Raw genomic sequence first — 57,619 nt, forward strand, 5'->3', positions numbered from 1 at the left:
TGCTAAACCCGTGCGAATTTTTGAATTTCGATACATACTCGAATGTTAATTTTATGGATGACGGTTTTTTATATTTTGATTCGGTAGAGAGAGTTTGGATTATTTGATATGCACAGTCTAAATCGAAAATTTATTGAATGAGTACAGGCCAAACAAAGAAAGATTGTTCAAATAAAAAATTCCCCGCAATAAACGAAACTTAAACACAAAGTGAAGTGCAATAATGAAATGCTCAAAGATCTCTCAAGTACGAAATAAGTGGCAAAAAATACAAATATTATCAAAGATGAGCAGAACAAATGAGAAAACAAAATGCGCACCAAAAAGTTAAATGCTTTAAAGAACAACAAATGTATTAAACTTGTCAGCTCAGAGAGAGGCAACAAAAAAAACTAAAAAAAAGATGAATAATGATTAAAGAGCAACCAATTAGTAGAACCGGTTTAGAAATCTCTGGACAAAATATTGACAGTATCATATAGAAATCCATTAATTTACATTTCGGGGATTTCCGCTTTGAATTTGGTTAATTTCTCGGCTGCTGCGACTACACAACATTATTTTTTGCCTCAGTCCTGCTTCTGGACCGCGCCTACTACATTTGCCAATAATTTTTGCAATCTCATAATTGAGAAATCGTGTAGTTGCAATTATAATGGGTTAAATTTATGAGCGGCACTTTATCAAATAATTGTGGGTTTCATTCTAAGAGAACGTGATGGGAGGACCATCAGCAGTCTCATCTCCGGTTTGGGGGGATGATCCGCTTTTAAGTGAAAAACTTTGATGCGTTAATATATAATCTTAGGTTGAGTAAGATCTTCTTAATTGATTTGTAATGTGATGGGAATTGAGACAATAAGACAATGCGCGCTTTAGGCTAGCAATTTGCATAGTTCCGACATTATTTATTGCAGTTAGCGTTAACCTTACATAAGCTCAAATCATCTAATCACTTTTTTAGTATTAGGAGAAGATGAGCTTTACACAATGTTGTAATTTATACATCGTATTCAAGTCAAACCTCTAGAACTTGAAACCGGATCGATTACACTTAAATTAAGACCAGTCTCGTTTTGATTCCGATTCAACTTATATTATTTTGTTTTTTGTTTTTAATAAATTATTGTTTTTTTTTTTTAGCAAAAAACCAACCGATTTTTGAACGCAAATGCAAATTGTTTAACATGTGGAAATTTTTAATCATTTGTGTCGTAATGAGCGCTTTGAATAATGAAGGTGACGCCGCATCCAGTAAGTACAGGAAGAACCATGACTTTCAAACATTACATAAAAGCTAAACGTGTAGATTATCTTCAAGATCATCGCTATTTAAATATTGTTTAGTTCATTAACCTCAGACTATGACAAATACATTTCTAAAATACTTCTCGAAATATGCGATAATCACAAGAAAGAGCAATTTTCGAAGATTGAATAACCTTTCGAGAATTGATAAAGTCGAATTGTTTTATAAAATTTAAATTATAATTGCAGTCATTTTACTTTTTCATTTAGTCAAGTTATTTAATCTATTTCCTAGTGTAAAGAAACTGGCAATTTATTCTATTCGCTGATTTACTTAGTCATTTAATACATTTCATTATTATTCACTGGACTTGACTCTTATATAATTTTTTTCAAGTTATTATTTAATTAATCTTTATTCAAAATTTAAAATTGGCAGGACCAATAATGAAACTTGTATATTTCGAATGACTTTTCAAGTAAAAGAAAAATTAAAATTTTAAATGGTAAATTACATTTTTTTGAATATAATAAATTGCAAAGAAATTTGTTTCAAATTAGTGTCATCATCGTTCAATAACTTATTTTTAGACTTAGTTGTGTGGCAATATTAAACTCTTTATATTAATTCCAGGTCGCACTCCAGTTCGTCGTCGTCGAGGCTATGCTGGAAGCTATGCGGGCAGCAGCGCGAGCAGTGATGGAGGAGTAGGTGGTTACGTGGGTGGTTACAATGACTACGATGACTACAACAACTACGCACCACACTTTGGCATTACGGATCCCTATCTCTTCCACCAGCAGCTCACTAACCACATTCTGGCCCAGAACTATGCGAACCAACAGTGAGCATTAGGCCACACTCTGCTGGCTCGCTATTTATTATATTCTGTGTAGTTTTAAATGGGTTAATGGTGATGCTATCTATTCTTGTAGAGCTATAACGGGTCTGGCCGCTTCTGGTAATGCTTTTGTGTCAGCGGATGCATCGATAAGCAACGATGACACGTAATTACACTGCTTTCCTCTCTGACAATTTCCTACTAACCCGTAATATAACAAGCCTCTAGAGGAACCAGGTTGTTAATTTGTATTTTGTGCACTTGTTTTCCAGTCGCATCCAACAGCAAATTGCCGCCCAGCAAGCCTTCCATGACAACCTAGCCTATCAGAACAGATACCGCGGTGGCTCTAGCGGTGGCTCCAGCGGTGGTTACAGCGGTGCTTCCAGCGGTGGTTACAGTGGTGCCTCTAGCGGCTCTGGCAGCGGTGGCTCCTACAACTCACATCGCTATGCGCCTAGTTATGCCCTTGCCTCCGGCTCCATTGGATCGAATGGTCACAGACAGACCGCCTATATCAGTCCTGCCAACCCGGTAAGCTAATGTCCAACAATCCTTGCTAGATAGATTACTCAGTCGGAGTTCTTCTCTTCAGGCCTCGCCCAACATTGTCAATCGCTTCGGCTCCAGCTCTAGCTCCAGCTCAAGTGGAGGTGGCGGCGGCGGTGGCGGTGGCGGTTACAAGGGTGTCTCCGTGAGCTCTTTCAGCAGCAGTAATGGCGATGGCACTAGTCGACGTGGAGCTCAGACCACCATCAACGATAATGGCAAGGTGACGTCTTACTCTGTGCACTCCTAAAGATGAATTTCTTCGGTGCAATTCGCGAGGAAAATCAACTCAATTTTATTTTTGGTGTTTAGCATTTTATAAAACTTTACATTTGGAAAGCAGTTAATCAAATTGCATTTGTATGTGTTGAACACAAATATATACATATTATATATATCTATATTTAAATATACACAATCTGCATGACTTTCTCATTTAATGGGTCTTCACTGTACCGGCTTTCGTTTGTGTTAGAAAGTTTCGAAAGCTTCCACTGATAAGCTCGCGAATATGCAAATTTATTTATTTTTGTTTTTTTTTTGCCCATTTTAAGCTCATGACCTTGATTTGCTGCTATGGGCATTATGTTGGGCGATCGACCAGTTTAATATACTACGAGTTTTGCAATAGATAGAGAACCGAACAAAGTTTATCAGGCGTCACAGGAAACAGTCTATGTTTAGCTAATTTATTGCATACATTAAAATCACATTTCAATTCTCAACTTGTATACGTAGTATACTCTCTTCACAGAATAACTTTAATATAGAAGGTATTATTAAATTCATAACTTAGTACAATTTTAATAAAGTGAATTATGGAAATTTCAAGGAAAAACTTTGAGTGTAAACTTGTATAAATACAAGTAAAACACACAGTAAAAGTAAAAAGTTATAGTCGAATGTGCTCGACTGTGAGATACCCGCTACCCATTTTGAATAAAAGCAAAATATACCAAAAATACTACAAAAATACTAAAAAATTTACCGAATGGCATTTTTATGTATTTCGATATAGTGCCGTATTGAAAATATACCATAGACGGCGCAAATATACCAGATTGTCAGCCAAAGCATCTAAGACCCCTAGTAAGTATGCGTTTTAGCCCATACAAAAGTATTTCTTTAATGACTTCGACATTTTTTATCTGATCGCAGCCAAATTCAAATTTAGGAATCATAACTACTATTGTTGTTATCATATACACCAAAATTCGCAGATGTAGCTTTAAAATTACGCTTATTATTCGATTTTTTTGATTTGCGGGGCGGAAGTTGCGTGGCAAAAATTTGAAACAAGCTTGATCTGCCTGCTCTATCTCTTATAGTCACTGAGATCCAGTGTTTCATACGGACAGACAGACGGACATGGCAAGATCGTCTCGGCTGTTGACGCTGATCAAGAATATATATACTTTATAGGGTCAGAGATGCCTCCTTCTACCTGTTACAGACATTTCCTGCCGGCACAAAGTTATAATACCCTTCTACCCTATGGGTAGCGGGTATAAAAATGTAGTATTTAAGAACAGTTTAGTAAGTTATTATCCACTCATTTTTTAACTTCCCATTACGGACAGAGTATTCAGGTTTCGAATTACTACATATATAGCATAACAATTTTCATGTTCTAATCATTCAGATTCAGCTCATTAGCATTTAGCGGAAGCAATAAAACAAAAACTTTTGTTTGTAAACATCTTACATTATTTTGATTTCTTATTTACAAATCAACAAACACTGTTGTTCATTCTGGGAAGCGGTGTTCGAAATTCAAATGAAAACGAATGCGCAAAATAATTGCCAAGATTAATTGAAACAGGTTCAAGTGATTCCCAATTGTTAACCCATTAGCTGACGGCAACTGAAATTAGTTATGATGTGTTCACAAAATGTTTGCTAATGATTTTTAAATGTTTCAATTCCTTATAATATAAAACAAAAACTATTTAATCCTAAGTATATTTGGAATGAGTATATTTCAAAATGTCTTTAAATAGTAGATTCAATTTAAGTTTGTTTGACATGTAGTCGTCTTAAATATTATAAATGTAAACTTTACATAACTGGAGTTTATCTATTTTGATAAGTCCCCCCAAAAGTATGTTGAGATAACATTAATAAAATGAAATAAAATAATATAGACAATGTTTAATCTCTAGCTATCTGCGAATGATTTGCATTATATGCGATTTTGAATGTGAGCATTTTCAAGTTTAGCTTACTATCATATCAATGGCCTGTACTTGAAAATACTATTGCACTATGTATGCTCTTGAGAAATAAATGAACATATGTATGTGTGACGCACTCGGCGTATACGAAAAAAAGCAGACCGCACTGTACATGGCAACGATGTGCGAGTACTCCAAGGTTTCGACACGAAAACAATTCCCATATATATTTATATATTTATGCTTATACATACACATACATTCATACGTATGTATACTATATATAGATTACTTTCATCATTAATAGAAATAAATATTGTTAAAAATTTCTGCACCAATTCCTAGTTGAATAAATAGCTGACATTATCTGCTGTGCCCAATGGCATCATTCTAGGTCAAGAAGCAATCATTTCAAGTCCGAATAGAACACTCCGCTGTTATCAATAAGCGTCTGGGTTTTTAAAGCGCGTTCCAATCGATCCAATTCATTAGTTCAATTTGAAGCGCGAGTCTCGAACGGTTTTACGCAAGAAAAGTGGAAAATATTTTATAGAATATTCAAAATGAAATCAATATTGGTGTTGGCTCTATGCCTGGGTGTCGCCTGCGCAGGTAAAGAACCCTCGGAATTCCTTTAAAATCCCTAAAAATAAAAAAAACGAAAGTGCAATCCAAATGTGAAAATGTTGCCACATTATCTCAATGTTGTTTCAAGCCTGCTGGCGTTCACAATACCGCGACATAATTGCATAATGCTAATTTCCCGGAATAGTACTGATAACACGTTAAGCCCTGTTTTGTTGTACTTTCGTGAATGAACTATTTACACAACGCAAATTGTGCAATGCACTTTTTATTGGACACGTGTCCGATGAAACATCAGCATAAACAAACTAAATAACAATCACAAGCAATTCGAAATTTAATATATGAATATTTTCTTTTCTCTTTCAGATTTTCACAACAGGTAAGTTAAGCAAGTTGTAATTTTCTCTAGGCGTAGTCTGACGATCTTTATTCGTTTCTTATATATTTTGTCGGTGTTTGTCGAGTAGACAGAAACGTGATGATTTTCATAGTCGGTAAGTGCCGTGCGGCAATATTGAAGAGATCATTTTGTATTTGACGAAATCGAAATTTCCAATTGGCAACATGGTACAAACCCACTAAATCATTTTACAAAATTCAATTAAATTCGACGTAATAAGAAGAATATACAACTAATGTTATGCAACAGTGCTTCATATGTATTCAAGATTTCGGTTTCTACCAACAAAAATATGAGAGACAATGTAACTCTTAGTTATTTCTTAATTTTCCGTATAATTCCCGTATAATATTTCAGAGCGCCTTCACTAATAAATTAAATAATCCCTATATTTGACAGTAATTATAACTAATTTATCTGACTTATTCACGTATGTGAAATTTTTGATATTTCAATAATTTATGTTTTAATGGTCAAAGCTAAAAATTATTGCCCAAGGCAACACATCAAATATCATAATTGTTGAGGGAATTAGTAAAACTTAAAAATAATTAAAAAAGAAAAAATTAATAATGTTTAAAATTTCATTTAATAATAGCACGTTTATGAATTCTACGTGAATAACTTGAAACTTTAAAAGTGGAAGAAGATGTCCAAATATAAAAATAACAAGTAAGAAAGTCACATTCAAGCGTGCTCGACTGTATTATAACTTTGTGCCGACAGGAAATGTATGTAACAGGTAGAAGGAGGCATCTCCGACCCTATAAAGTATATATATTCTTGATCAGCGTCAACAGCCGAGACGATCTAGCCATGTCCTTCTGTCCGTCTGTGTGTCTATAAGACTATAAGAGATAGAGCTATAATTTTTTTTCGACAGCATTTGTTATGTTTGCACGCAGATAAAGTTTGTTTCAAATTTTTTCCACGCCCACCTCCGCCCCCGCAAATCAAAAAAAAATCGAATAACAATTGTAATTTTAAAGCTAGAGTTGCGAGTTTCTGTATATATAATAATAACTATAGTAGTTATGATTTCTGAAAATTTGGTTGCGATAAAAATTGTTGAAGTTATTAAAGAAATACTTTTGTATGGGCAAAAACGCCTACTTACTAGGGGTCTTAGTTGCTTTGGCTGACAATCTGGTATATTAAGCCGTCTATGGTATATTTTGAATGCGGTACTATATCGATATACCACATATACCATTTGGTATATTTTTAGTATTTTGCAGTATATTTGGTATATTTTGAGAATAATACCGCAAAATATATTTCTTTTATTCAAAATGGGTAGCGGGTATCTCATAGTCGAGTACACTCGACTGTAGCTTTCTTACTTGTTAAAATTGTTTCAGTTTATGTTTTTTTCACAGTAAAGATGGTCGCCCGAGACAAATCCGTCAGAGAATTACTCATATATAACAATTGTCAGCGGCATCATTCATAGCATTTCACTGTTAGATTCTTTGCACTGTTGTATAATGGAAGTTGCATACTCTTCAAAATAAAAGTTGCGAATGTCCATTACTTAACATGTATGTATATTATGTATATCCCCTAACTCTTTAGCCACTACGCTGCCCATCAGGAGGCAATCGATACTGCCCGCCGCAATGCTTACGGCTCCAGTGGCTATGGAGCTAGTGGCTCGAACAGCTTTGGAGCTGGCGGTACCGCTGAGCTGTCGCTTGGCGGCGGCGTTGGTGGCTCGTCGCTAGGCAACTTGGAGAGCTCCTACGATTCCGTGGGTGCCGTTGAGGGAGTGGAGAACAGCGGCAGCAGCTTGGGCGGTGGTTCTGCGTTTGGATCCAACAATGCTGCCTCATTTGGTGCCGGCTCTGGATTCGGTGCTAGCAATCAGGCTGCCTTTGGTGCCAACAACGCGGCTTCGTTTGGTTCCAACAGCGCCTTCTCCTCCAACTCTGCCTTCCAGACCAGCCACAGTGCCAACTTCAATGCAGCCAGCTCGCACAACGTGGGCAGCAACGTAGAGTTCGCTGACGCCAACAATGCCGGCACTGAGGTCAACTTCGGAGGGGCCAATACCAACACTGTCAACTCGGAGTCGCTGCTCGCCAGCAATGTGCAGGCACCGGTGGCCCTCACTTTGCCCTCGTCCAGCGGCAACAATGTGGAGTACTTGCACCACGAGCGCGTTGTCTCCAGTGCACCCCAACAGATTGTGTACACCGTGCCCGGTGGCTCGCAGCAGTACGTGCAACATGTGGAGCGCGTTGTCGAGCAGAAGCAGCCCTCGGTGCAGTACGTTCAGGTGGCACAGCCTTCCGGCACCTCTGAGAGTTACTATCAGCGCAAGGTCACAACCACCTCATCGACTCCCCAGATCGTCCAGCAGCCCTCGGCCAGGTACACCTATGGCTCCAACACTGGCTCCAGCTTTGGTTCCAATGCTGCCTCCACCTTTGGCTCCAATGCTGCCTCCACTTTTGGCACCAACTCTGCCTTCAAAGTCAACCAAGGCTTCGGCACCAACTTTGGCAGCAACTTCGGTCAGCGCTCAGGTGCTCAGACCCAGTGGACTTCAGGTCAAAATGCTGGTGTCAACTTTGGCAGCGGAAGCTCTCAGCTGCATCAGTTGATCAACCAGGCTCAACTGACAGCCAGGCAACAGGCTGCAAGTGGCAGTTCCCATAGCAGTGGAGCCGGTCTAGCCAGCGCCAACCAGCTGCAGGTTGGTGGCTCCAACGGCTTCAACTCTAACTACGGCTTCAACTCGGGCAGCTCCCTGAACTCCGCCAGCTCTTTGAACTCCGCCAGCTCCTTGAACTCCGCCAGCTCTCTGAATGCCGCCAGTGGTCTTAATTCGGGCGCCAGTGGCTCTCTTTTGAGCGGTTCTTTGCTCAGCGGCTCCCTGCTGGGTGGTGCCTCCCTCAACAGCCAGAACAATTTGGGTCTCAATGCGGGACAGCAACTGTCCGGCTCCGGCAACTTTGGCGGCGCCGGCGGTGCCGGCAGCGGCTACCAGACCAAGCAGTGGGAGAAGCAATCCAAGTGGTCTTCCCAGTCTGAGGTAGATTCGAGAATTCTAAGCCTATTCCATATTTAATTTGTTCTTTGGAATCTTTATAGTTTGGCTCCGATGGCCATGTGAAGAACTACAAGGATCTGGCCACTGGCGAGAGCGAGAACTACAACGTCAACGGCAAACAGTTCGGATACAACGCAGCCACCGCGTCCGTCGATGACAACGGTAGGACGAGCACCTACAGTGTGCACTCGTAAGGTGCAACCAGCCAACAGCCATCATTGCCCCCTGCCACAACTTTCACAGTAGTATCTAGTTTCAAACCCTCCGCATTGTAGACGGTTCAACAAAAAGCCAAACAATAAAATGAGTATCGGGAATATTCTTTCATATTGTCTTCTAGTTTTGAATATGAGTTGTCCAGAAAATACGTCTTAAAATACTTCAAAGAAATGATCAGAAATGTGCCAAAAAATTTGAAGCTTAAAAGAGTGTTTTGGCTGGAATATATTCCTTGGCTTTCAGAGTAAATTAGTTCTGTGTATGGTGATCAAAAATCACTGCATATTTCTAGTAGAGTCAGTTACGGGGTTGCCGCGAATGATCGCACAATAGGATAAAAATTTGGAGGTCATTCAAGAAATAATTTTATATAGCAAAACGTGGCTTAATTTTGTTTGTTGATAATTTAGAATATTTTGCTCAGTGTGCGGCTTGATCAAGTTCTATGAAGAAATAAGATAATTTATATAAAATTATAATTATAAATGTTTAAACGAATAGAACCAAAAAAAAACCATACTAACTTTATATACCATATGGAATTTTCCACCAACAATTTTTCACAAACCATTTTCTTAGAGTATATGGAAAATTCTGCTTACGACTTCAAGGAAAAAATGGAATATGACGTTTCGAATAACTGATTTTATTAATTATTGAATGTTTCGCACTATATTTTAAAAGAAAATTTAAAAGAAACAATATTTTTTTGAAAGCATTTTAAAAAATGTAACACGCAATCCATCTTTCTTTGTTATCAATAAACATTCTACAATCGATTGATATTTCGACAAATACTGTAGTTGACGATCTGCTAAATAAATATCATACATTGAAAGCAGAACTAGCACAAAAAAAAAGAATGTATGAACTCTAGATGAAGTATTTGAAGCATGGCTAATAGCCATTGGCTATCCAACGTGGTGTTACCCATTGTTCGATAAAAAGATTTTTATCTGATAATGTTGGTTAAGGAGAATATTACTCCCTTCCAGTCTTCAAGATATTCGTATCGGCCTATGATTTGTTCGCTGTTTGGTTTGTTAATTGAGGTTGTTGATGAAGTCGCCTTTAATTCAGACTTATATTCCTCACTCTAGGAATATCTTAGGAATGTTCTGCATTCCCCGAAAGTCACTTTATTTGTGAAGTATAGAGGTACATATACCATGAAAACATAAGATTTTATATATATGTACAAATGTAGCTCCGTTCCTAAGGGAGCGGATAATTTCCTTCTACTGGGAATATTCGGGTTATTCGTTTCAATAACGATAATACCTTAAGTGTATAAATATAAAGATTTTTTAGTTGGGATAAGTTGTTATGAGTTTTTAATAATTTTATTTATATTACACATAGAATAAGTTTCGATACATATTTTCAGTCGGTAACGCTTTCCAATTCACTAACTCTAATCTTGAATGGCGGATCACGGAATTATCATTTTTGCCGAATTGAAATGTATGTAACAGGCAGATGAAGCAACAATTTATATACCCAGTATACATAAGGTGGATGGTGGAACCTTGTGTCCAGAACAAATATGCAGAATGGGCAGAAGGAGCCATCTCCGACCGTATAAAGTAAATACTCTTGATCAGTGTTAAAAGCCAATACCGTCTGTCTGTCTTTTTGTCCTTCCGTCTGTATGAACAACTACATACATATGTAATTTATTTATTTATTTATTTACATGTTAATTATTATACAAAATAATATAATAACTAAACGAACGGAGTGCTAGCTAGATATAGAGATATGGTAGAACACACATACAGATTTATATAAATACATATGTATATACATTTTCTTCTTCTTAGGTTTCAAATTAAACGCAAGTGTTGATCGAGATTTTAGTTTTGACAGAAGGAAATTTTCAAATGAAAATGCAATTGAGCATTGGCAAATGAGAATATCACTACATATGCTTGTCAAATAATACAACGGAAATAATAAAGCAAAAATTGTGTAATTTATATAATCAAATACAATTGCATATTTATTATTATTTAGCCCTCAGTACACAAAAATTTATATATAGCTCTGTCGATACAGGCAGCGGCAGATTCACATGAATCATGCTATTTGCCTATTATTTGGAAGATTCGGGTTATTTCCTTCAAAACCGATAAGACCTTTTCCAAAATAAAGATTTTTGAGTTGTTAAGCTGTTAAGTTCTGATGAGATTCTTTTTGTTTCTTATGATCAAATTATTTATTTGTATCCGGTTCATGTTTTACTGTCGGAATAGGATCTTACATCTAATTTTATTCAAATAGCTTTATTTTTCGAGTTCATCAATCATGTCATTCCAGTTTATACCCAAACCTCATTTTGCACCACACTATTTATACCCGCTACCCATAGGGTAGAAGGGTATTATAACTTTGTACCGGCAGGAAATGTATGTAACAGGTAGAAGGAGGCATCTCCGACCCTATAAAGTATATATATTCTTGATCAGCGTCAACAGCCGAGACGATATAGCCATGTCCGTCTGTCCGTCCGTCCGTCTGTCCGTCTGTCCGTATGAACACCTAGATCTCAGAGACTATAAGAGATACAGCTATAATTTTTTTTCGACAGCATTTGTTATGTTTGCACGCAGATCAAGTTTGTTTCAAATTTTTGGCACGCCCACTTCCGCCCCCGCAAATCAAAAAAAACGAATAACAAGCGTAAATTTAAAGCTAGAGTTGCGAATTTTGGTATATACAATAATTACTATAGTAGTTATGGTTGCGATCAGATGAAAATTGTGGAAATTATTAAAGAAATACTTTTGTATGGGCAAAAACGCCTACTTACTAGGGGTCTGAGTTGCTTTGGGTGACAATCTGGTACATTGTGTCGTCTATGGTATATTTTGAATGGTGTGCTGTATCGTTATACCAAACATACCATTTGGTATATTTTTAGTATTTTTTTAGTATTTTCGGTATATTTTGAAAATAATACTGCAATATTTTGCCCTTATTAAAAATGGGTAGCGGGTATCTCACAGTCGAGCACACTCGACTGTAACTTTCTTACTTGTTTATACCCGTTAGCAGTATTTAGCCATAGATAATTATTTCTTCCATGACTAATACTTACCTGATCAAAAATATGGGAATTTGGATTTCAACCTGAATGCTGTGTGGAGGATGCCTGGAGACACGTGAGGAGTGCTATTGACGCCAGCCCGGCATGATATGTATGTACTCGGAATCTTCGTGGACTTCAGAGGAGCATTTAACCACGTGGAGTGGGCTGCTGTGCTACGCCGACTGATCGACTCTGGCTGACAAGAAGGCAGCTTGTGGCGAAGCTTATTCTCTGGCAGGAGTGCGAGTATCATTAGCAGATACGAGGAATCATCTATGCCGGTGACCAGAGGTTGCCCACAGGGTGCCAGCAGTGGTCTATTCATTTGGAACCTTATGATGGATGTGCTTCTTCGGCGCTTGGAGCCATTGTGCAAACTGAGCGCGTATGCAGACGACTTGCTGCTTCTCGTTGAGAGTAACTTCCGAAACGATCTAAAGTCGAAAGGAGCGGAATACATGTGCATCGAAAGGGCTTGGGGAACGGAGGTCGACGTGTCCGTCTCCACCAGCAAGACGGCTATCATGTCGCTGAAAGGCAAATTATCGCCTAGAAGGCGCCCTGGGGTACAGTTTGCTGGAGCAAGCTCACCCTACGTTGACAAATACCGGTATCTGTGCATCACGGTCGGCGAGCGGTTGAGTTTTCTCCCGCATATCGCGTCTCTACGTGATCGGCTGGCCGGAGTAGTTGGTGTTTTGGCACGCGTACAACGGGTCGACTGGGGATCAGTCTCCGTGCCAAACGGACTATTTACACTGGACTCATGGTGCCTTGTGCGCTGTTTGGTGCTTCAGTGTGGTATGCCACGGCGATGAGACAGGTGGTGGCCAGGAGGCGACTATTGTCCTGCCAAAGGCATATCCTTCTTGGATACCTGTCGGTGTGCAGTACAGTGTCCACTGTCCACACAGCTGTGGCACTGCAAGTTCTTGCTGGTGTTCCCCCGTTTGATCTGGTTGCCAAGAAATTGGCAATCAGTTTCAAATTCAAGCGCGATCACCGGCTGGAGGAAAGCGACTGGCTGTTTGATCAAGATCTGTCGGGTCTTGATCATAAGCGGAAGATAGCGTTGCTGGACGACCTTGTGCTGCAGGAGTGGCAACGCAGATGGGACATGAGATGATCTCGGCCGGGTGACTCATATTTTTATCCCGGATGCCGGGTTCGTCTTTAGCAGGCGAGACTTCGGTTACAGCCTATGTGCTGGATTCCTGCTGACAGGTCATGGATCGCCGAATGCATTTCTGCTTAGAAGAGGTCTGAGTAAACCGCCTGGATGTCTATGCGATGCGGAGTGCGAACACTCGCTGCACGTTTTGTGTGTATGCCCTATATATGCAGACTTGCGTCACCTGCATGGCGTCTGGAGAGTTTCTGGAGCGGTGGCGATACAGGAGAGGATGCAGATATTTCAAAAATTTGCTGACGCCGTGTTCGCAAGGCGTCGACATTTGTTGAGCCAGGAGGCGACGGATGGTTGCTGTTACTGATGATCGCTATGCAAACGTTGAATTATTATAGAATCCCTCAGCGAATCAAATATGCATTAAACGATCTTCATGCGAAATCACAACAAAAGGCACACATGCAAAGAAATAAAAAAGGAAACAATGCGAACTATGTCCAAATAAAAATACTAAATTGAAACTGAAAAGAAAACTCACAAGAATATCAGTGTACCTAAATGGAGTGGACTGAGGTGTTGATGTCACTCTCCTTTTTCAGCCATAGTCTTTTAATGTATATTTAAGTGAAGACCCCAAGCGCCGCTTATTATTTACCCCTTCCTTTGCTCCCATGTCATCAGAAACGAACGGATAACTTAGAATTTTATCATCATTATAAAGTTTAATTGATCAAGCTGAAGGGCGGAACAGCAGGATATTCATAATAATTAATAGTTATTTTAACAAAATTATTCCATATTTGAAAAATAAACTATATTATAAACTTAGTACTAGGAGAATATAAGTATTAGTATACAGAATAAGTATGAGTGGCCACACATACATATGTATGTATTTGTAAATCTTTCAAATATTTAAAATTTTTAATGTGTTTGGGCTGCTGCATTCTCAATAGTGCTTACAGTTTTAAATTATACAATTTACAATATTTTATTCTATTTGTAATCATTTATTCATTAAGGTTTCGTTTTTCAAGTAAGTAGGTTTGAGAACGGTAGGTTTGAGAGCAACTAGGCTCGAGAGCATCTTCATTGTTATAGCTTTGTATTATTTTATGTCACTGAACAGTTTAATAGTCCTTGTCTCGTTTATTAATTTTCACTGAATCGAATGTTTTATATTTTATGCGGCTCAATGGGTTTTTGTTTTTATTTATATAAGGTTATTAAATACACTCGGCAAAACATTTATTCTTATCTTTCTTCTCTGTGCCTGAAGAAAATCGCAATAGCGGTACATGACAATTCAATAAACGGAAATCATTGAAAGTACAATCAGTTAATTCATTTCTGCTTTCTTTTGTTTTTTGTCTTTATTAATCACTGGACTAACTAATAAAAGAAAAGAAAAGTGCACAAGCCACCGGCAATCACTACGCGGCTACACTGGCCAACACAAAAGTGTTACTGATGTGGTAGCTGACGCCTTGCGACTTTCATTTTACACTCACCCAAATTTCCTCGATGAAGGCCTTCTTGACGATGTGGTGTTGTTTTTTTTTAAATTATTTAATTTCACAATTTGTTCTGCCCTTGATTGCTTTGCGACAATTTTTTCTTTAGATATATTAGGCACATAAAAAAACAACAAAAAATGTTCTATCGAGTGTATTATTCGTTTTTTTCTTGTTATTCTCACACACACACAATGTATATACCACTGCTCCATTTTTTCTTTCTTTCTGCTCTTGCTCACTTTTTTCACTAATACTTTTCTTATGTTTTTAATTGCTATTCTTTTCACTTTTTTTAAGTTGGTTTTGGGCTTTTCGTTTTTTTTATTCTTAATTCTTATTCAGCCGCAAGGGTTTTTTTTCTTTCTTAGCGACTTTCACTCGCTATCTATGCTTTTCGTTATTTTAAATTTATTTTTCATTTTAATTAATTTTTTTAATTTATTTATATATTTTTTTCCTCCCCCATGTCGTGGTCGGCTCTCTGCACCCATACTGCTGCTGCTGTCTGTCACTCTCCTTTGCCGGTTGGCTGGTAGCAAAGATTATTCCTTTTATTTAATGGAGACTCCTGATTTTAAACAACTTTCATAAACATTTTGGAAACTAATTTTTATTTTTTGTAAATTTATAATAAATACCTCGCCTGGACGGCACTGTGGAGTATCAAGTGGATGCCAGATTTTCTTTTTAAAAGCAACGGGGGTGATCCAGATTACCCAGATTAACAAAATTTTTATTTTCTTGGCCACGAGGCCTTAAGAATTTTGAGATTTCTGGTTGGATCTTGTTTTTTCACAGCAGAATTTTTCCAATACGTCTGCTTCCTTTTGCGATCTTTGATAGAAAAGGTCTAACCTTGATGGTGCAGATCTTAACAAGCTCAAGTGAGACCGAAATTCACCAAATGGTGAATTTCCGCCTGTCACTTTACAGCGCTGTAACTCTCCACTGTCACCCACATACCTAACGTACGCCTACGCGCGCCTAAATATTTAAATTTAAATTCTAACGACTTATTTATTTTTGTGTTATTTTAATTTGTTGAATTTTATTGTTGTTGTTGTTTAATGTATCGTCAGAGGTTTTAGGTAGGCCTCGCTCCTCACATAGGAGGAAGTGCCCAGCCCAAATAGCCGGTGTTTCAGTGTGCACCTGCGGAGAGTCTCCAACGGGCGCTGATCAACGCTTAAATTGTATCCCTGTGCTCGGGCATCGTGTGATAAAGTCACTTGTGACAGGTGCTCACGTAAAACACTGGTCTTTATGTACTATGTATGCTCTTGAGAAATAAATGTATGTACATATGTATAGCGCACTCGACGTAAACGTATTAAGCAGGCTGTACTGTACATTGTAACGATGTGCGAGTACTCCAAGTTTTCGACACGAAAAAAATTCCCACATATGTTTATAAAGTTATGCTTATATAAATTAACAAATCGTTGACTTTGTTTTGTTAAAAAAAGCGATTTGCTTTATTGTGTTACAAAAATGGAACTAACTTAAATCAATTCTAATTCTTATAATGAAACCTTCGCTGCCGCTACCGCTGCTGCCGTCGCTGCTGACGATCCCGCGTTGGCGCTGGTTGCGCAAGTGTCCCACGATGGATATTGTGCTGACACAATGCATGTGGCACTCGTTGCTGCTTGCGATCCCGCGTTGCGCAAGTGTCCCACGATCGATGTGCTGATCCAGGGCATGTGGCGGATGTTCTGCAGACTTTGCAGAGCTTGCAGAATTGGCTGAGTGCATTTCGGGTGTCGATGCACTTAGCCACCTTCTGTTGTGTCAACATTGTTGTTAACTTATACAAACGTATGTATACTATATATAGATGTCGCATTTACTTTCATCGTTGATATAATAAATAATGTTAGAAATTTCTGCATCAATTCCGAGTTGAATAAATAGCTGACATTATCTGCTGTGCCTAACGGCATCACTCTAGGTCAAAAAGCAATCAGTTCAAGTCCGAATAGAGTTCCCCGCTGTTATCAATAAAATTCTGGGCCATTCACTTGGGTTTTAAAATCGCGTTCCAATCGATCTTATTCATTAGTTTAATCTCAAGCGCGAGTCTCGAACGGTTTTACGCAAGAAAAGTAGAAAATATTTTATAGAATATTCAAAATGAAATCAATATTGGTGTTGGCTCTATGCCTGGGTGTCGCCTGCGCAGGTAAAGAACACTCGGAATTCCTTTAAAATCCCCAAAAATAAAAAAAAACGAAAGTGCAATCTAAATCTGAAAATGCTGCAACATTATCTCAATGCTGTTTCAATCCTGCTGACGTTCACAACACCGCGACATAATTGCATAATGCTAATTTCCCGGAATAGTACTGATAACACGTTAAGCCCTGTTTTGTCCTACTTTCCTGAATGAACTATTGCAACGTGTCCGATGTAACATCAGCATAAACAAACTAAATAACAATCGCCAATCTATTTTAAATTTAATAAGTATATGAATATTTTCTTTTCTCTTTCAGATTTTCACAGCAGGTAAGTCAACCAATTTGTAATTTTATCTGGGCGTAGTCTGACGACCTTTATTCGTTTCATATATATTTTGTCGGTGTTTGTCGAGTAGACAGAAACGTGATGATTACACCCGCTACCCATAGGGTAGAAGGGTATTATAACTTTGAGCCGGCAGGAAATGTATGTAACAGGTAGAAGGAGGCATCTCCGACCCTATAAAGTATATATATTCTTGATCAGGCTCAACAACCGGGTCGATCTAGTCATGTCCGATCTAGTCTCTGGATCTCAGAGACTATAAGAGATAGAGCTATAATTTTTTCGACAGCATTTGTTATGTTTGCACGCAGATCAAGTTTGTTTCGAAATTTTGCCTCGCCCGCTTTCGCCGCCGCAAATCAAAAATCGAATAAGAAGCGTAATTTTAAAGCTAGAGCTGCGATGTAGAATAATAATAACAGTGGTTGTGATTCCTGAAAATTTGGTTGCGATCAGATATATTTTGTGAAAGTTATTAAAGAAATACAATACTTTTGTATGGGCAAAAACGCCTACTTACTGGGGGTCTTAGTTGCTTTGGCCGACAATCTGGTATATTGTGCCATCTATGGTATATTTTGAATGGGGTACTATATCGATATACCAAATATAGCATTTTGGTATATTTTTAGTATTTTGTAGTATTATCGATATGTTTTGAAAATAATACCGCTGTATTTTTCTTTTATTCAAAATGGGTAGCTGGTATCTCACAGTCGAGCACACACGACTGTAGCTTTCTTCTTTTCTTTTACAAAATTCAATAAAATTCGTAATAATAAGAATATACAACTAATGTTAAGCAACAACATATTTATTCAAGCTTTAGGTTTCTACCAACAAAAACATGAGAGTAAAAAATTTTGCATTTCTAAACTTTGTGCTGAAATACATATATAAATAACAATTTAATTCTTAATTTCCCATATACTTTTGTAAAATTTTTGGGTAGTATTATTTCAGAGAGGATTCCCTTATAGTACATATGTATATATAGATTATATAATCACTACATTCGACAGTAACTATATCTAATTTAACTGACTTATTCACGTATGTGAAATATTTGGGGAAATAATAGAAATTATCATTATATAATAATTTATTTTTTTACTGACTGTGAGATACCCATTTTAATAAAAGCAAAACATTGCCGTATTATTCTTAAGATATACCAAATAATATTCTGCAAAACTAATAAAATACGTCGAAGGCCATATTTGGTATATCCATAAAGTTCTACCATATTTCCATCTTTTGTGTATCTGGTATAAAAATAACGATCGTTAATCAGAATCTTAAAGCCACCTAGTGCTCTGTCCGCTTGTCAAAAATTAAATATACATATTTATAACAATTGACAGCAGTGTTATTCATAGCATTTCATTGTATAATGAAGGTTGCATACTCTTGAAAATAAAAGTTGCGAATGTCCATTATTTATGTATATTCCCTAACTATTTAGCCACTACGATGCCCATCAGGAGGCAATCGATACTGCCCGCCGCAATGCTTACGGCTCCAGTGGCTATGGAGCTAGTGGCTCGAACAGCTTTGGAGCTGGCGGTACCGCTGAGCTGTCGCTTGGCGGCGGCGTTGGTGGCTCGTCGCTAGGCAACTTGGAGAGCTCCTACGATTCCGTGGGTGCCGTCGAAGGTGTGGAGAACAGCGGCAACAGCTTGGGCGGTGGTTCTGGCTTTGGATCCAACAATGCTGCCTCATTTGGTGCCAACATCGGTGCTGGATTCGGGGCTAGCAATCAGGCTGCCTTTGGTGCCAACAATGCGGCTTCCTTTGGCTCCAACAGCGCCTTCTCCTCCAACTCTGCCTTCCAGACCAGCCACAGTGCCAACTTCAATGCAGCCAGCTCGCACAACGTGGGCAGCAACGTAGAGTTCGCTGACGCCAACAATGCCGGCACTGAGGTCAACTTCGGAGGGGCCAATACCAACACTGTCAACTCGGAGTCGCTGCTCGCCAGCAATATGCAGGCGCCGGTGGCCCTCACTTTGCCCTCGTCCAGCGGCAACAATGTGGAGTACTTGCACCACGAGCGCGTTGTCTCCAGTGCACCCCAACAGATTGTGTACACCGTGCCCGGTGGCTCGCAGCAGTACGTGCAACATGTGGAGCGCGTTGTCGAGCAGAAGCAGCCCTCGGTGCAGTACGTTCAGGTGGCACAGCCTTCCGGCACCTCTGAGAGTTACTATCAGCGCAAGGTCACAACCACCTCATCGACTCCCCAGATCGTCCAGCAGCCCTCGGCCAGGTACACCTATGGCTCCAACACTGGCTCCAGCTTTGGTTCCAATGCTGCCTCCACCTTTGGCTCCAATGCTGCCTCCACTTTTGGCACCAACTCTGCCTTCAAGGTCAACCAGGGCTTCGGCACCAACTTTGGCAGCAACTTCGGTCAGCGCTCAGGTGCTCAGACCCAGTGGACTTCGGGTCAAAATAGTGCTGTCAACTTTGGCAGCGGCAGCTCTCAGCTGCATAAGTTGATTAACCAGGCTCAACTGACAGCCAGGCAACAGGCTGCTAGCGATAGTGTCCATAGCAGTGGACCCTGTCTGGCCAGTGCCGATGGTGGCTCCAACGGCTTCAACTCGGGCAGCTCCTTGAACTCCGCCAGCTCTCTAAATGCTGCCAGCGGTCTTAATGCGGGCGCCAGCGGCTCTCTTTTGAGCGGTTCTTTGCTCAGTGGCTCCTTGCTGGGTGGTGCCTCCCTCAACAGCCAGAACAATTTGGGTCTCAATGCGGGACAGCAACTGTCCGGCTCCGGCAACTTTGGCGGCGCCGGCGGTGCCGGCAGCGGCTACCAGACCAAGCAGTGGGAGAAGCAATCCAAGTGGTCTTCCCAGTCTGAGGTAGATTTGTGAATTCTAAGCCTATTCCATATTTAATTTGTTCTTTTGAATCTTTATAGTTTGGATCCGATGGCCATGTGAAAAACTACAAGGATCTGGCCACTGGCGAGAGCGAGAACTACAACCTCAACGGCAAGCAGTTCGGATACAACGCAGCCACCGCGTCCGTCGATGACAACGGTAGGACGAGCACCTACAGTGTGCACTCGTAAGGTGCAACCAGCCAACAGCCAACATTGCCCCCTGCCACAACTTTCACAGTAGTATCTAGTTTCAAACCCTCCATTGTAGACGGTTCAACAAAATGCTAAACAATAAAATGAGTATCGAGGATATTCTTTCATACTGTCTTCTAGTTTTGAATATGAGTTGTCCAGAAAGTACGTCTTAAAATACTTCAAAGAAATGATCAGAAATACGCCAAAAAAAATTAAAATTTAAAAGATGGTTGTGAAGATTGTGTTGATCAAATGAGTTCTGTGTATGGCGATCAAAAGCCACTGCAAAAAACCACTGGTCAGTTACGTGATAGACACGAATGATAAAAAGACAGTAGGATTAAAACTTGGAAGTTATTCAAGAAATAATTTTATATTTTTTGTTGATAATTTAGTATATAATATTTTGTTCTCTATACGAGACGGTAATTTTTTTTTAACAAACTTGATCAGTGTGCTACTTAAACAAGTGTTGTGACAAAATTATATAATTCATATAAAATTATAATTATGAGTGCTTAAGCGCTCAGCACTAAAAGAAATCATAACTGTATAAACATGGAATTTTCTATCCATTTTTCACAATCCATTTTCTTAGAGTATGTACATATATACAAAATTATGTTATGTTATATTAACTGATTTTATTAATTATTGAATGGTTTGTACTATATTAAAAAAAAAATTTTAAAACAAACAATGTTTTTTTTGTAAAATATTTATATGCATGAATGAACCAATCATCTTTCTTTACTGTCAATAAACATTCTACACCCTGTTGAAATTTCAACAAATGCTGTAGTTGACATTCTGCATTATACAGATCATATGTTGAAAGCAGAACTAGCACAAATAAGAGGAATATTTGAACTATAGATGAAGTATTTGAATCGTGGCTTTCCATCGTGGTATTACCCATTGTTCGATAAAAAGATTTTTATCTGATAATGTTGGTTAAGGAGAATAATAGTCCCTCGCAGTCTTCAAGATAGTTGTATCGGCTTATGACTTGTTCGCTTTTTAGGTTTCTTAAATGAGGTTGTTGATGGCGTTGCCTTTAATTCAGACTTATATTCCGTACTCTAGGAATGTTCTGCACTCTCCGAAAGTCACTTTATTTGTGAAGTCTAGAGGTACATATACCATGAATACATAAGATTTTATATATGTATATGTACATATGTACAAATGTAGCTCTGTTCCTAAGGGAGCGGATAATTTCCTTCTACTGGGAATATTCGGGTTATTCGTTTCAATAACGATAATACCTTAAGTGTATAAATATAAAGATTTTTTAGTTGTGATAAGTTCTTACGAGTTTGTAATAATTTTATTTATATTGCACATAGAATAAGTTTTGATAAATATTTTCAGTCGGTAACGCTTTCCAATTCACTAACTCAAATCTTGAACGGCGGATTATAATTTTTGCCGACTTGAAATGTATGTAACAGGCAGATGAAGCTACAATTTGTATACCCAGTATACATAGGGTGGATGGTGGAACCTTGTGTCCTGAACAAATGTGCGTAACGGGCAGAAGAAGCCATCTCCGACCCTATAAAGTAAATACTCTTGATCAGTGTTAACAGGCATTACCGTCTGTCTGTCTTTTTGTCCTTCCGTCTGTATGAACATACATATATTTTTTTAATTACATGGTTATTATTATATAAAATAACTAAAAGAAGGGAGTGCTAGTTACTAAGGCCATCGACTACATACATATGTAGATTTCAGAGACTGTAAGAGATATAGAGATATGGTAGAACCACGGTTGCCATTCCAAAAAAAAAGTTTGTACCAAAATTTTGAAAAAATGTACCAATTTTAGCAAAAATGTACCACAAATTTTTTCACGAAAGATTTTTTGAATTTCACAAATTGTGATTCACAATATATTATATAACTGTTTATGTAGTGTTAGGCCTTAGATTGGCGCATACATATTTTCTCAATTGACACAATACGTTGCAAATCGACTGAATGCGATATTTTCCAGTGTTAGTCATGGTTCAATTTCTAACTGATACAAAATTTGTGTCTGGTGGAACAGAGCCATTTGTTAAAATAATATGTGTAAACATAAAATTGAAAATGTACCAAAATGAAAAAAAGTGATCCAATGCACCAACGTATACAAAATGTACCAGTTTTGGTATATTTGTACCAAAAGTGGCAACCGTGGGTAGAACACACATACATACATATGTATTTATGTATATTTTCTTCTTCTTCGGTTTCAAATTAAATGCAAGTGTTAATCGAGATTTTAATTTTGACAGAAGAAAATTTTCAAATGAAACAATTGGTTCAATAAACTGTAAATAGAACTAGAAACAGATGAAAATGCAATTGAGCATTGGCTAACGAGAATATCACTATATAAGCTCGTTAAATAATACAACGGAAATAATAAAACGAAAACTGTGTAATTTATATACTCAAATACAATATAATGTTTATTATTATTTAGCCATCTATCTGGGTGGGTATCCCAGATGATTCATAGATTCATAGAAAATCCACCTTCCACCTTATAGGCTTACAAAAAGCAAATTATAGGACAATACAAATGAAATCTTAAGAACTATCCATTTAATCAGAATTTTTATTTTTTTGTTGTCAATGATTCAAGTTGTAGCAAAAATTCAAGTTGACGATTTGTCAATAATACTTTATATAATAAGCACAACTAATATAAGTAAGAGAAATATTTGAATTCTGTCATGACAAGTGGTAGAACTCATTGTTGAAAGTAGTATTTATTTCCAGTCAAAAAAGATTTTTCGCTGGCGGTGCTCGCTGCCCAGTTTGTTGTCCAATTGCATTTCTGGATACTGGAAAAGGCGAAGACTGTGGTACCACGTGGTATTCGGGATACTCTTATCGGCTTATCGCTAGTCTGTATTTTCGGATTGAAACTTGTGTTGTTGACTCTTCGAAGGGCACTTTGTTTGTGATGTCTTGAAATTAGACAGCTTTGTACAACAACTTAAAATGTAAATAAGAATTTATATATGTATGTATATGTATGTAGTAGAGGTGGAGAACTATCGACAGTCTGCGCCATCGATAGTGATTGATAGTTTCCATAAACTATCGACTATCGACGATAGCAAGAAAAATCTATCGTCGATAGTTGTCGATAGTGCAGTAAAAGAAAATAATTTAATTAGTTATTAAAATAATCCATATTTGTTTAAAGTATGAGAGTATGATATTGGTTTTCCAATCTTTATCTAAAAATAATAAATAATAATAAATAATATGATTTTTTATTTTTTAGGTTTACCTTAACTGCTATTTATATATTTATTTCAACCACTAATTTTGTACGCCTATTTGATGATGAAATGATTTCTCCTGCTTTGCTGTAGACACTCTCCGACTCTACGGAGGATGCGGGTGTACAAAGAAATTTGAAAAAATATCGACCCCTATCGACAATAGCGAATGATCACCATCGAGACTGCGCGCCGCTATCGAATAGTGGCCAACCAGCGATAGTCCCGATAGTGCCATCGATAGTTCTCCACCTCTCCAGTTTAGCAATTTGGTTGCTAGATCTATCAACTTTTCAAAAAATTGCAACTTTTTTTTGAAAATGCTATTAGCTACAAATTTAGCAACTTTTCATTTTTTATTTTTTTTTTTTTTAGCAATTTTAGCTATTTTAGCAATTTTTCACTTATACTTTACTCAAAGCCTTTTTATTTTGTATTCCCTATTTCCATTCACTGCAAAAATTGCGATTAATAGCTCACAATGAAATCGGAACTTGTATTAAACTCAATGGTTCGATTATATGAACTACTTGAACCAAAACCCTTTTAGTGATTTAGCAGATATTGCGCCCAAAATCTTTGCCCTGCCATGGTCGAACGCTGAAGTTGAGCGTATATTCTCCCAAATAAATATATCAAAAAATAAATTACGCAACTGTATGAGCCTTAAAACATTAAATGCGATATTGCATATAAGGTTAGTTTTAAATTTAAATAATTTTAAAATAAATTAAATATTAACTTTATATATGTATTGGACTACATAGGCATGACAAATGTACTTAGTTAAAATTTCAGGAAACGAAAAGTACACGTATAGTATGGAAGCAGAAGAATTGGACGAAATTCTTAGTATTTTGTAATGTTAACAAAATAAGATATAAAATCTTGTTTATATTAATTTTTTTATTTTTAATTTAAATATTTTATTCTTAAATTAATTAAAAATGTACATACTAATTGAAAAAGAACATTTAAAAGATTAAGCAATTTCTTTGGCATTTTTTTTTTTTTATAATTTTTAGCAATTTTTAGACATTTTTAGCAACTTTTTTTCTTAAATCTAACCACTTTTACTCCGGAGAATCTGGCAGTACTGCTAGTATGTACATAGCTCTGTCAATATAGGCAACGGCATATTCACATGAATAATGATATTTGCCTATTATTTGGAATATTCCTTCAAAACTGATAAGACTTTTTCTGTACCAAAATAAAGATTTTTGAGTTGTTATGCTGTTATGTTGTTGATGTAATGTTATACATTTAATACGCAATTTTTTTGAATATAAAATGATATACATTTAACTAAGAATTTTGTGAGAAGTTCTGGAATTATATTTAATTTGTTTATCTTGAGAAAGGCTGCTCCAGCTTGTTGTCGACCTTATGAACTTGACTTTTGGCACTTCCCCGTCTTGTGGTCTCTTAATGCCTTTTGTCATGTTGCTTGCCCGACGGCGTCTGTAGTCGGTGCCATAGGTGGTCATGCAGCTGGAATGTCGCTGGAGCTGGCTCTGCTCATGTGGAGACCGCTCCGTGGTCCAAACGGGCACGTAATGGGTCCAAGTTTCGCCGTTGCGATAGATGCCGCCCACATCGGAGCTGTCGCTGGTGTATACATGCTGGAGATAGAACTGGGGATAGTAACCGGCATCAAGGCCACGATGTTCAGTAGCATAGTTGGGATTCTTTTGCGCCTTGGGATCGTAAGGATCGCTGGACTGATGTTTTGAGTCACCTCTGCTGCTGCTGGCACGACCCTTGAAAATGGCCACACTGCCGTCCTCTGCGGGGCGAGGGAATGAGAAGTGAAAGTGAGCTGAAAGTGAGACCGCTTTCACTTACCTTTTTCGCCGTCTCGCTGCTGAGCCGAACTCGTCTCATTTCCCTCCCCCTCGGCGGTAATCTCGAAGGAAATGTCTGTGTGGATACGCACACGTTTCTTGTGTTTACCCAAGTCCGTAATTTCCACACTCTCCTTGGACACTACTTTGAAGTTTTAGTCATGATTTGCTCATTTGCTTTTGCTGCTGTGATGCTGTCTACACCCGTATCCACAGTCACACGCACGCCGTGTATCTTCGGCCGATGGCCACTGTTTCCACTTGCATTGGTTCCGCTTCCACCTCACTATGTTGAATTTGCACCTCCACCAAAAAAATATACAAATTCGTTTAGTTTATAGTTTACGTACGAATTTGTTTATTTTTGCAATTATCAGAACAGAAAAGAAGACATAAAAAAACCAAAACCACTCTTAGCTCTAACTAAAGTGGTAATCTAGAGCTGTAAGAATAACATTTGTTATTTTTAAAATTGTTTCAGGTTATGTTTTTTTTTCACACATATAACAATTGTCAGCGGCATCATTCATAGCATTTCACTGTTAGATTCTTTGCACTGTTGTATAATGAAGGTTGCGTTCTGTTCAAAATAAAAGTTGTGAATGTCCATTACTTATGTATATCCCCAACTCTTTAGCCACTACGCTGCCCATCAGGAGGCAATCGATACTGCCCGCCGCAATGCTTACGGCTCCAGTGGCTATGGAGCTAGTGTCTCGAACAGCTTTGGGAGCTGGCGGTACCGCTGAGCTGTCGCTTGGCGGCGGCGTTGGTGGCTCGTCGCTAGGCAACTTGGAGAGCTCCTACGATTCCGTGGGTGCCGTCGAGGGTGTGGAGAACAGCGGCAACAGCTTGGGCGGTGGTTCTGCCCTTGGTTTCAACAATGCTGCCTCATTTGGTGCCGGCTCTGGATTCGGTGCAAGCAATCAGGCTGCCTTTGGTGCCAACAACGCGGCTTTCTTTGGCTCCAACAGCGCCTTCTCCTCCAACTGTGCCTTCCAGACCAGCCACAGTGCCAACTATCTAGTTTCAAAACTGTAGTGAGCGACCAATATATTGTAATAGAAGAGTTCCAAATTTCCCAACTTTTTGTTTTGCTGTTCTAAATATTGACGCACCCTAACGTAGTCATCTGACTATCTGCACTTGCTTATCACTATCTTCGCAAAGCCCGGCTTACCATGCGGTGCAGTGGAGTACAGTAGACCAAGCAGACCTATTTATTGTCTCTCGGCAACTGATTTTATAGCTCCACGTGATTCTGCAATATTATAGTCTGGCAGAAAAAACCAGATCAACCTTAAGTGAGAGTATATGCCAGGAAGACGCATATATAGTATATGCACAAAAAGTGCAGTGATAAATTCGATAATTAATACAGATATGAAGTGGAAATAATTGTGAGTGTAGTTTATAGTATAACCATATCTCGCCAATACAGGCGTAGAATTTGGCTCATCGAGCTTCAACCTCTATGACAACTATAGAGCGCTGTGTGACTCTAGTGAACAATTATATATTGGGTGCACAAATTTGGTTGGAGGTCACAACAAGGTTGGCTGCTCATCGGAGCACCAAAGACTCTGATTCTGACAGTCCACGACGTACATACAAAGATCACGGCCTGACATTACATTTATTATTATCGGATAGTATGTGCTTGAAGACCAGGAATACACTGGATTAGTAGCGCGTAGTACAAAAACAGTACAACAATCCACAATGCAACAACAATAAATTCATTTAAATAGTGTCAATCATTCCCTATTTGTTGCTATAATTTGCTGAGAAGCGACGAATTTCATCGTCGGTATCTTCTTGCTATTTATTCCCGCTACCCATAGAGTAGAAGGGTATTATAACTTTGTGCCGGCAGGAAATATGTAACAGGTAGAAGGACGCATCTCCGACCCTATAAAGTATATATATATTCTTGATCAGCATCAATAGCCGAGACGATCTAGCCATGTCCGAATATTCGAATATATAAAAAAAGTAAATATGAACTAAATTAGGGGTAACTTATAAGAAAATCGACAGTTAACATGGTCGGAAGGGTAGAGATGAGGAACTCAACATATAGATTCCTCTACTAGGTAATTTATTAGAAGGAAACTCCACTTAAGCGTGTGCCAGCGCGGAATCTCTTTTAATTCTTCATTTTATTTTCTATAAAGCTTTTTGTGTATATTATTGTACATTCCGTTTGCGTATTACTATTTGCATGTGTTAGCGTAGCCGCGAGTGATCGAGTGAGGAAGGACCCCGACCAATCTGACGAGCTAGAACCGAGCATAGCAAGAATACGCAACCTACCAAGCTCGATCACGGACAATCAGTGCCTTTTAAAGCCTGACGGTTTAACAAAATGCCAAACAATAAAATGAGTATCGAAGATATTCTTGCCTATTGTCTTCTAGTTTTGAATATGAGTTGTCCAGAATGTACGTCTTAAAATACTTCAAAGAAATCAGAAATACGCCAAAAACTTTGAAATTTAAAAAGTCACTTTATTTGTAAAAATATAGAGGTACATATGATACATAAGATTTTTATATATTTATACAAATCTAGCTCTGTTCATAAGGGAGCGGAAAATTTCCTATTTCTGGGAATATTCGGGTTATTCCTCATATCCTAATTGAGTGGATATCCTCATACCTTTCCAACAGAATTCAGAATGTTTATTTTAATGGTTTTGTATCTAAATGTGTTCAAGTCACTTCTGGTGTGCCCCAGGGCAGTCATTTGGGTCCTCTATTGTTCACTTTGTTCATAAATGATCTTCCTACTGTTATTGAGCATTCCCGTGTACTTATGTACGCCGATGACGTTAAGCTTTGCCTGACATTTAATGATAGTCTTGCGAGCTCACTGTTACAATGTGACCTTAATCGTCTAGAATCTTGGTGCAGAGTAAATATGTTACATCTGAACTGCAATAAGTGTAAGTTTATGACCTTTTGTAGGGGTTCTTCCCAGCTAAATAACTATATGTTATATGATACTCCTCTTGAGCGAATTGAAGGTGTGAATGACTTAGGGTTCTGCTTGATGCAAAACTAAAATTCGATAAACATATTCTGTCTGCTGTAAATAGGGCCATGGGTGTTTTGGGATTTATAAAACGCTGGTCGAAAGAGTTCAATGATCCCTACATCACTAAGACTTTATACGTCTCACTGGTTCGTCCTATCCTTGAGTACGGATCTCTTGTCTGGAATCCCCAGTATAGGGTTTATCAAGATAGGATTGAATCGGTGCAGAAACAATTCTTATTATTTGCCCTTCGTAGTTTAAATTGGAATCCTAATATTAGATTACCACCGTATCGAAGTAGACTTTTATTACTAAACCTTCCTTCTCTTTCTGACCGTAGAACTATGCAAGGTGCTGTTTTTATACAGAGACTAATTAATGGTGAAATAGACTCTTTGGAGCTGTTAAGTCAAATTAGTTTTGCAGTTCCTGTCAGGATCACTAGGAATTTTCTTCCTCTTGTCATTTCACGTAGATCTACTAACTTTGCTTGCCATAATCCCTTCCGTATTCTGTGTGTGAACTATAATAATCTCAATAACGTAGTTTGCTCTAGTAAATCTATTCCTTTGCTTAAAACCTTATTATTAGCTTATTTATCGAGTATTTAATTGTTATTTATTTTATTATACACTTATTCTAACATATTTTTAATCTAAATTAATTAGCTGTCCAGCGTCTTTTAATATTTATTCGCGGTTTTCGTTTAATGCATGCTGTTTACAAATTTATTTTGTTTTGTCCGCGCGTCAACAAGCCCGTGCTTGGTATCGCTGGGCCACTTGATGGTACTGCCGTTAGTACGTCAACGTCCAAATAAATACGATAAGACCATTAGTGTATAAATATAAAGTTTTTTATTTTGTGATGAGTTTTTATAATTTTTATACCCGCTACCCATAGGGTAGAAGGGTATTATAACTTTGGGCCGGCAGAAAATGTATGTAGTATATATATATAAGTATATATATTTTTGATCAGCGTCAACAGCCGAGACGATCTAGCCATGTCCGTCTGACTGCCTGTCCGTATGAACACCTAGATCTCAGAGACTATAAGAGTTAGAGCTATACTTTTTCGACAGCATTTGTACAAAAAATCGAAAAAGCGTAATTTTAAAGCTAGAGTTGCGAATTTTTGGTATATACAGTAATTACTATAGTAGTTATGATTGGTTATGATTTGGTTGCGACCAGATAAAAATTGTCGAAGTTATTAAGGAAATACTTTTGTATGGGCAAAAACGCCTACTTATTAGGGGTCTTAGTTGCTTTGGCTGACAATCTGGTATATTGTACCGTCTATGGTATATTTTGAATGCGGTACTATATCGATATACCAAATATACCATTTGACATATTTGTAGTATTTTTGCAGTATATTCGGTATATTTTGAGAAAAATACCGCAAAATACATTTCTTTTATTCAAAATGGGTAGCGGGTATCTCAAAGTCCAGTACACTCGACTGTAGCTTTCTTACTTGTTTTATATTACTCATAGAAAAAGTTTCGATAAATATTTTCAGTCGGTAACGCTTTCCAATTCACTAACTTAAACGGCGGATCACAGAATTATAATTTTTGCCGAATTGAAATGTATGTAACAGGCAGATGCAGCTACAATTTGTATACCCAGTATACATAAGGTGGATGGTAGAACCTTGTGTCCAGAACAAATGTGCGTAACGGGCAGAAGGAGCCATCTCCGAACTTATAAAGTAAATACTCTTGATCAGTGTTAAGAGGCAATATCGTCTGTCTGTCTTTCTGTCCTTCCGTCTGTATGAACACCTCCATATGTATGTAGATCTCAGAGACTGTAAGGGATATAGAGATGGAACATACTTACAGTATTTATAGTTACTGAAAATTGCATTGCCATCGAGTGCAGCTTTCTTACTTGTTTCTAATATCACTTGTTGATGTTGTATACAGATTAAGTTGTTGTCGAAAAGTAAGCTTAGTTTGAATGATACAGCCTCGATTAGTACACCTTATTATTACTATAGTCATTTTAGTTCCTACAAAACCCGGTTAAGCTCAGTGAATATTTCATACAAGGTTTTGAAATTAATTATTTAATTAATTGTTTCTTAAGTAAATAATTGTGTAAGGTGAAATTGGGCACTATTTGAGAAAATCGTTCACGATTGTGGAGACATTATTGTTGACAATAACGGATTTTTCTGAACTAATATGTAATTACTATAGCATAAAATAATAAAAAAGACGGAGATTCTTACGCCGAGTCGATCGGCGTTTTCTCCCCCTGTTGAAGACTCACACTCAGGAGTTTAGGGTTCGTATTTTATTCTTTATAGGTTTCAAATGAAATGCATGTGCGAATCGAGATTGTAATTTGGACAGAAGGAAATTTTTAAATGAAACAATTAGTTCAATAAACTGTAAACAGTACTAAGAACAATATAATTTAATATTAATAATTTAATATTAATAGACAGATGAAAACGCAGTTGAGCATTGGCAAACGAGAATATCACTACATAAGCTCGTCAAATAATACAACGGAAATATAATATATAAAATAATCAAATACAATTGCATATTTATTATTATTTAGCCATCTCTATCTGTGTGGGTATCCCAGATGATTCAAAGCAAATTCACCTTCCACCTTTTAGGCTTACAAAAACAGCAAATTATAAAACAATACAAATGAAATCTTAAGAACTATCCAGTTAATCAGAATTTTTATTTATTTTTAATCATTGGTTTAAGTTGTAGCAGAAAGTCAAGTTGACGATTTGATAAAAATAATTTATATGTCATAATAGCAACAAAAATAAGTAAGAGAAATATTTCAATTGTGCCTTGAACACTGGTAGAACCCATTGTTGAAAGTAGTATTTATTTCCAAGACAAAAAAGATTTTTCGCTGGCGGTGCTCGCTGCCTAGTTTGTTGTCCAATTAAATTTCTGGATAAAGGAGGTGACTGTGGTTCCACGTGGTATTCGGGATACTCTTATCGGCTTATCGCTAGTCTGTATTTTCGGAATGAAACTTGTGTTGTTGACTCTTCGAAGGGCACTTTGTTAGTGAGGTCTTGAAATTATACAGCTTTGAACAATAGCTTAAAATTTATGCTCTCAGTACATAAAAATTTATATATAGCTCTTTCGATATAGGCAGCGCCATATTCATATGAATAATGCTACTTTCCTATTATTGGGAATATTTGGGTTATTTCCTTCAAAAGCGATAAGATTTTTTCTGTATAAAAATAAAGATTTTTGAGTTGTCAAGCTGTTAAGTTCTCATGGTTTCATAACCGATAAGATGTTTTCTGTATAAAAGATTTTTGAGTTGTGAAGCTGTTAAGTTCTTATGAACTTTCCTATGATGAAATTGTTTATTTGTATCCGGTTCATGTTTTACTGTCGGAATAGGATTTTACATCTAATTTTCTCCAAATAGCTTTTATCTTTCATGTCATTCCAGTTTGCACCCGAACCTCATTTTGCTATCACACTATTTTATACCCGTTAGCAGTTTTAGCCATAGATAATTATTTCTTCCATGACTAATACTTTTCTGATCAAAAATATGTATATTATACTTAATATGTATATTATCCTTCATTTTTTAAAAAATCTTCCATATAATAATTTTATACATTTATTACGAAATGTTTTGGATATCTACAAATATGGTATACATTTAACTAAGAATTTTGTTGAGAAGTTCTGGAATTATATGTATTTAAATTGTTTATCTTGAATAGTTTTTTTTTATTTTCGTTTTATTTTTATTATTTATGTTTTAGAAGGAAGGGTGCTCCAGCTTGCTGTCGACCTTATGGACTTGACTTTTGACAATTCCCCGTCTTGAGGGTCCTTTAATGCCTTTTGTCGACTTGCTCGCCCGACGGCGGCGAGGCGAATCATCAAGAATATATACACTTTATAGGGTCGGAGATGCCTCATTCTACCTGTTACATACATTTACTGCCGGCACAAAGTTATAATACCCTTCTACCCTATGGGTAGCGGGTATAAAAATGATAATTATTTAATAATTTATGTTTTAATGGTCAAAGCTAAAAATTATTGCCCAAGACAAAACACCAAATATCATAATTTTTGAGGGAATTAACAGTTCCCGGTCTAAAAAGGAGAAACACATTTTTTTTTTAAAATTTATTTTTATTCATCACTATAGTTTCCATCTACGGCTATACAGTCAGTCCAGCGCTTCTCCATTTTTGTAGAAGGATGAACTTTTGCCCTCAGTATCGGCAATCACCTCCTCATTTGATCGATATCTCTTGCCTTGGAGGTGCTTTTTGAGAACTGAAAAAAGCCAGTAGTCGCTGGGGGCCAAATCTGGAGAGTAGGGTGGGTGCGGCAGTAGTTCGAACCTCAATTCGCTCAATTTCAGCATTGTTGCCATAGACTTGTGACACGGTGCATTATCCTGATAATTCTTTCTTGATCGCTTGGCCCAATCGATCTAGCAGCTTTATATACATAATATTCGCTGTTAGTAGGAAACTTAAAAAAATTATTATTAAAAGAAAAAATTAATAATGTTTAAAATTTCATTTAGTAATAGCACGTTTACGAATTCTACGTCAATAACTTCAATGAATATCTTAAAGTTAACAAGTAAGAAAATTACAGTCGAGTGTACTCGACTGTGAGATACCCGCTACCCAATTTGATTAAAAGCAATATATTTTGCGGTATTATTCTCAAAATATACCGAATATACTACAAATATACTAAAAAATACTAAGAATATACCAAATGGTATATTTGGTATATTGATATAGTACCGCATTCAAAATATACCATAGACGGCACAATATACCAGATTGTCAGCCAAAGCAACTAAGACCCCTAGTAAGTAGGCGTTTCTGCCCATACAAAAGTATTTCTTTAATAACTTCGACAATTATTATCTGATCGCAACCAAATTTTCAGGAATCATAAATACTATAGTTATTATTGTATATACCAAAATTCTAGCTTTACAATTACGCTTGTTATTCGATTTATTTGATTTATGGGGGCGGAAGTGGGCGTGGCAAAAATTTGAAACAAACTTGATCTGCGTGCAAACATAACAAATGCTGTCGAAAAAAAATTATAGCTCTATCTCTTATAGTCTCTGAGATCTAGGTGTTCATACGGACGGACGGACAGACGGACAGACACACAGACGGACAGACGGACATGGCTAGATCGTCTCGGCTGTTGACGCTGATCAAGAATATATATACTTTATAGGGTCGGAGATGCCTCCTTCTACCTGTTACATACATTTCCTGCCGGCACAAAGTTATAATACCCTTCTACCCTATGGGTAGCGGGTATAAAAAGTAGAAGATGTCCAAATATAAAAATAAGCGTGCTCGACTGTGAGATACCCGTGATACCCATATTAAAAAAGTAAAACATTGCCGTATTATTCTTAAAATATACCAAATAATAATCTGAAAAATAATGAAATACGTCGAAGACCATATTTAGCATATCGATGAAGTACTATTTCCACCCTATGTGTTGTGGGTATAAAAATAGTTATCACTAATCAGACTCTAAAAGTACTAGTGCTCGCTTGTCAAAAATTATAAATTAAAACAATTTTACAAATAAGTGAAGGTGATTAATAAACATTTAGATTAGAACTATATTTAGAGATAAGATTGAATTTAGGGACTTGTTCTGTTTTACCAAAAAAATGTAGAAATTCGTTAATTTTTTGGTTTGCGTACTCTTTAAAATAAAAGTGGCGAATGTCCATTACTTAACATGTATGTATATTATGTATATCCCCTAATTCTTTAGCCACTATGCTGCCCATCAGGAGGCAATCGATACTGCCCGCCGCAATGTTTACGGCTCCAGTGGCTATGGAGCTAGTGTCTCGAACAGCTTTGGAGCTGGCGGTACCGCTGAGCTCGTCGCTAGGCAACTTGGAGAGCTCCTACGATTCCGTGGGTGCCTTCGAGGGTGTGAAGAACAGCGGCAACAGCTTCGTTTGGTTCCAACAGCGCCTTCTCCTCCAACTCTGCCTTCCAGACCAGCCACAGTGCCAACTTCAATGCAGCCAGCTCGCACAACGTGGGCAGGAACGTAGAGTTCGCTGACGCCAACAATGCCGGCACTGAGGTCAACTTCGGAGGGGCCAATACCAACACTCTCAACTCGGAGTCGCTGCTCGCCAGCAATGTGGAGGCGCTGGTGGCCCTCACTTTGCCCTCGTCTAGTGGCAACAATGTGGAGTACTTGCACCACGAGCGCGTTGTCTCCAGTGCACCCCAACAGATTGTGTACACCGTACCCGGTGGCTCGCAGCAGTACGTGCAACACGTGGAGCGCGTTGTCAAGCAGAAGCAGCCCTCGGTGCAGTACGTTCAGGTAGCACAGCCTTCCGGCACCTCTGAGCATTACTATCAGCGCAAGGTCACAACCACCACATCGACCGCCCAGATCGTCATAGCAGCCGTCGGTCAACTACACCTATGGCTCCAACACTGGTTCCAGCTTTGGTTCCAATGCTGCCTCTACTACGGCTTCAACTCTAAATATTCTAAGCCTATTCCATATTTAATTTGTTCTTTGGAATCTTTATATTTTGGCTCCGATGGCCATGTGAAGAACTACAAGGATCTGGCCACTGGCGAGAGCGAGAACTACAACGTCAACGGCAAGCAGTTCGGATACAACGCAGCCACCGCGTCCGTCGATGACAACGGTAGGACGAGCACCTACAGTGTGCACTCGTAAGGTGCACCCTGCCAACAGCCAACACTTGCCACCTGCCACAACTTTCACAGTAGTATCTAGTTTCAAAACCCTACGTATTGTAGACGGTTCAACAAAATGCCAAACAATAAAATGAGTATCGAAGACATTCTTCCCTGTTGACTTCTAATTTTAAATGTGACTTGTCCAAAAAGTACGTCTGCACATACATAGAAGAATTATCAAGAATACGCCAAAAAATTTAAATTTAAAATAGCGTTTGGCTGGATTATTTTCCTTAGCCTTCAGAGTGAATTATCGTAAGAAGATTGTGTTGATCCAATTAGTTCTGTGTATGGCGATAAAAAATCACTGCATATTTCTGGTCAGTTACAGGATAGACACGAATGATAAAAACACAGTAGGATAAAAACATGGAAGTTATTATTCAATAACTTTTATATTTGTTGTTGATAATTTAGTATATTTTGCTCTCGGAAAATTTTTTTAACAAACTTGATCAGTGTGCTTCTTTATCAAGTACTGTGAAGAAATTAGATAATTTATATAAAATTATAATTATAAGTATTTAAAAGAATAGCACCAAAGAAACCATACTAACCGTATATACTATATGGAATTTTCCACCAACATTTTTCACAAACCATTTTCTCAGAGTATATGGAAAATTCTACTAACGACTTTAAGGAAAAAATGGAATTTGGCATTTCGTATAACTGATTTTATTAATTATTGAATGGTTCGTACTATATTTTATAAGAAATAGTCAATAAAACAAGATTTAGTGAAAACTGTTTTAAATAATGTAACAGCGAATCCATCTTTCTTTACTGTCAATAAACATTCTACCGTCGGTTGAAGTTTCAACAAATGCTGTAGTTGACATTCTGCCATATACAGATCAAATATTGAAAGCAGAACTAGCACAAATAAGAGGAATATTTGAACTATAGATGAAGTATTTGAATCGTGGCTTTCCATCGTGGTATCAGCCATTGTTCGATAAAAAGAATTTTTTAATGCTGGTTAAGGAGAATGATAGAGTCCCTCGCAGTCTTCAAGATAGTCGTATCGGCTAATGGCTTGTTCGCTTTTTAGGTTTCTTAAATGAGGTTGTTGATGGCGTTGCCTTTAATTCAGACTTATATTCCGTACTCTAGGATTGTTCTGCACTCTCCGAAAGTCACTTTATTTGTGAAATCTAGAGGTACATATACCATGAATACATAAGATTTTATATGTATGTACAAATGTAGCTCTGTTCATAAGGGAGCGGAAAATTTCCTATTACTGGGAATATTCGGGTTATTCACTTCAATAGTATATAAATATAAAGATTTTTTACTTGTGATAAGCTCTTATGAGTTTTTAAAATTTTTTTATATTACACATAGAACAAGTTTCGATACATATTTTCAGTCGGTAAGGCTTTCCTATTCACTAACTTAAATCATGAACGGCGAATCTCGGAATTTTGATTTTTGCCGATTTGAAATGTATGTAACAGGCAGATGAAGCTACAATATACCCAGTATATGGTAGAACTTTGTGTCCAGAACAAATGTGCGTAACAGGCTGAAGGAGCCATCTCCGACCCTATGAAGTAAAAACAAGTAAGAAAGCTAAAGTCGAGTGTGCTCGGCTGTGAGATACCCATTTTGAATAAAAGCAAAATATTGCGGTATTTTTTTTTTAAATATACCAAAAATACTACACAAATACTAAAAATAATTTATATTTGGTATATCGATATACCCCATTCAAAATACACCATATTTGGCACAATATACCAGTTTGTCAGCCAAAGCAACTAAGACCCCTAGTGTGTAGGCGTTTTTGCTCATACAAAAGTATTTTTTAATAACTTTCAGAATTTTTATCTGATCGCAACCAAATTTTCAGCAATCATAAATACTATTGTTGTTATTGTATACACCAGCTCTAGCTGGTATTTGATTTTTTTGATTTGTGAGGGCGGAAGTGGGCGTTGAAACAAACTTGTTTTGCGTGCAAACATAACAAATGCTGTCGAAAAAAAATAGAGCTTTTTCTCTTATAGTCTCTGAGATCCAGTGTTTTATACGGACAGAGAGTCATGGCTATATCGTCTCGGCTATTGATGCTGATCAATAATATATCGACGCATTTCCGCGAAAGTATCGTATGTCGCTTTTTTTTCGAAATTAAGATTTTAATGCAAAATTGTTAGGCACCTAATGCCTCACTACCCTGTGAAATATTATAACTGAAAACCCTATAGTTCCGATAAAAATTAAGTTTCAATTTTATCGTATGTTACAGTGCTTTTAAATGTGCGCGCGAAATTATCGTAACATATGTCCATACAAATTTTTATTTCATTTGCATGGAAATACTTCAAACGCACAAAAATAAAGAAATACAATAAGAAATGTTTCTAATCGCTCAAACATCTTATGATTTTGCTTATTGTTTGTTCCTCTTTATGCCGTTAATTCTCGGTGTACAGTACACAGACTTTAAAAACTGAAAACTTTTTTCAAACTCTTTATTTAAACATGAAACATTACATTTAAGAAAATTACGAATCGCTGTTATATTAAAAATGCCCATTATCAATAGAATTAAATTATGAATATTTTGAAAATTCAAAGAAGTATCTTTTTAATTTGCCTAATTCCACCCAAACAATAATATCATTATCTAATAAAAAATTTGATGATCTTAATAATTTATGCAAGCTAAATAGTATACCTCCCAGATACGACAATGAATATAAAAGTTTGGGATATTCTTCGAACGTATTAGATTATTTAAACGAAACAGATGAAGACGATGATATTTTGGTTTAATTTTTCATAAATATATTACAAATATATAAATAATGTTGTTAATTAATACAATTTCTAAAAAAAATTTCTTAATAAAATTCTAATTTCGCAAAATAAATCAAATTTTATTATCGTATGTCGCACGATGTGCGCAAGGGTATGAAAACAAAGCGTGCAAAATTATCGTATGTAATTATATTTTTATTTTTTCATGAAATGTTGCCTTTAATGACAAAAAATAAGTTTTTATTCGTTATTGTAGCTAAAGCAACGAAACCTTAAAAAATATTTCCATGATTTTCTTATTCCTAAGAGGTTAAATAAAAAAAGCTTCTCCATTTTCTACCGGCAAAGTTATAATACCCTTCAGTCCTATCATAGGACTCCTATGGGTAGCGGGAATAAAAACAGGCAACAACGTCTGTCTATCTTTCTGTCCTTCCGTCTTTATGAACACCTACATATGTAGATCTCAGAGACTGTAAGGGATATAGAGATGGAACATACATACTATACAGTATTTATAGCTACTGAAAATTGCATTGTCATCGTCTGCAGCTTTCTTACTTGTTTCTAATATCACTTGTTGATGTTGTATACAGATAAAGTTGTTTTCGAAAAGTAAGCTTAGTTTGAATGACACAGCCTCGATTAGTACACCTTATTATTACTATAGTCATTTTAATTCCTACAAAACCCGGTTAACCGGGTTAATATTTCATACAAGGTTTTGAAATTAATGTTGTTTCTTAAGTAAATAATTGTGTAAGGTGAAATTGGGCACTATTTGAGAAAATCGTTCACGATTGTGGAGACATTATTGTTGACAATAACGGATTTTTCTGAACTAATATGTAATTACTATATCATAAAATAATAAAAAAAGACGGAGATTCTTACGCCGAGTCGATCGGCGTTTTCTTCCACTGTTGAAGACTCACACTCAGGACTTTAGCGTTCGTATTTTCTTCTTCATAGGCTTCAAATAAAATGCAAGTGTGAATCGAGATAAGATAGATAAGTAATTTGGACAGAAGGATATTTTTATATGAAACAATTAGTTCAATAAACTGTAAACAGTACTAAGAATAATAATATGACTAGACAGATGAAAATGCAATTGAGCACTATGTTACATAATAATACAAATAACACTACGGAAATAATAAAGCAAAAATTGTGTAATTTATATAATCAAAAACAATTGCATATTTATTATTATTTAGCCATCTATCTGGGTGGGTATCCCAGATTATTCATAGCAAATTCACCTTCCACCTTGTAGGCTTACAAAAACGGCAAATTATAAAACAATACAAATGAAATCTTAAGAACTATCCAGTTAATCAGAATTTTTTTATTAATTTTCAATCATTGGTTTAAGTTGTAGCAGAAAGTCAAGTTGACGATTTGACAAAAATACTTGATATGCCATAATCGCAACTAAAATAAGTAAGAGAAATATTTCAATTGCGCCTTGACCAGTGGTAGATCCCATTGTTGAAAGTAGTATTTATTTCCAAGTTAAAAAAGATTTTTCGCTGGCGGTGCTCGCTGCCTAGTTTGTTGACCAATTAAATTTCTGGATAATACCACTGTGGTTTTACGTGGTATTCGGGATACTCTTATCGGCTTATCGCTAGTCTGTATTTTCGGATTAAAACTTGTGTTGTTGACTCTTCGAAGGGCACTTTGTTTGTGAGGTCTTGAAATTATATAGTTTTAAACAATAGCTTAAAATTTATGCCCTCAGTACATAAGAATTTATATATAGCTCTTTCGATATAGGCAGCGCCATATTCATATGAATAATGCTACTTTCCTATTATTGGGAATATTTGGGTTATTTCCTTCAAAAGCGATAAGTTTTTTTCTGTATAAAAATAAAGATTTTTGAGTTGTCAAGCTGTTAAGTTCTCATGGTTATTTCCTTCATAACCGATAAGATGTTTTCTGTATAAAAGATTTTTGAGTTGTCAAGCTGTTAAGTTCTTATGAACTTTCCTATGATGAAATTGTTTATTTGTGTCCGGTTCATGTTTTACTTTCGGAATAGGATCTTACATCTAATTTTCTCCAAATAGCTTTTATCTTTCATGTCATTCCAGTTTGCACCCGAACCTCATTTTGCTATCACACTATTTTATACCCGTTAGCAGTTTTAGTCATAGATAATTATTTCTTCCATGACTAATATTTTTCTGATCAAAAATATATATATTATACTTAATGGGGTCGAAGATGTTTCCTTCATTTTTTCAAAAATCTTCCATATATATTGTTAAGCAAAGCAAAAAAGATCCGACGGTCTTAATAGTTGTCCGATAAAGAAAGTTTTGATGTAATTTTATACATTTAATACGAAAAGTTTTGGATATCTATAAATATGGTATACATTTAACTATGAATTTTGTGAGAAGTTCTGGAATTATATTTAAATTGTTTATCTTGAATAGTTATTTTTTAATTATCGGAGCTTATGTTTTAGGAGAAAGGCTGCTCCAGCTTGCTGTCGACCTTATGGACTTGACTTTTGACAATTCCCCGTCTTGAGGGTCCTTTAATGCCTTTTGTCGTCTTGCTCGCCCGACGGCGCCTGTAGTCGGTGCCATAGGAGGCCATGCAGTAGCAGGGCTTCCAGCTGGGACGTCGCTGCAGTTGGCTCTGCTCATGCGGAGACCGCTCCGTGGTCCAAACGGGCACGTAATGGGTCCAAGTTTCGCCGTTGCGATAGATGCCGCCCACATCGGAGCTGTCGCTGGTGTATACATGCTGGGGATAGTACTGGGGATAGTAGCTGTCTGAGCTAGATCTGGAGCCAGCTCGATTGCCGGCATCAAGGCCACGATGTTCAGTAGCATAGTTGGGATTCCATTGCGCCTTGGGATCGTAGGGATCTCTGGACTGATGTTTTGAGTCACCTCTGCTGCTGCTGGCACGACCCTTGAAAATGGGCACACTGGCGTCCTCTGCGGGGCGAGGGAATGAGAAGTGAAAGTGAGCTGAAAGTGAGACCGCTTTCACTTACCTTTCTCGCCGTCTCGCTGCTGAGCCGAACTCGTCTCATTTCCCTCACCCTCGGCGGTAATTTCGAACGTAATGTCTGTGTGGATACCCACACGTTTCTTGTGTTTACCCAAGTCCGTAATTTCCACACTCTCTTTGGACTCTGCTTTGAAGTTGGCAGTGCATTTAGTTTTAGTCTGATTTGCTCATTTGCTTTTGCTGCTGTGAGCCAATTTAATTACCTTTCGTTTGCTGCTGCCCATCACCCGTATCGACAGTCACACGCACGCCGTGTATCTTCGGCCGATGGCCACTGTTTCCACTTGCACTGCTTCCGCTTCCACCTCCACCTCCATCTCCACCACCGGAGCCACTTGAACCAGCACGTCCTGTGCCCTGATCATAGCCGCTGCCACTGTTGCCCTGCTGCCCCTGTCCCTGTCCTTGTCCCTGTCCGATTATAACTGGCACACCCGTCTGGTTGTTGTTGTTGTTCTCCATGTCATCGAAATCCAACTTGGATGACACTTTATTCGCTTGACCTGGTTACGGTTACGATTAAAGCCCGTGTCCACGTACCAGACGCCATCAACATTGTTTGTTTTTCGGTTTAGCATAGAAATTACATTTAAGCAAAGAAATTTCATTTAAGTTATGCAAACACACTTTTATTCCCCAACCCCTTCACCGAGCATCTAATCCTGCCAACATCCTGCAGAGAGAGGGAAAATCGGAAGAACTAGAGTGTGTTTCACGTTAAAGCTGCCATCCACAAACGTTGTCAATTAGCGCACGTTGATTTATTTATGGACATATCTTCATCTCGTTACCCCCTCAGTACACACACATTTATATACTTGTACACACTTACATACTCAGTTGAGTGACTTTCGAGTTGACTCTGCGCACTTCGACCAGTTCTGATTACATTTCAGTATGCAAACTTTTCACCACTGAACTAATTTGTTTAAATTTAATGCATAAAGTCAGTCGAGTGTGAATTATTGAACTCTGATTCATGATTTGCAGTTTCTGGAAATTCGAATCTATAGCTTGGCATTTAATATATAATTCATGTTTGTTTCAAGACAAGTTTGTCTTCAACTTTCTACCCGGTTTATATATTTTTATATATTTATTTATATTGTTAGATAACTAGAATGACGCATACTATTAGCAAACTAAATTAACCACAAGACTATATTAATTTACACAGCATTCAAAATTTTAAATGACAATTAAGAGTGCTACTTTGATTAAGAGCAGCTTTTAAAATTAAGATTGATCTACAATAGTGCAAATTATGGCTTGTTTCGTTCAACAATAATATAAATATTTTAAATTAAAATGTGTTATATAGTATGTAATTCGTTCACCATTTGATGTTTTGAACGTTATTAGTAGAAATGATTGCGCTAAGTATTGTAAAGACTCTAAAAGTCAAAAAGGCGAATCGAACTTTTCTAAGGTTTAATGATTGTTTACGCTATTTTTAAAATCAAAATTCCGTGTAACATGATTCACATTTTTTGGGGAACTTTTGGTATCGCCATGAAAAGTTCCCAAATTATGGGAAATGCCCACATAGTCAACAGCTTTGGAGAGGGTGGTCTCAAAGCGATTGAAATCTTAGGCAAAAAACAATGGAAACACTTGCCACTAATTGATAAATAACAAAATTGTCGAACAATAGTAACCTTGTGCACAGTGATGAGTCAGCAGAAAGCAGCATAATCCCAAAAAAATCACAGGCTGTCCCAGGTACATTTTTGGGAATAGATGAGAAAACGAACGAAAGCAAAAAGTACTTTTTAATCAAGTTAAAGTTGTTTTCGTCTACAGCCGTTTTAACACTTAAGAATGTCTTGATTAATGGGATTTTTCAGTGTGGTTGATAACTCGAAGCTTTGACTTGAAGCGCGATTCAGGTGCGCACTTGAAAACCGCCGACAAACGACTAAAAAAACTAGAGACCGAATTGAAATATCTGACGAGATTCACTAAAAATTAAATAACTAGCCAGCTGGAGAACTTGGAGAACGTAGAGAACAACAGATTTGTTGTTCAGTTTCTCAATTGTTCAGTTTTTGTTGTCTGTATTTCTGTCCCAGCTTCTGTTCCGTTCCGTTCTGTTCAGTTCTGTTCTCTTGTTGACGTTTGCACTTTGTTGATAACATCTTAACTGGGCCCATAAGTGAATCGCTGACTTTTGTTGCCGGACAGCAGTTGCTGCATTGCTTGGAAATTCCAAGACGAAGAGGAGAGGAGAGGGAGTTGGGGCCAGCTTCAAAATGTAATGCGTATAAAGCCCAACTCAGTCTCTAACCCCCTTTGCCCCTGACTAAATTGTAAGTAATCAGTTGGCTGGCATCTTTTGTTATTGTTTTTAGCTGAAGTTTCCGTTGTACTAAGTATCTTGGAGATTCTATTGTGTCTGATGAAGTGCTTATACCTTATAATGTAATTACACAAAGGGCATAAACGAACAGCATAAGCTTTTGTTAAAAACAACTTTAAAAATCATTCAAATTATGATGGAACTTAGTAACTGAGTGTAGTAGTAAAATTATTTATTTTTCAATCAGTAACTGTCACTGACATTTACAACTCATTGAAGGAATTCTGAATTTATAGAATCGCACAAATAAAATTATATTCTTGAATATTTTTTCAAGAACGTTGTGCTTTATGCGAATTTGAAAATTATAAGACCTATTCGAAATAATAATATTTGAGATTAGTATTGGTTTGTGTGCTTCAATGGTAATAAATGCAAATACAGGGTATTTTCTTTTGTACTGACGTTCAAGATCTGATTGCTAAACTTTTGTGTTTTGGTCTTTTTCATAATGCTCTCATCATTAATCATTTGCTGGCGATTCGATGTTTCTCGTGTCTCAGCTCTCAGCATTCAGATTGCCAGAGCTATCACAATTATATTTTGTGGCAATTTTGACAGCGCAAACGATTATCTTCATTAGCTGTCGACCGACCATATAATATCAGAATCAAATTCAAGTTCAAGTTGAGTCGGCGATTACTTTGAACAGTTCTCCCTTCATTCTCTGCTAATCCCCCCATTTGGTTAAGCTGATGCCACAGTCATTTGTTAGCCAACGCCTCGAAGCACCACATTTTGGTGTTTTGGGTGGTTTATCTTGAGCGGGGAAATTGCATTTGAACCACACATGTTGGAATAATAATGTCAAGCCAAACAAATGTAAGGACCATAAATTCTTTCGTTCTTCGAAGAGGGCGCCAGAACTTTTGCCTCGACTCCCGGGCAATTAATTAGCAATTGCATTTGCTGCTGTCATTACGTGTGATAATTAAAAGGGCGCACGAGTCGTCCAAGTGCACAAATGGAAGGCTGGCAGGGAGTGAATTCTGGCAAATGTATGGCCATAAATTTGATGACCCGGCCCGGTTGAGTTCACTTCATTTTGGTTTGGATTCGTTTGCTTTCCTTTTGGCCTGTTCTTGCCCTGGGCTCAACTGCAAATGCACTTTAATCTCGAATTTATCAAGTGTAATAGTTGGGCCCTGCCTAATGGGGTTGAGATTATTGTTGCCCCGGGCCACAGCTCCAACATTGCCGCACACTTTTGTAATCTGGCGGATTAGAAGCGCACCCACAAAAGCCTATCCACAACACTCCACGATGCGAGTGTGTGGACATGGGATGGGCCTGTCTTGGCACTACGTGCAGACCCATTAAACAGATGGATTTCGTTGTCAACATTTTTAATATACTTTTGCTGCCACAGCCACAGCCACTGCCATTGCAGACTCGAATCTCTCATCTGCTTATCTGCCCGACTACCCGCTTGTCCGACCTCTGGGCTGGCATCTTCTGGCTTCTTCGAGTATTTGCATAAAGTTTTGCTTGCAACAACTTAATTTTCATTGTTTCTATGCATTTATGTTGCACTTGCCGGACGGACAGAATGGACTCACTCAAGTGTAGCTGGTAAGTTCAAGTGCGTCATTGTCTTCCACTCAAGATACTTTCAGCACTTGCATAATTTTGTCCACCCAACAACTTTTAAAATGTTCGCTGCATACTTTTAGGGATGCAGAGTAATTAAAATTTGTCCGTTTTTAAATAATTTTTCATAGCATACTTTAAGAAATTGAATTTGTCCCATTTAAGGTAAACCTTAATTTTCGACAATTGGGATTTATAGCTATATTATATCTATACTTATATCTGGTAGCACAGCTGGCATATAATAAATATATAATACTTTCTTTTTTGTGTTTTATCAAATAGTAATTATTAACTTATTTCAGACGAGAAAATTATTGAAAATTTAAAGCTTAAAATAAGTTGTTGTAAACAATGTTTAGTAAAGTAAATTCAGATTTTTATAGTAATCTAATTGATCTTGCGAAATAAAATTGTATACATTGAGCTTGAATGTTTTCAAAAAAACTCATATTAAGTTTAGTAAATTAAAAACAATCATTCAAGAATTTGAGCGGTTTTCGAAATCAGATTTTTTTGAAGTTACTCAACTCTAATAAAATATTTCCTAATTAAAGAACCACCAAAAAGAACCAGAAGTTGGCTTTGTGTAACAATCGATTATTCTGCTCCCATTTTTAATCAAATTTTAATTAATGAACAAAAAAGTCTCATCGTCGATCATCGAGCTTGCTAAAAGATACTTGTATCTTGTATCCATAAAATAATTTTCACTTTAAATAAATAAGTAGAAATAATAATATTTATGTTAAAAATTGCATTTTAAACTGTTCTTACTTCTTAAATAGCTTCAAACCCATTTAAGTTTACAGATCTAACACTTGCCCAACTAAAAAAATAGAATTGCCAATTGTTCTTGATTTTGATTTATAACATGAAAAAGCCATGCATTACTTTTTCTTAATCGATTTGATCAAAAATGATTTAAACAAACAACTTTAAACAAATAAAAAGCATTCAAATTTATTTACAAGTATTAAATGTTTTTCTTTTTGATTGCAAACGCAGCCATTTACAGTCTGAACTAAATTCAAAATTGTTGTTTGGTTAACTATCTTAAGTTTTTGACCATAAATGTTAATTACAGCAACAAACACATTGTTGAAAGCCAACTCAGATGCAGATACAAAGATACAACATGTTTGGCCAACAAAGACAATGCAGATACAGAGACAGTGTGGACATTGCGGGCAGACGGAGAGGAAGACAGAGGGGCAAACAAATGGGCACAGAAACTGGGAAAGGAGCAACTGGCTGAGTATTTGGGCAGTTTGCAAACAATTAAAATGGTAAAATCAAAATCGAAATACACAAATTTATGCGTCTAGCTGCCAGAGCCATATTACAATACGACAATACTGTAAATAAATTGCACAAATTCGGAGTGAGGGTGGCAACAAAGGAGAGCGGGAGGTCGAATGCAACTGCCGCTCAACTAATGAAATAATGGGCCAGCAGAATTAAATTATGACCGAACAATTCCCTCGAGTGTTGCGTATCTCCGACTCCAGAGTCTAGACAATAACTAAATTTGCACCAAGGTAAAGGAAACGAAAATTTTGATTGCATTGTTGCCGTTTGATTTCCACCACCACCACAACTCTCCATCCATCTATCCATTCATACCACCCACCAATTTAGCAAGCCAGCCAGCAAAACCATCCCCAGAGCCAGCGATCCGACGACCTATTGCTTGATCCGCCGACGACCTGTTTGTTCACTCCAACCCTTAACACTCAAACACTCATTGACTATTCACACTCATGTTTTTCCATACAACACTATTACTGCATCTTCTACTTACATACATATACATATACATATCTGTATGTATCTGCACTCCCATTATTATTATATTTATATTTCTTTTTTCTCAGCTATATAAAATTTTTATTATTTGCTCGTTTACGGCTTTGGGTCGTTTCTCGTTTCTTGTGTAGTGCGAAATTATCACAAAATGCATTGAATTTGTTTTTATTGTTGTTGGCTTTGGTCGGACACCCACCCTCTATAGCTTCATCAGTACTCCCGTTCCCCACAATCCCTGATTCCAGCTGCAATGCAGCGGAAGTAAGGGGAACAACTGAAGCCGCCTCAGCGTCTGTCGTCTTATCGTTTCCTTTGTTGAGTGCCTGACGCAGCCGCTAACGCCACTGTTGCTGCGGTTACTGCGTAGCGGGTGGCACAGACAGCACAGTGGTTCATGATCGCTTTCAAAACATTTCCAACTTGTATTGAAATATTGTATTTGTATAAGGGTAATTCCATGTATGGAATTTGTCCCGTGCGAGACTCTTTACATTGAAGATAATATAACTGAAACAATTTTAAAAATAAGAAAAGGTTATTTTTATAGCTCTATATAGGTACTTTAATTAGAGCTAAGCATGGTTTTAGAATTTTCTTTCTGTTTTGTTTTCTGTTCTGATAATTAACGAATTCGTACGCAAAACCAAAAAATAAACGAATTTATATATTTATTTTATCGTAAAACAGAAAAAGTTCCTAAAATCAATTTTAGCTTTAAATATAGTGCTTATCTAAAGTTTTAAGAATAACATTAACATTAATAAATTGTTTCAGTTTATGTTATTTTTACCATAAATTATTATTTATATAACATTTATTTACATATTTATAACTTCAATTAAAAAGTAAATAGAAAATACATTATATTCTTTGGTATATTGTGTACCACTGTGCATGCAGGGTTTCTTTTTGCCACCTTCCCGAAGGACAAGCAGGTTATTCTGAAAGCAAAAAATTTGTTTTCAGGCCCTTGAAAATGAAAATGTTCTCTGTCGCTGCACCGCACCCATAGATAGCTTCTGCCCTTGCCGTTGCTGTTGCTGCTTCTGCTGCCTTAGCTTTGACTGCGGCTTGTTGAGTGTCCACCACTCCGGTCTGCTGACAAGCGCCCAGTTATCAACTCCGCCCACTGTGCCCGGTGCCCGGCACTTAGCCGACAATGAGCAATGACAGCTCCGAGCACATTGATGGTGACAAGGGAGTCGCTGGTAGCAGGGGAGTCGCCCTTTCAAGAGAGCCGCTTGTGGTTTTACTGCAGACAACGGACAACGGAGCGGTCCATGTTTTTGGTGCGTCTGCACGTCCGTTGCATCTGTCGCATGCCGGAACTAAACAACAACAGTAGTACCCATGAGATGTCCCATCAACCCCTCATCGGATGCATGAAAAACCGGAGAGTCCGCTGCCGATAATGATGCGTACGCGTTGGCGATTATGATGGGTTTGATAGAGACGACAACTACTCGACTTGACATGCATGATTTAGTAAGCTCTCTCTTACAATCGCCCCTCCCACGAATTGCTAACTGCCAACTGACAATGCACCCCACAACCGCCCTCGACCCTCGCATCGTTTTCCATTTCGCAAATTGCGAATAAGTCGCCGGGGCAGTCGCCGTGTGCCGTGTGACATTTCTCGCAAATTATGTTTTTGTCGGTGCCAGCCCAACCTAATCCGATTATTGTCTGCTCCTGACCCTAGCTCTGATCCACTCCACCTTCGCTTCCACCGTCAATTCGAACTCCGACTCATATTCAGCGCCTGCAATCGCGCTGCAGTTTTGTATCGCGGCTAGCATATGGCAGCCATGTGGACAGTGGCTGTTCGGCATTTACAAGGCATTGTCCTGGTTCTGGTCAGAGTAGTATTCGAGGTTACAGACACAAACTCAAATACACAAACACACACACACACACGCCCTGTAATTGGATTTCGATGACTGCAAATTGGTGATAATTTCGATTCGCTTCTGGGCACCATGAACGTGATTCGACGCAGTACGCGAAATGTGAGCATCTGCGCCCAACACGGATTCCGGACTCTTTATGCCGGGTCGTGACTGGATGAACATGGATTCTCATATTGTGGCAAAGCCAAGTCGCAAAATATGTCAGACTTCTCACATTGGCCCCTTTACTCGAAGCATAGCTTGCCCTCAAGTTGGACGATGAATCCTTAAAGCTGCAAACCACTAATGAATGTTATCAAAGAACAACGAAAGAAATGCCAGAGCTATGAAAAAAATTCAATGATATTGAAAATAAATATTAGCTATGCAATTATCACTGTTGTCCAGAAGAATGACTAAAAATTGATCAGTTATCTTATAAGAGAAGTTAATTAACTAAAAATTTTGAATAAAGCTTTTAAGAAGAGAAAACATGGTCATTATGTACTGATTTCACAAAAACTCTATAATTTCACGAATGAACACTTCAAGAATAAAATTTATTATATTATATTATTTTAGCTCTTAAGCTTAATTCAGAATTTCAACTAACTCACACAAATAAGAACGTTACGCAGTCAAATTTGCTCGTCTGGTCCGCTACCCATTAAAAATAAAAGGAAAGTAGTTCGGCATTAATAATAAAATATACAAAATTAATTTACCACAAAAATTGATATAAATGATATAATACTACATTCAAAATACACCATTGTGTGTAAAATGTACCAGATTGTCAGCCAAAGCATTGGTTTTTTCCATACAACTGTATTTCTTATATAACTTTCTTAAATAATTATACCCGCTACCCATAGGGTAGAAGGGTATTATAACTTTGTGCCGGCAGGAAATGTATGTAACAGGTAGAAGGAGGCATCTCCGACCCAATAAAGTATATATATAACAAACGTAATTTTAAAGCTAGAGCTGCGAAAATTTGGTTGCGATCAGATAGAAATTGTCGATGTTATTAAAGAAATAATTAAAGAAATAATAAAACATTATTTTGCTAATACTATAGTAATTATTGTATGCATAACAAAATATATATCTCTAACATATGTCCACTGTTTTATACGGTCAGACAGACAGAGGACAGACGGACATGGGCATATCGTTTCTGCTGTTGACGCTGATCAACAATATATGTACATACATAATATGTACATATGTATTACATATGTACTTTATGATGTTGAAGATGCCTCTTTCGATCCGTTACATATATTTCCTGCAAGCACAAAGTTATAATACCATTCTACCCTATGGGTATAAAAATGCAAGTACATATGTACATAAATAATGAATACTGAAATCTACTTATAAGTATTACTAAAAAGGTTTTACTTGTCGCAACTTCTTTTTAATTTCCTTTATAGTCACATTCATTCAAAGTCATATAAAATGACATATCTTCTTAGCAAACAATCGACTTTTCTCTACTTTGATCGAGATTCCACCCTGACATGTTGCAGCCACAGAAAGTACTCTTTCAGCACCCAATGCTCCGTTAAGGTCTTCCCCATTTTCTTCCCACCCACATGTGGGCAACACTTTTGGTTTCCTTTGGCCACATTGATGTCTGGGCCTCATTACATTGGATTGTGCCCGCGGGGCGTTTCGTGTCAATTTATGCAACTCTCCTGCAATTTCCGGTATATTAAAGCAATTTCCAGCCAAACAGCAAACCAGCCCACCAAAATGCTCATCAGCCAACTGGACATGGTCATGGTCATGACTTAATGCATATGAATATGTATGTGAATGATGTGAGTGTGTTGCGGAAATACTCTCCTGGGCATTAGGGGGACAATGTGGGCATGTGGGGTCCCCACGTTAATCGCTAGCTAACAGTAAAGTTGCTCGGACTCAGTTCCAATTAGAGAGGAGCGAATGTCGTGCTTTGCATCGTGACACGAATCAATAAGGAAAAATATTTATTCAATTTATTATTGACATTTTGTACTGTCCCTTCAAGTCAAAGTCTGTTTGAATTAAAGTCTAATATTTCTTGACGCGTCGTTGCATCTCAAATTTCAAGTGCGAAAAGTCTCGAGTACCAGTCGCAACGCACACACACAGTTTCTCAAATAGAATTTCAATCGCTTTAGCACAATTTTCCAGCTAAATCAAAGTTTAGCACCCCGCGGCGAACCCTTTGCCCCCTTACAGCTTGTGTGCTGGAGAGAGACTGACACATTCGGTGAGATGAGACGCTAAAAAAAATGTTAAAAAACTGCGTAAAAATGTCAAAACGTTTTAAGACCATTGGAAGCAACACAATAAAATTGAAAATGAGAGCGAAAACGAGAAGGAAGATGAACATTTGCCAAGCAGCAGCCAAATGCAATTTATCTGGCGGGTGGGTCGACAAGTGACGCTGCACCCAGGGGGACTGTTTGATTTACCGTCAACAGGAGATTAAAAAAAAAATTGGAGGAACGTTAGAACCCAAAAAGTGAATTAAGAATTTGTGTGGTGGAACGAAGCAACCAATCGAAGGGTGGTTTCACAGCCGAATTCTGAGCTGAGGGCGAGGGTGGGGGCAAATTGAGTTGCAACACTTGGCAGGTTTTTATCTACGCACCACAATCAAAACCAACCAGTCAGACAGTCAGCGAGTCAGGGAATCAGCATGGGTGGGTCGGATAGTCAGCATGTCGGCAGATCGCAGGTTGTTGGACAAACCACCAAGCCAGACTGGACTTCGCCCAACCAGTTGCAGGACGAGTAGCAAAACAGAATGAGCTGTGAACTCTGTTTTGTGTTGGCTCGCGTTGATAACAAGATTTGTTTTTCAAAATTATGGAGGGTCGTACTTAATTACGTTGAAAAGCGCAATAGCACCACAGAAGCCACTCGCCATCTACATAAGCCAGAGCCAACCAGGACATCCAATAGCAACCCAACTCAAAACTCAGCCCTGTTTCAGCCCCCGCAAAGCGGCAATTTAACTAAATTAATTTTAGAGCGGGCTCGCTCTTCGATTGCTGAAAAGTGCCAGCAGCACAGTTCAGCACAGGAGTCAAGAGGTTGGCCCAATGCTTGATTTTGGCCAGATACGACGAAAGGCAGACACTGCCTGGTTGTCTAGAGGGGAGATCGTACACAGCACCATAGAATAGGGTGAGCACACTCCCTGCTCCTCGTCCTCCTCACTTTCTCTGGGCCAATGCACACACGCATCCTTAGACAAATGTGTCTGTCTGGCTCTTTGGCAGTCAGACAGCCAAACAGCCAAACTGGCAGCACTCTACATGGATATTCCATTAAACCAGCCGGCGAATTGAACAATTTTCACTTTATGATTTATTGTAATGAGCTTTTTATTTACGGGACTCCTTACGTATATTGTTCATTGTTGAAAATTGTCTGCTCGATGGAAGCTTGTTTTGAAAATTAAAAATTAATTAGGCATTTATCATTGGCTTCCCTTCAGTTGGTTTGGGTTGCGTTTGTTTTTTTTTTATTTTAAATCGAGAAGCGCTAACAGATGGCTCGTTTCATAGTGGGGGAGTGCAGTAATGTAGAAAGAACTCAAAAAATGTTATCAAATTATATTAAGCAAAACAAATTACATAGTACAGTAATAGGATAATATGATATAATATTTTTTAATATCCCAAAATACACACTACTAGAATCTAATATAGCAAGTCTATCTTATTTTTTACTTCAAAGTTGATTGATTTTTAAGTTATTAAAATGAACTGTACATTTTTGGTGTAGTTGTTTTAGGAATTATGAATGTGTGAATTAATTGAGTGTGCTCGATACCCGCTACCCATTTTGAATAAAAGCAAAATATTGAGGTATTTTATCAAAATATACCAAAAATACAAATACACCAAAGATATAATACCACATTCAAAATATACCATAGACGGCACAATATACCAGATGTCAGCCAAAGCAACTAACCCTACAAAAGTATTTCTTTAATAACTTCCACAATTTTTATCTGATCGCAATCAAATTTTCAGAAATCATAAATACTATAGTTATTATTGTATATGCGATTTTATTGATTTGCGGGGGTGGAATTGGGCGTGGCAAAAATTTGAAACAAACTTGATCTGCGTACACACATAAACGCTGTCGAAAAAAAAATATTGCTCTATTTCTTATAGTCTCTGAGATCTAGGTGTTCATACGGACAGACGGACAGACACACAGACACACAGACGGACAGACGGACATAGGGTCGAAGATGCCTTCTTCTACCTGTTACATACATTTCGTGCCGACACAAAGTTATTATACCCTTCTACCCTATGAGTAGCGGGTATAAAAATAAATTATAATAGTTATTAAATTAACGGAAAAGTAAAACGATAAGTTATTATTTATTTATACGTCAAATGCACTCTAGTTACATAAATATGTTATAATGAAATCTTTTAGTTAGGGAAAAATATTTCAAGTAATACCCTAAACATAAGTCTTAAAGTATTTCTAGGTCGTAACAAAAAATGAGGCCTATTAAATTAATAAATGCAATTATTTTGTATTTTTTGCAGGCTGTAGGCTCAACCAGACTGTCAAGCTTTATTTGCGCTAAATTTCGAACCTAACTGATTATAATTTGTTGGCATTAATAACCTAAGCAACCGAACCGAACAAGTTTTGATCGAAGGAACTCTCAACTGTGTGTTCAATGCTTGGCGCCCTCATCGAGATTTTGACAGCGGGGAAAGACGCTGCTTTCGTATGTGGGCACCATGTACTTGATGTTGATAAAGGCATTAGGGCCTCCGCAGAACTCCAGTAGCTTCAGTGTATCCTCAATGACATCGCCAATGCGCTTGCTGCGATCGGGATCGATGCCCTCGCCCAGGTTCACATTGACGTTCTTGTACAAATTGCACACGGCCAGCAGTTGGCGATAGAAAGGAACTAGTGCCTGCCCCACGCAAGGTCCTAATTGGCCAAAGAATGAGATCACTTCTCGTTTATCGAACGCAACTTACCCAAGCGGACCATCAGCTGCAGCACTTGCAGAGCAGAGATGATGATGCCTTTGTCCCGAGTCTGAAAAGCGCGCTTGAGCGGAAGTATGAGCTTGGGAAGCACCGGGAGAACCTTATGCGGTTGCCGCATGATCAGATCGACAGCTGCATTGACTGCCAGCAGCCGTGTATCGCTGTCTACGTCGGCCAGTCCGTCAAGGAATATGGGCAGATAGTAGCAATAGTCGAGCTCCTCGGGCGTGCAGTGCCAACGCAATGGACGATCCTTGGTGGGATCCTGTTTGTTGCTGCGACCTGAGAGGGCAACAGGGATGTCGCCACGCATAAAGTATATCTTAAAGACAGTCTCCTTGACGGGCTGACGCTTGAATATGTCGATTCTGCAGGGTGAACTGTTAATAAGAGAAGTGCTGCATATATTTACAACTCACTTTGTGGGAGGCTTCACTACGGTGCCCTTCTGCAGAGCCTGAAAAGTAAAGGCTGGCACCTCACGCTTGGCCTGAAGGAGGAATAGTGTTTCTTATTACCTAACCCATTAAACCCAATTAAAACTTACCCGCTTGGAGCGCAAGTAGAGCAGCTCGCGACAGACCCGACCAGGCTCGTGAATGCGCTTGGCGCGTTCGTGTAGATCCGGGCACTTCTTGACATCCATAATGTATTGTGAACATATAAAGGTGGGTAGAAAATCGATGTGTCTGAACCAGACACAGAGTATAGACACAGAACGAGACTTTGAGACTGAGACCGAAATATTATTGTTCGAATCGTGTGGGCTGCTGAGTGGAAATGACGCCGAGCCAAACAGCCGAAACTTTTAAGCTCAGGCCTACTTTGCTTCGATAAGAAGATAAAAGTTGCCCTCTTGAGTTTGAAGGGAAATATTAGGCTGAGTAGGCAAGTAAATAAATTACTAGTACAAATATAGAAATATTTATATTTCAATGTCTCTCCATCTATAACATTTGCTTATCAAGACTCGCCAACAACACAACCCCAAATTTGGGGAAACATCTCAACACCTAAAATGTCTCTAAAGAGTCCTAAAGGGAAAGTGCAAACATTTTGCGCACTTTATCATCTTTTTCCATTTCCATGTGACGGCGGCAAGTGTAAATATTTTGTAACGCCACCAATTACGGTGTCTGTCAGGAGTCTCCCCAGTTTGCCATCTCTCCACTCTCCAGTCTCCACCTCTGGTTCACGCACACATTTTGAAGTCGCGCCTCTAAGCGCATTAACCTACTTTATTCCCTGGGTGCAAAAACGAGACACGTGACTTTTCTATCTATCTTCCTATCTACGCCACACTTTGCTCTCTCTCTCTCTCTCTTTCGTCTCTTTCGTATGCACTCTTAATTAATTAAAATTCAAGCTGCGAATTAGGATTTCATCTAAACTCCTCAACTGCTTAACGCTCAACACAGCGCTGACTTTTTAATTACCCACGCACAGCTTTTCACTTTCATTCAACGCCGTTGCACGTCGCGATTTATCCGTTTTAATAATCCGCCTTTGGCCTCGCTTCCGCCTTCGTACCGACTGCGACAGCGACCACGCCCCGGTATGTAAATTGAGTTAGAAGCATTAAACATAATGGGACATAAGCCCGCAGGCAACAAAGATCCCCAACTGGTGATATGTGATGCTTGTTAATTGTTCAAATTGCTGCGATAATATGACAAAAAGCTAAATAAAATCCAGAAATTGTCCCTCACGTGCAAATTTGGCTCATTAAATAAAGCTTTTTCTCCAAAATGTTATTCGCATTGACATTTTACATACGCTCATCGCATAGACCAAGGAATATAAAAAAACATTATCTATAGTATTGTGACTGATACTTTTAAGCCGAGTTCAAATAAAAATAAATGATCTATGTATTACATTTCTTCAAAGAAATTAATTAAAACAAGTAAGAAAGCTACAGTCGAGTGTGCTCGACTGTGAGATACCCGCTACCCATTTTTAATAAAGGCAAAATATTGCGGTATCATTTTCAAAATATGCCAAATATACTGCAAAAATACTAAAAGTGTACCAAATGGTATACTTGGTATATCGATATAGTACACCATTCAAAATATACCATAGACGGCACAATATACCAGATTGTCAGCCAAAGTAAATAAGACCCCTTGTAAGTAGGCGCTTTTGCGCATACAAAAGTATTTCTTTAATAACCAAAATCGTAACCAAATTTTCAGGAATCATAACTACTAAAGTATTTATTGTATATGCCAAAATCTAGTCTAGCTTTAAAGTTACGCTTGTTTTTCGATTTTTTTGATTTGCGGTGGCGGAAGTGGGCGTGGCAAAAATTTGAAACAAACTTGATCTGCGTGCAAACATAACAAAATTCGAAGAAAAATTCGAGCTCTATCTCTTATAGTCTCTGAGATCCAGTGTTTCATACGGACAGACGGACAGACACACAGACACACAGACGGACATGGCTTTATCGTCTCGGCTGTTGACGCTGATCAAGAATATATATACTTTATAGGGTCGGAGATGCCTCCTTCTACCTGTTACATACATTTCCTGCCGGCACAAAGTTATAATACCCTTCTACCCTATGGGTAGCGGGTATAAAAACAAAATAAATACAAATATGTTACACATAAAATCATCAAATCTTAATAGGAGTTAGTTGAGTATACTAGAGAAGTGAAGTAATTTCAATACCATAACTGACTGTAATAGAGACGAGTTTTTACAAATTATATTTTCAACAAGCTCATACCTACAAATGTTGACACGTATTTTTGGTTTCCTTCAATGCGTTACTAACTCATATTACTTGAATAGGGAAATCAAAAATTCAAACGTTAAAATGAATTGATTTGAATAATTTAAACCTAATAGGCAATTTAAAATGTCAAATTAAGAGGTATTTTAACAGCATTGGCTGGATGATCACGCTGTCATATTTTGTGGACAATAACACCCATCATACCTGTGGATTACCGTATAATCATCCCAAAAGTTGGGACGTTTTATCAATAAATTTTTGGACAGTAAACAGACAGTACGTGAAACAAAAGGGACAACAACAGGCGCTGAGCAGGACATTATGTTAAAATGACAGTGGATGCCACACGCTGTTAGGACCGATTGGGCCGATGGGACATTGGCGAAGCCTAACAAAAGGCGTCCTCTAAAAATCAGCCTGATCATAATTTATTGGCCAAAATGTAAAGCATTTCAAGCGAACAAAAAGGACGAAATCAAACAAAGCGCCAGTCGGTTAGCTCGACGTTGTTGGTCGGTCAGTTGGCCTGTTTCAACGATGATGATGATGATGATGATGACGATGATGATGGGGGGACTTTGGATGGGTTTTGGGTGCGTTTGTCTAGCTGACACTTTCATTAACAAAAAGTCAGAGAGCGATGACAATCAGCCATTTGCTGGTGTGTGTGTGTTTGTGTGTGTTGTTTTTGCATTGTTACAAAGTGCATTGTAGGTGTGGGGGGACTCTGTGCCTGTCACACCTCTTGATGGCCATTCGTCCGTCCAGTCTGCGTCTCCGGCTCCATCGCTGTCAGTGTGCACACACGTCTGACATTGCTGCACTGCGGCACGTAAATCTAAACAGCCACTGACAGCTATCAACTGGCTTCCTCCTCCACTTTGACCACACCGTAAGCGCCTTTTTATGTTGTGTTGCTCGAAATGGTCAATGCGATGGCCAAACAGGGAAGACTGGATCAAATCGGTGGGTGGCTGTCACATCTTGAGCCATGCCTAAC

The 57,619-nt window shown here is 37.8% G+C and overlaps 5 protein-coding genes, 1 long non-coding RNA gene and 1 pseudogene across 9 annotated transcripts; 3 read left to right on the forward strand and 4 right to left on the reverse strand.

The window, feature by feature from the left end:
• The first annotated feature begins 1,126 nt into the window (after positions 1 to 1,126).
• Positions 1,127 to 3,074, forward strand: LOC132798440 (RNA-binding protein FUS). 2 transcript variants are annotated; one of them, XM_060810298.1, is made up of 5 exons: positions 1,127 to 1,254; positions 1,883 to 2,093; positions 2,185 to 2,256; positions 2,363 to 2,624; positions 2,686 to 3,074. In XM_060810298.1, the coding sequence occupies exons 1-5, from the start codon at positions 1,188 to 1,190 to the stop codon at positions 2,887 to 2,889; spliced, it is 816 nt and encodes a 271-aa protein (XP_060666281.1). In that variant the 5' UTR covers positions 1,127 to 1,187; the 3' UTR covers positions 2,890 to 3,074. The 2 variants fall into 2 exon arrangements, with proteins under 2 accessions (XP_060666281.1, XP_060666282.1); XM_060810299.1 differs by lacking the exon at positions 2,185 to 2,256 and having other exon boundaries at positions 1,128 to 1,254.
• Positions 3,075 to 5,294: 2,220 nt separating this feature from the next.
• On the forward strand, positions 5,295 to 9,175 carry LOC132794081 (uncharacterized). 2 transcript variants are annotated; one of them, XM_060804322.1, is made up of 5 exons: positions 5,295 to 5,425; positions 5,768 to 5,780; positions 5,869 to 5,895; positions 7,377 to 8,838; positions 8,898 to 9,175. In XM_060804322.1, exons 1-5 carry the CDS (start codon positions 5,377 to 5,379, stop codon positions 9,048 to 9,050), a joined length of 1,704 nt encoding a protein of 567 aa, XP_060660305.1. In that variant the 5' UTR covers positions 5,295 to 5,376; the 3' UTR covers positions 9,051 to 9,175. The 2 variants fall into 2 exon arrangements, with proteins under 2 accessions (XP_060660305.1, XP_060660314.1); XM_060804331.1 differs by lacking the exon at positions 5,869 to 5,895.
• A 4,683-nt stretch (positions 9,176 to 13,858) lies between these two features.
• LOC132798909 (uncharacterized) lies at positions 13,859 to 16,290 on the reverse strand. The gene is made up of 3 exons (XR_009633997.1): positions 15,451 to 16,290; positions 14,807 to 15,380; positions 13,859 to 14,030 (listed from the first exon to the last, which is right to left on the reverse strand). It is a non-coding gene; the product is annotated as an uncharacterized LOC132798909 (long non-coding RNA).
• A 580-nt stretch (positions 16,291 to 16,870) lies between these two features.
• Positions 16,871 to 20,542, forward strand: LOC132797797 (fibroin heavy chain-like). The gene is made up of 4 exons (XM_060809576.1): positions 16,871 to 16,994; positions 17,308 to 17,320; positions 18,804 to 20,205; positions 20,265 to 20,542. Exons 1-4 carry the CDS (start codon positions 16,946 to 16,948, stop codon positions 20,415 to 20,417), a joined length of 1,617 nt encoding a protein of 538 aa, XP_060665559.1. The 5' UTR covers positions 16,871 to 16,945; the 3' UTR covers positions 20,418 to 20,542.
• A 4,241-nt stretch (positions 20,543 to 24,783) lies between these two features.
• Positions 24,784 to 26,080, reverse strand: LOC132784638 (uncharacterized; annotated as a pseudogene).
• A 14,412-nt stretch (positions 26,081 to 40,492) lies between these two features.
• LOC132798654 (uncharacterized) lies at positions 40,493 to 43,100 on the reverse strand. 2 transcript variants are annotated; one of them, XM_060810593.1, is made up of 4 exons: positions 42,843 to 43,100; positions 41,388 to 41,687; positions 41,168 to 41,311; positions 40,493 to 41,108 (listed from the first exon to the last, which is right to left on the reverse strand). In XM_060810593.1, exons 1-4 carry the CDS (start codon positions 42,910 to 42,912, stop codon positions 40,624 to 40,626), a joined length of 999 nt encoding a protein of 332 aa, XP_060666576.1. In that variant the 5' UTR covers positions 42,913 to 43,100; the 3' UTR covers positions 40,493 to 40,623. The 2 variants fall into 2 exon arrangements, with proteins under 2 accessions (XP_060666576.1, XP_060666577.1); XM_060810594.1 differs by having other exon boundaries at positions 40,497 to 41,108; positions 41,168 to 41,308; positions 42,843 to 43,097.
• Positions 43,101 to 53,395: 10,295 nt separating this feature from the next.
• Positions 53,396 to 54,662, reverse strand: LOC132798825 (parkin coregulated gene protein homolog). The gene is made up of 4 exons (XM_060810810.1): positions 54,421 to 54,662; positions 54,293 to 54,363; positions 53,862 to 54,241; positions 53,396 to 53,811 (listed from the first exon to the last, which is right to left on the reverse strand). The coding sequence occupies exons 1-4, from the start codon at positions 54,517 to 54,519 to the stop codon at positions 53,546 to 53,548; spliced, it is 816 nt and encodes a 271-aa protein (XP_060666793.1). The 5' UTR covers positions 54,520 to 54,662; the 3' UTR covers positions 53,396 to 53,545.
• Positions 54,663 to 57,619: the final 2,957 nt, after the last annotated feature.

The sequence above is a fragment of the Drosophila nasuta genome, chromosome 2L (genome assembly GCF_023558535.2).
Source record: "Drosophila nasuta strain 15112-1781.00 chromosome 2L, ASM2355853v1, whole genome shotgun sequence".
Taxonomy (NCBI): Eukaryota; Metazoa; Arthropoda; class Insecta; order Diptera; family Drosophilidae; genus Drosophila; species Drosophila nasuta.

Excerpts from the sequence above, each read along its gene's own strand:
- LOC132798440 (XM_060810298.1), top strand. The coding sequence starts at position 1,188 with ATGTGGAAATTTTTAATCATTTGTGTCGTAATGAGCGCTTTGAATAAT. Across the intron at positions 1,255-1,882 it reads TGAAGGTGACGCCGCATCCA|GTCGCACTCCAGTTCGTCGT; the intron begins GTAAGTACAGGA and ends TATTAATTCCAG. Across the intron at positions 2,094-2,184 it reads CAGAACTATGCGAACCAACA|AGCTATAACGGGTCTGGCCG; the intron begins GTGAGCATTAGG and ends CTATTCTTGTAG.
- LOC132794081 (XM_060804322.1), top strand. The coding sequence starts at position 5,377 with ATGAAATCAATATTGGTGTTGGCTCTATGCCTGGGTGTCGCCTGCGCA. Across the intron at positions 5,896-7,376 it reads CGTGATGATTTTCATAGTCG|CCACTACGCTGCCCATCAGG; the intron begins GTAAGTGCCGTG and ends CTAACTCTTTAG. Across the intron at positions 8,839-8,897 it reads AGTGGTCTTCCCAGTCTGAG|TTTGGCTCCGATGGCCATGT; the intron begins GTAGATTCGAGA and ends GAATCTTTATAG.
- LOC132797797 (XM_060809576.1), top strand. The coding sequence starts at position 16,946 with ATGAAATCAATATTGGTGTTGGCTCTATGCCTGGGTGTCGCCTGCGCA. Across the intron at positions 20,206-20,264 it reads AGTGGTCTTCCCAGTCTGAG|TTTGGATCCGATGGCCATGT; the intron begins GTAGATTTGTGA and ends GAATCTTTATAG.
- LOC132798654 (XM_060810593.1), bottom strand. The coding sequence starts at position 42,912 with ATGTACCTGGGACAGCCTGTGATTTTTTTGGGATTATGCTGCTTTCTG. Across the intron at positions 41,688-42,842 it reads GACTCATCACTGTGCACAAG|GTCAAGCGAATAAAGTGTCA; the intron begins GTTACTATTGTT and ends AACCGTAACCAG. Across the intron at positions 41,312-41,387 it reads TGGGCAGCAGCAAACGAAAG|CAGAGTCCAAAGAGAGTGTG; the intron begins GTAATTAAATTG and ends CCAACTTCAAAG.
- LOC132798825 (XM_060810810.1), bottom strand. The coding sequence starts at position 54,519 with ATGGATGTCAAGAAGTGCCCGGATCTACACGAACGCGCCAAGCGCATT. Across the intron at positions 54,242-54,292 it reads GTAGTGAAGCCTCCCACAAA|AATCGACATATTCAAGCGTC; the intron begins GTGAGTTGTAAA and ends TTCACCCTGCAG. Across the intron at positions 53,812-53,861 it reads GCAGCTGATGGTCCGCTTGG|GACCTTGCGTGGGGCAGGCA; the intron begins GTAAGTTGCGTT and ends TTGGCCAATTAG.